The sequence below is a fragment of the Lactuca virosa genome, chromosome 5 (assembly GCF_052849685.1).
Source record: "Lactuca virosa cultivar CGN04683 chromosome 5, Lactuca_virosa_CGN04683_v6, whole genome shotgun sequence".
Classification (NCBI taxonomy): Eukaryota; Viridiplantae; Streptophyta; class Magnoliopsida; order Asterales; family Asteraceae; genus Lactuca; species Lactuca virosa.
This window is the reverse complement of record NC_136430.1, coordinates 324,697,051-324,769,139: the sequence shown is the minus strand read 5'-3', so window position 1 is coordinate 324,769,139 and position 72,089 is coordinate 324,697,051. Positions and strand designations below refer to the sequence as shown.

The 72,089-nt window shown below is 35.0% G+C and overlaps 4 protein-coding genes across 5 annotated transcripts; 3 read left to right on the top strand and 1 right to left on the bottom strand.

The window, feature by feature from the left end:
* Positions 1-35,284: 35,284 nt before the first annotated feature.
* LOC145115641 (cyclin-A3-2-like) lies at positions 35,285-37,293 on the top strand. The gene is made up of 7 exons (XM_079051983.1): positions 35,285-35,641; positions 35,750-35,982; positions 36,066-36,141; positions 36,245-36,321; positions 36,398-36,581; positions 36,725-36,859; positions 36,949-37,293. The coding sequence occupies exons 1-7, from the start codon at positions 35,333-35,335 to the stop codon at positions 37,009-37,011; spliced, it is 1,077 nt and encodes a 358-aa protein (XP_078908109.1). The 5' UTR covers positions 35,285-35,332; the 3' UTR covers positions 37,012-37,293.
* Positions 37,294-38,328: 1,035 nt separating this feature from the next.
* LOC145115409 (phosphoinositide phosphatase SAC8-like) lies at positions 38,329-52,410 on the top strand. 2 transcript variants are annotated; one of them, XM_079051703.1, is made up of 9 exons: positions 38,329-39,240; positions 40,014-40,142; positions 50,155-50,229; positions 50,429-50,556; positions 50,979-51,065; positions 51,185-51,294; positions 51,438-51,497; positions 51,591-51,930; positions 52,022-52,410. In XM_079051703.1, exons 3-6 carry the CDS (start codon positions 50,184-50,186, stop codon positions 51,227-51,229), a joined length of 306 nt encoding a protein of 101 aa, XP_078907829.1. In that variant the 5' UTR covers positions 38,329-39,240; positions 40,014-40,142; positions 50,155-50,183; the 3' UTR covers positions 51,230-51,294; positions 51,438-51,497; positions 51,591-51,930; positions 52,022-52,410. The 2 variants fall into 2 exon arrangements, with proteins under 2 accessions (XP_078907829.1, XP_078907830.1); XM_079051704.1 differs by having other exon boundaries at positions 50,429-50,762; positions 52,022-52,406.
* Positions 38,416-44,591, top strand: LOC145113175 (TIP41-like protein). Its single transcript, XM_079049296.1, has 4 exons — positions 38,416-38,553; positions 40,014-40,142; positions 40,780-40,886; positions 44,393-44,591. Exons 1-4 carry the CDS (start codon positions 38,416-38,418, stop codon positions 44,589-44,591), a joined length of 573 nt encoding a protein of 190 aa, XP_078905422.1.
* On the bottom strand, positions 46,720-47,007 carry LOC145113174 (transcriptional regulator TAC1-like). Its single transcript, XM_079049295.1, has one exon. The coding sequence runs from the start codon at positions 47,005-47,007 to the stop codon at positions 46,720-46,722; it is 288 nt and encodes a 95-aa protein (XP_078905421.1).
* Positions 52,411-72,089: the final 19,679 nt, after the last annotated feature.

Here is a 72,089-nt window from a genome sequence, read left to right as displayed (position 1 = left end):
AGGAAAATGTGAATTTGATGTTAATCCATGTAATTGCACATTGCACTTTATAAAAGTCGTTAGTGGAGTGTGTGTGGTTAACCGACACACTAACATGGACTAATAAAGGGTGGCAAAGGGTAGCTCGTAAATTATCGTTGATTAATGGAGCGTGTGTGGTTAACCGACACATTAATTAGATTATAAATGACATCGAGAGTACCAAGCTAATTTGCATGGTTATTCACACCTTGTTTGTGATCCTCGGTATCCCAGTCACAAATGGAAAGGGCATAATCGAGATTAAACATGCCATTGAATAGTTCAATGAATCTCAAAAGATCTAGTAATTTCATTTAAAACTTAATTCGCTTAAAATTTCGTTTTCGTGGTGGTGAAATTGGTAAGTCGTCATTTACCTACCTTTAAATAATTGGCAATTAGATTACGGCATGCCTCTTCTGAATTTTGAATTATTTAGTTGGATCTTAGCCTTAATATTTTATTTGTCTCTTATATTGAGGATCCTCTTATCTAATCAAATCTTATCCTTTTTCTTTTTCAGATATCAACTTCAAACAATACTTCCGGCTCCTCTAACAACAACTCCAACCACTTCTCGCTCTTGAGCATTTGCTCGAAGGTCACCTTTGATGGTCCTAACTTTAATGATTGGATCCGTAGCATCATAATAGCCTTGTGCTTCGAGGACAAGGAATACGTTCTCGAAAAGGAGCAGAACAAGATTGATGAAACTAAATCTACTCCCGAATAAATTGTTGAATATAGGAGACACTGCAATGATGCTACCAAAGTGTCATGCATCATGGTAGCTACTATGAATCCCGAATTGCAAAGGTTCTATGAGGACTATTGGCCTTATGAGATGTGCAAAGATTTGATGGAGAAGTACCATCAACGAGCCCGTCAAGAAAGGTACAAAACAGTCAAGTCACTCAAAACCAGCAAGATGAAGGATGGAGAGTCCATCACGACCCAATTGCAACACATGCAATGTTATGTGGATCGTCTGTTGAAGCTCAATGTTAACTTTGATGAGGAATTGGCTATTGACATAGTCTTGCACTCGTTGCCAAACTGTTATGATCGGTTTGTTATGACTTATCATCTGAACAAGGAGGAAACTTGTCACACCCCCAAATCGGAACGGCGGAAACGTTCGGGGGCGGAGGACGTCATGTATAGTATCACAACAATTGAATAATAGTAAGAAAATAAACAACAACCATTGTATTGATATTAAAGTGATTACATTGTATTTGAAACATAATTGATTGACTCCAAAAGTAGATAGCAAAATAAAGACTCGAAGCTATTATACTCCGTCTTCTAGAATCCTGTGCGAGTACCTGTCTACTAGTGTCTTGAGAATACAAGTGGTTTTGAAAGTCTAAACATTAAAGTTGGTGAGTTCAAAAGCGTTTTGTTTTAGAAAACAGGTTCTTTGTTCTTTGTAAAACATGATGTGTTTCTCCTGAATATCCTATATTTCCTGATGTAATAATTGATAAATAAAATGACTCGTAATAGTTCCTTCTATGAGTACTTAGTGTATACAAGTCACATACAATCCAGATCGAACAGATAGTCGATTGTGTGGTTCTGCCCCGAGCCCGAAACCAAACAAGGAACAGGAAACGAGGCGGAAGCCACACATCCCACTGTCTGTCGGATCCTCATGTATGTAACCCTAACGTATTCTCTAAGTACTTATGGAGTTAACTGTAATAGTCCTTTAGAATGTAATGAATGTGTTCTTTAAGAAAATCCTATATTTTCTTTGTAAGAATGTGATAATACCATTTCCTTCTATGACCACTTAGTTTATACTAGCTATATATGAACCAAGATCGAACGGACAGTTGATTGTGTGAATCTGCCCTAAGCCCACAACCAAATAAGGAACAAGAAATGAGGCGGAAACCACACATTCCATTGCCTATTAGATATTCTTCATACATAACTTTGATGTATAAACTAATGAATTATAGAATTAACAATGATTATTTGTTAGTTGAATGGTAAACTGTTTGCTTGTAAAATATTGATGTCTGTCCTGGAAAATCCTATATTTTCCATAAAAGTGAGTTGTTGTCCCTAGTATTCCGAAACTAAAAAGTACAAGTATTTTCCCATACTTAAGTTGTTAAAGTGTAGCTTTATTAGTAAACTAGCCGAAAACATGTTTGTTCTGTAAACTGAGAGTGATGTTAATACCCTCCTATGATCGCTTAGTACATACGAGTTATAGAAGCATAGATCGAACAAATAGTCGATTGGGTGACTCCGCCCTAAGCCCACAACCAAACAAGGAACAAGAAATGAGGCGGAAGTCACACATCCCACTGCACGTCGGATATTAATTTCATATTACCCTTGTGTATATATTATGCAATCACATAGTCATTAAACCTGAAGTCTGTTTGTTAAATATATTATTACGTGAACGAGTCGTTGTTTTATCCTTGTGAGTTCTTATAACCGTACTGATGGACGTTAAACCCTACGATGTACTTCGGACGTCGTAAACGTTAATGACGTTTGTCACCCAGAACGACTGTAGCTAATAGTCAGGGCGCGGGACTGTCAGTCCCGTATAGATCTATACACAAACTCACGCTCTCCCTCCAGGAGACTCTGGTTCCTAAGGATAGACTTCCTTGGTACTTAGATAAGTACTCGAAGACGTGTATCACAAATTGGTTCCCTCAACGAATTCACGAATAATACAATGAAAATCCCTTTTTGTTAATGACATGTACTTTGTAAAAATAGTTCGTTCGTTCCATAAACTATACTTAAATTAGTTTATGAGTTTGTTTCCATGTTAAAATCTATGTTTGTAAATAGTTGAGTCTTTACGTGTTTTGTAATTTGTTCGTAAGTCTAGTAGTCACAATGTTTACCGTGTTTAGTAAGTTTCATGTTCAAATGCATGCGAACGGTAAGAAAATATAATAAACAAAATTGTATTTTTAAAACACAAGATTACTTGTGTTTTACTTGTATTCTCCCCCTTGAAAACATTGAAAAAGCTTGGAAAAATATGGGGGTATGAACTCACCTTGAATGTGCGTTGGCGTCGAAATTTAACGTGTTGTAGAAATGGTCCCCCCGGGTAAGCGTACGCGCAAATAACGTTACCCTAAAAATAATTGTATTCATCGTCGTATTTAAATTAATAATAAATTAATTTAAATAGTGAATTGAATAATTAATTAAGTAAATAATACTTACAAATAATTTGGGAAATTTTGAAATAAAGGGGAAGGGTGTTTTCAGTGGAGTTGGAGTTTTCGGTGGGCAAATTGGATGAACTCGGTGTGAGTGTGTTCTTGGTGAGACTTTGAATATTTGAAGATTTGAATGTGGTTTGATGAACTCGGTTGATGAACTCGGTGGAATGTTTGAAGATGATATGAAGATCTGGGTAAAGTTTCTTATGACTTTTGAGAGAAAATTTTGCAAGAGTTCGATGGCAAAAGAGGGAAATGAATTGGGAAATCGGCCTAACACACATATTTATAGGAGGAGTGTTCGGCCTTATTGGGCCTAAAATGGTGAGTATTCGGTCCTATATGACCGAATTTAAGCTTGAATTCGGTCCTAAGTGGGACACACTTGAGGTGTGTTCGGTTTCAAGAAAATGGCAAATAGGGAATTCGGTTTAGGCATGCATCACTTGGGAATTCGGTCATACACCTCTTCTTTTGGGGGAAATCGGTTTGGCTTTCATTCCTAAAAAGGGAATTCGGTTTTGGCTTGCATTTTGATTCCAAAAACCGAATTCTAAATATATATATATATATTAATATATTTTATAATTTCCTTTTAAATGTTAATTTTATATATGTTTTTCAAAGGCTTATATATATACTAATATATTGTTATCTCTTTTAAGTGCTAGGCACATATATACTTCCAATGACATGGTTTCCCATAATTTATACTAAGATATAATATGATTTAGACTAAGTATTAGGCCTAGATATGAAATAATGCAACCCTTTGTTCGTCTAGTGTAAACTTTGATTTGAACTAGTGCGAATTTCATTGACTTTTATTGACTCGAAAGAACAGGTTGTCACAAAACTACATTGAGTCAACTCCAAAGCTTGCTGAGAACCACTGAAAGTGGGATGAAGGGAAAGAGTATTGCCTCCACTGCTGCTGCTGCTGCTGCTTCTGTCTTGGCCATAGGGCAAGGGAAAGGGAAGAAGAGGAAAGCTCCCTCGAAACAGAACTGGAAGGGAAAGTCTCAAGACGGGTCATCAAGTAATGGCCCTAAAGGAAAATCTAGTTCTGAAGCTCCCATGCCTCTGATCCGAAGGAGGCTACTTGCTTTTACTGCCATGACAAGGGGCATTGGAAGAGAAGTTTCCCCAAGTACTTGCAAGACATAAAGGATGGCAAGATTAAGCCAACCTCGGCAGGTATTTACACTATTCTATCTAAAAACTCATCACATTCGAAATCTTGGGTTCTTGATACAAGGTGTGGTTTTCACATTTGCTCTGACTTGCAGGGACTAAGAAGAAGTGAAGATGTGGAGCATGGGAAGATGAACCTAATTATGGGCAATAGAATATCATCGCTTGTTACCAAGATTGGTGTTTATTCTTTAGTGCTTAGTAGTGGGTTATGTTTAGATTTAAATAGTTGTTGCTACTCGTCAGAAATGACAAGAAATATTATTTCATTTCATGGTTTATATAGACAAGGTTTTAGATATTCTTTTGATAATGATAATGGTTCTATTCATGCTTATTATAATGGTGTATTTTATTTTGAAGCATTACCTTGTGATGACGTGTATGAAACTGTGATAGTTGTAGACAATTTAGGAAATAGTGTGTTGTAAATTGATTTGTCTAATGCTTTAAACAAGGCATGCTTGTGGCATTGTCGTCTTGGACATGTCAACAAGAAACGCATTGCCCAACTCCAAAAGGATGGAGTGTTGGAATCATTCGACTTAAGGTCGGATGATACATGCGAGTCTTGTTTACTTGGAAAGATGACTAAATCACCTTTCACGGGTACGTGTGAGAGAGGTGAGGGATTGTTGGATATCATACACACGGATGTGTGTGGGCCCTTCAGATCCACCACAAGGGATGCAAATCAATTTTATGTGACTTTTACCGATGATTATAGCAGATATGGATATATCTACTTAATCAAACATAAGTCAGAAACCTTTGAAAAGTTCAAAGAATTCAAACATGAAGTCGAAAATCAATTGGGCAGGAAGATCAAGATGCTCAAATATGATAGAGGTGGTGAGTAACTTAGTATCGAGTTCCACGACTACCTCAAGGAATGTGGAATTGTTTCACAAATGACACCTTCTAGGACAACACAACTTAATGGTGTGGCTAAGAGACGTAATCGAACCTTGTTGGACATGGTTCGTTCCATGATGATTCGAGCTTCACTACCAATCTCATTCTGGGGGTATGCCTTAGAGACTTCCGCCAACATTCTTAATCTTGTTCCAAAAAAGAAGGTTGCCAAAACACCTCACGAGATGTGGACAGGGAAGGTTCCCTTGTTAGCACATATCAATGTTTCGGGTTGTGAAGCTTTCGTTATACGAAAGACTCACGACAAGCTTGAACCTCGAAGTGAGCGATGTATTTTCATCGGCTATCCACAGAAGTCCTTTGGATACTTGTTCTACAGACCTAGTAAGAACGTGGTCTTTGTAGCAAGAAGGGTAGTCTTTCGAGAGAAAGAGCTCATATGCAAAGAGGACAGTGGGAATGCAGTTGATCTTGAAGAAATTCAAGATCCAAGCGATGAAGGAACCTCTAACACTAGCACTCAACCCGATGAAGAAATTCATGTTGAACCTATTGACGATTCGTTACCTCTTAGACGTTCCACTCGAGTTAGAATGACACTAGAGTTTTATGGTTTCCATATAACTACGGATGGTGATACGTTTATCAGTGATAGTACACTGGTAAATTTGGACGATTCTTCTAACTACAAGGAAGCCATGACTGGCTCTGAGTCTGCAAAATGGAAAGAGGCAATGGACAACGATATCCAGTCCATGTATGACAATCAAGTTTGGAACTTGGTTGACAATGTACCAGGTCGTAAGATATTTGGGTGTAAATGGATCTTCAAGAAGAAGACTGACATGGATGGAAAGGTGCACACCTTCAAGGCTCGACCGGTGGCCAAGATTAAATCTATTAGGGTTATGTTAGTCATAGCTGCGTTTCATGACTATGAAATTTGGCATATGGATGTCAAAACCGCTTTCCTTAATGGAAAGTTGGTTGAGGATGTTTACATGAATCAGCCAGAGGGTTTTGTAGATGCTAAATACCCTAATAGAGTGTGTAAGCTTGATAAATCAATCTATGGATTGAAACAAGCTTCTCGCAGATGGAATCTTTGTTTTGATGAGAAGGTCAATGAGTTTGGTTTCTCTAGAAGTGAGGATAAGTCTTGTGTATATGTAAAAGCTAGTAGGAGTATAGTCACCTTCCTGGTATTGTATGTTGATGACATACTACTTATAGGAAACGACATTCCAACCTTGCAGGAAGTTAAGTCATGGCTTGGAAAGTGTTTCGCTATGAAGGATCTGAGAGAGGCTACTTATATTCTAGGAATACGGATTTTGAGAAATAGGAGTAGAAGACTAATTGCACTTAGTCAAAGTATGTATTTGGATAAGGTGCTAAAGCGTTTTAGCATGGAGAATTCAAAGAAAGGGGAGTTACCTATCCAAAGTAATACCAAGCTGAGTAAGACTCAGAGTCCGAGTACCGATGCTGAGATAGCAGAAATGAGTCGAGTCTCATATGCTTCCGTTGTTGGATCGATCATGTATGCTATGACATGTACTCTCCCTGACGTGGCTTTTTCTTTGAGCATGGTTAGTCGATATCAGGGTAATCCGGGTAAAGCTCATTTGATAGTGGTTAAGAACATACTTAAGTATCTGCGAAGAACAAAGGACTGGGTATAGTGACGCCAACTTTCCGACAGACAGAGACAACTTTCGTTCTCAGTCAGGCTGGGTGTTTACCCTTAATGGAGGAGCAGTGACTTGGAAAAGTTCCAAGCAGGAGACCATGGTTGATTCTACTTGTAAATCAGAGTATATTGCCGCGAGCGAAGCATCGAAGGAAGCTATATGGTTGAAGAACTTCATTGGAGATCTTGGAGTAGTGCCAGCCATTAAAAAGCCAATGGAAATTTTCTGCGATAATGAAGGAGCGGTTGCCTTGACCAAGGAACTGAGGGATCATGGTAGATTGAGACATATCGACATAAAATATCACTTTATTAGACATCGTGTAGAAGAAGGAAGTATCGTTGTTAAGAGGGTATCATCAGAAGAGAATTATGTAGATCCCCTCACAAAGGGTCTGTGTAGGATTAAGCATATTCAGCAGGCAAGGAGCATTGGTCCGAAGGATGATATTAGTTTTAGTGATTAGATAGTTATTTAGAAATTTGTAACAAATAAATGTAATTGACATTTGATGATTAAATAATAGAGATTTATTTATGAATACTGTTTACTATCTTTTGTCAATTGTTTATCTTTGTGTTTCTTTCGCATGATTTACTTCCCGAATAATTGGATTATTCAAATATCCACAGTCGATCATACTTTGGAAGTAAGTAGTGAATTAAGGCTGTTATGAATTTGATTGTAGATTGTCTAAGTGTTTGGACATAGCAATGGTTTGCTGCAACATTCATGAGTACTTTTGATATGGAGATTTAAGTATTGGATTAAACCCACGCTCAGTGGATTACTTCATGGAATTTTATCACGAGTAATTATGAGACGATAATATTGTATAATCTTTAAACCGAGATATATGAGTTGTTGTTTACGAGTTGGTTGTGCATTGATAATGAGTAAATGCATCAGTAACTTGATGTTATAAACGTATTGTTGTGCATGATTTATTGAGTAAATAGTACAAGCATATGAGTCAAAGTTTATATGTTACTTTTGCCCTAGGAGGGGCGGGGGGGAAAGCGATATCTTGGGCCCCTCAATGATTTGGTGTTGACTTATGTGTCAGGCCCGGTCAGGACTGAATTGATGTGTTCGATTAAGTTATTTGTCATTACAAATCAGAAATCGGGAAATTAACTGTTGGACAATGAGAATGATTTTGTTCCATGTCATTTGTTCACATGATATCTTGTAGAACAGAGGATTATATGATCCTATATCTTAGGACACACAACTGACTAGGTGAGAGTTTGATAAAAGCTATGAGAGCTACGATTGCATATCAGTTTTTGAAGTCATACTTGCAACTATAGTTATTAGACTTATCCACGTGGGAGACTGTTGGATTAGGTGTCTAAGCCCATAACTATAATTGGTATGTACTTGAATTGATAGTGGCATGGTCCTTTTGGGTTGCCTTCACACGTGCAACTAGACAGGATGATTAATTGAGGAAGAGGAAGAATTTATTAATTGATTAATAATGTGGAATAAATGATCTATTAATATGTTATGGAAATAATATATTAATTAGTAATCATATTGTTAATTAATATTTAATTAGAAATTATTTTGGAATTAATTTTGGGATTAAAGGAATTAATTAAAAGTGCAGGGACTAAAAATGCAATTATTCAATAGTTGAGCAATAGGGTCCAAAACCTTCCTAGGGGAAGGGTGGACGAAATTGTTGGTGTATGTAATATTATTCTAGAGTTTCTAAAATATCTTATCATATATGGATAATCAAAGGAGATAGATAATTATCATATTTGAGATTAGGGTTATACATAGCATCCTTGGTGCACTATAAATAGAACCCTTAAGGCTATGATTTTCGGCCACTCTATGATAGAAGCAAAAACCAAAAATTTGATCTCCTCCTCTCTCATATCATTCTCTTGCATTGTGTGTTTGTGCGCCATTAGAGGTGTTACACTTGTGACACTAAGTTCTCAAGCTTAAAGATCTACAAGGGAATCATTGTTATTACAATATAACAATCAAGGTATGTAACCTAACCCTTGTTTTATATGAATTTCAAAAATTGTAGACACTTCCTAGGGCTTCTCCTTTGGTGTTCAAGTTTTAATGTTCGATTAGAGAAAATCTAGATCCAAAGCATTAGAGTTGCATGTACACATAGGAATTGTTGTTATGCTCAAAACCCATCAATAGCTTGGGGACAAAAGTTCATAAAATCATCATATAACCAAGATCTAACAAGTTAATCATCAATGTATGAACTTTATACCTTCTGAAGATGGAGAATAATGCAAGTCTTCCAGATCTAAGCTTGCTTCTAGCTTCCAAGCTTCACCATCACCTTCTTCCTCCTTTGGAACACACAAAATACACACTCAAGCTTCAAAATGCAACAATGGGGCTAGGGTTTGCAATAGAAGACGTTTCTAATGATGGAGGTTTGAAGTGGGGTGGGGAAATGGGACTTAAGGTTCAATATATATGGTCCAAAACCTCATGATTAGGGTTTTCGCCTAGACAGAGTACGCCCAACGTACTCCCAAAACGGCGTCGTTCCCTTAAATGTTCCTTATGCCCAGTGTACCATGTTGTACACCCAGCGTTCGTGTATTCCGCCCAAATTTACAACAATGCCACTATTGGCCATTTTGCAACACTTTCCATGTACAAGGATAAAATACAAATAATCTTCATACTTAAGGTCAAAATTAGAAATACATCATCATTGGGATGTTACATTAGGTCTAAAATAGGACCAAAACACTACAATCTTCATGCATGGGTCAAATGGGAATTTAAACACACACACACACACAAACACACACAAAACACCCTTAGGGGTCTAGAATAACATCCAAACTCACATTTATATCCTGGAGTTATCCTAACTCCAAGAAATCAAGAAAAAAAGGACTAACTAAACTCTAAATCCTAGATCTAACATGTGAAGGAAAGAAGGCTACAAGAAGGTATAAAATCTCTAGAGCTGCTTATCTTGACACAAAAATAGCAACCAACTCTCTCTATAAACCACTAAACACAAGGATGTTAGGGTTTTGGAGGTAAAGGGTCTCTGGGTTGGAGGTTGAGCAATAAGGGAAATCTTAGGAATTGGTGACATTATATAGGGCTCAAAGACCAAGATTAAGGTTTGGGTTTTTGTGGATTCGCGTCTAGACTCCTATATATTTGCGTCGCTACTTGCGACATGGCTCGCGACATTACATATCAATACTCACGTCATGACTACGAGCTTTTCCCCAAAACCCTATAACTTGAAATCATCAAACTGACAATTTGACAACCTTGGAAACGGGTGTTACGAAATCCAAATAAAATGATTTTTTTTAACTTAAACAAGTTTTTCAATACTTTTATGAATTTATTACAAATAGTCAAATCTAGATTAGATTTAATGTATTATTGTATAAAAAATGAAAATAATACTAATTACTGAATATATTTGATAAAAATGAACAAGATATGAGCGCAAAGTTATACATAAAGATTGTAATTAGGTATTAAAGAATTTTACACATAAAATTGATGAAAATAAACTTCGAGTTTCAATGAAAATTTTCAAAAAGAATTATTTTACTTTTGTTCGATTAAATCAATTAAAAACTGACAATAAATGTTTTTTTCAAAAAAAATGGATGGTGTTGTATTAAATATTTTTTTATAAAATTTGACACGAAAAATTTAAGACAATATACAAATTATTTTCATACATATATAAACAGCTTCAACGACCAATATCATAATTAAATATTTATTTATAAATTTGTCACAAATGTTAATGTTGTCGAAACTTTTTTTCTTGAAGTGTTGTAATTTTTTTCCAAATTGTTTATCATAGATAAAGTTTGAATAAATATAAGTTTTATCTTTTTTTTAAACACCCACCCACACACACAAACACACACACACACACACACATATATATATATATATATATATATATATATATATATATATGTGTGTGTGTGTGTGTGTGTGTGTGTGCGCGTGCGCGCACTTAGGCTAGAAAATATTTCTGGAGGTTATAAGACTCTACTCCATATATGCGTGAAGAAGAGAACGTACAAATATTTTTAGGTCTACGGTCTTCAAAAAAACATACAATATTCAAAGGTTAATATATGTGTGTGGTCTGCGTGGTGTAAAAAAAAGAGCCAAAAAGATTTACAAACAAAAAACAAACACCAACATTCCCTATAAAGAAATATTCTAAGTATCTTTATAGGCTTTGCATTTTGATTGATATAAAATTGTGTTAAATTTATAATTAGTAAATACTTAGTGTTATCGTCATAGAGATATTTTGGAAAATTAAAAGTGTTTTTCAAAAAGTATTTAGACAAAACTATATGATTAGTATGTGTGGGTTTGCCGAAACATGTTGATTCCATATAACTATCGAAGTCACTACTCGTTAGTTCATGTGGTTTCATTTTAGGCATGGTTAGTCCTCATGTTTTCTAAAATTTCCTACTTATCCCCTTTGCCATAGAAAAAGACGTTTTACCATTTTTAGCCATTATATATATATATATATATATATATATATATATATATATATATATATATATATATATATATATATGATTGAAAAAATTATAATATGGGTTGAAATAGATTTCAAAATCCAAGTGTGAAAAGAAATTGATTATGAAATTTAGGTTAGAAAGAAATTGATTCTGAAACATAATTTTGTAACCTCACTATCTTCATCGCTCCCCCCGCTGCAATCAAACCCAATCCTTTGTCGTATACCTCCCACCTTTGCCATTGCTAACTCTATTTCCAATGTTCGAGATATGGTTTTCGTCGGAACCTACAATAAAAAATGACCTTATTGTCATTAAACAATACCGAAGGAAAATATAAATTTTGTTGGAACCTCAAATCTTACAATCAATGATGATGAAATCTGTGGTGACTGACGGATAAGAAAAAAACAGGAAGAGTGAGGTAATTGTTTTCTTTTCAAACAACTATACATAATCATACACTTTAAGCTCACATGTGATGGCTAAGGTTAAGGTTTAGAAGATTAAGTGGTGATTTTGGGAGGTGGTATGTATATTGTTATAAAACTACAATGGGGAAACCCTAACAAAGGCTTCAAAACCGTCCATGCCATGGACTATGCAAGAATTGCATCTTTTGTTCAACTATTAAACAATTACAATTCACCTCTTACACCTTTAATTAATTCTAATTAATCCTGAATTAATTCCAGATTAATTCTGATTAATAATTAATCAACCTTGACTATTTCTAATTAGTTTATTATTCATATAATAAATTAACAAATCATTAATTAACAATTTCTAATTAATATATTAATCACGTAATATATTAACTTAACATTTTATCTCTCTCCTTTGATCAATCCAAGTCATTTCCTGGTTATGAGGAAAACCCAAAAAGGACTTTTACTTTTATTCATCAACATTATACCAATTTTCTTAGGACCTTAGATACTTAATCCAACACTCTCCCACTTAGATAAGTCGCTAACTACAATTGCAACTACAACTCGTAATAACCAGTAAAGAGTATTTTCTAAAGACACTGTCAAACTCTGATTAGACCTTGGTCCTAAGATAAGTGATCAACTATCCATTCGTTCTTCAAGATATCATATGGACATGAAACGTTGATTAGAATCAATCTCGTTGTCTGAGATTCTGTTTCTCGATTTCCCGGTTTATGACGATTGAATTCAGACTACTAATTGAGCAAATCAATTTAATATGGGCTCGACCAAGCACTTCATATGTCAACAACAAATCATCGAGGGGTCCAAAGATATCACTTTTCCTGCTATGTCAAAAGGAACGAATATACTTCGACTATATAATCATCAATTTCACTCACCAAATCATGCATGCAATTACACTTTATAACACCCACTTACGAGATGCGTTGGTGTAAACCAATGCACAACATATTTGCAAAACATGATCTATAGTCTCCATTTGAAGAATAGATGATATTATCGTTTTAGAATTACTCATGATTGAATCCATGAAGTAATCTCTAAGCGTGGATTTAACCAATACTTAAAATCCCTATTTTCGAAGTACTCATGAATATTGCAGCATCCCTATGCAATGTCCAATCCATATGGACAATCTATAATCAATTCATGGCAGTCTAATCAATACTTACTCCCAGAAGTATGACTGGCTATGGCATTTCGAATAAATTAATATTCAAGAAGTAACATGCAAAGTGAAACACAATAATAAACTAATTATTCTATGGCTTCACATTCTTTGAATATAAATAATTCCCTATTAATTAATCATCGTGACAATTACAATTTTATTTATTATATAAATATTTCGGGCAATCGACTTAACAACTAAACTTGTCAACAATGCTTATGTCAATGATCTTAGCATGCATATCATGTTTTCCTTTGATCATCACTATTGTGAACGAATTATCGAAAAAGATATTCACTTCACAACTAGATCTACATTCTCAACATTTTCTTGAATGTAGTGGAATTTCCTCCTTATATACATTGACCCTCTATGATCTGAAGAATCCATGTCAATATAACTACACTTTCACGGCATGTTTCTAATGGAAATTTATTTCTCAAAGCAAATTCATGGTCAACTATGAAGTTTTCTAGTCCAGGTACACTCTTTAGATACTTCACTTGCACTACTATGGTCTTACCCATATTGTCGAATCTACCACCATCTCCTACATGAAACCTTTCATGCTACAAATTAACATGAATCTTTATTTAGACCATGACTCAAAGTCATTTCTAAAATTTATTTCACTATAACTCTTCTCAATCATGTTCTCTATTGTTTACAAGCAACCATTCCTTGGTATCTTTCAACACCTCAAAATGTTCTTGACAATCGTCCAACGATTCGGACAAACACAATTGATGATACAATCTCACGATGCTCAAAACATTTGAGACATCAAAATAAGCACAAGTTATATCATTCATGATCGATCCTATATCTATAGCATATGAGACTCGACTCATCTTGTCATTTTCATGGCTAGAACAAAACTTTAAGATTCACTCAAGTTCTTTCTATCATGCATATGAACAATCACTTTCTTGGAATTTTCATTGTTGAAACCTTTCAAAACATTGTGCTTTGACTGAATCCTATTAACCATTTCGATCTATACTTTTAGATCCAAATACCAAGCATCAGTGTCATTTCTCCTTGTCCATCATAGCGAAACAATTCACGAGCTTTTGCACCTTGCAACTTAGGACCATGTTTCCTATAAGGGGTATTGTCATCTACATGCAATACCATGAAAACAAAAAACACTCCCACTTGCTTTGACATGTACTCAAGACTCATATGGACTTCTAGAAAGACAACACTCTTTGACTTTCTCATGGAAGAACATATTCCTGTTATGCGATGCTTTTCTAAATCTATGAATAGATTTCTCAAGCATACACACCTTATTTTGATACTTTATATGTTTAAATCCTATAAAAATATGTTATATATTCTTTGAAGGTTTCCTTTTGAGGAAAGTCTTTTCAACATCCACTTTACCGTATCTTTAATAAAAAAAGGCAATAATTGTAACAAATAACCAAATAGACCTTTCTCAGCTACTGGTAATAAAGTTTCCTTATGATCAATTTATTGAGTTCTGAATGAAAACCATTTCTACCATACTAGCTTTGAATGTGTGTACATGACAAAATTACATAAATGGTGCTCGTGGTTAACAAAATCGACCAATTATGGTCCTTATGACGAATTCTTTACATAGATGGTCCCTCTGGTTTCAAAATCTTGTAGAGACGGTCCTTTGGCCTAACGGTGTTAACTTTTTCAATTACGTTCTATGTGAAATGACATATTTGTCCTTCCAGCACAGGGACCATTTATGTTTCAACCCATAGGGACCATTTATGTAATTTTCTCTATTATTTATTTTTATTTTTACTTAATTTATTTATATATTTTAGGATTTAGATTTAGATGTTTATAATGTTGTTTAATGTTTTTCTTTTATATTTTTTCGCAAATATTTTTTAACGTTTTGTTCAAATATTTTTTTTCTTATTTTTTTGATGTTTTTTCGAATACATTTATTGATGTTCTATTGGAATAATTTTTTCTAATTCCTTTACGTTTTTTTCTAATACATTTTTAATGTTTTTATTAGGTTTTGTTTTTTAATTATTTTTGAAGAACTTATAGTCACCGTAATCATAATTCGTAACTTAATTAACTTACAATCATGTTTTCCTTTCTTTCTTTCTATTTTAATATAGACAATGTTATATAATTATTATTTTTTTAATTCATATATTTAACTATATAAAGCATATAATGTTGCATGAGTATTATTTTTGTAAAGTTTTTTTATAAAAAAAAGTGTAAAAAGGTTTGTTAAACTTGAATATGATTAATATAGATAGGCTAATTGGAATACATATGATAATCGGAATTCGAAATGGGTGTCAGGTTATACATAGGCTAATCGAAATCTATATAACTTAAAAATGCACAAAATGTCTAAAAACAAAAAATAACTTTAAAATATTACATTTAAATCCAATGTGAAATGATTTGGTCGCTCTCGACAAGGCTGTAAGGCGGTCTGAGCTTAACCTATGTCTGCCTAATCTATATTAATCTACTCACGTTTAACAAACTTTTTACACTTTTTTTCTTTTTATAAAAAAAAGTTTACAAAAATAATAATTATACATCCTTATATATGTTATATAGTTAAATATTTGAATTAAAAAATAATAATTATATAACCTGATAAAAGAAAAATAAAAACATAATTGAAAGTGAATTAAGTTACGAATTATAATTACAGTAGCCATAAAATCATTTAACAAATATAAACATACTAAATATTAAAAAATGTATCCGAGCATGAAGTCAATATATATATATATATATATATATATATATATATATATATATATATATATATATATATATATATATATATATAACGAAACGTCAAAAAAAACATTAATAAATGTACTTAAAGAAAACTTCAAAAAGATTAGAAAAAATAATTTGAGCAAAACGTCAAAAAATGTTAGTGGATATATATATATATATATATATATATATATATATATATATATATATATATATATATATATATAACATTGAACAATATATTGAAACAAATCTTAAAAAAAATCTAAATATTTAAATAGATAGTTAAATTAAATAAAAATAATAATAAATAATAGATAAAATTACATAAATGATCCCTATGGTAGGAACAAATTATATAAATGGTCCCTAAGTAGGAAGGGAAAATATGTCATTTCATATAGGACTTAACTGAAAAAGTTAACACCGTTAGTTAAAATAATCGTCTTTGCAAGATTTTGAAACCACATTGACCATCTATGTAAGGAATTCATCATAAGGACCATAATTGGTCGATTTTGTCAAACACGAGGACCGTTTATGTAATTTTGTCTTTATCATATATTTGATGCTTTCTCAATAAGTTAAAAAACTTTTATTAGATATAAACTGATTATTTGTCATATTTTTTGTGCTTTTTCAATAAGTTAATCCATGGCCAATAACTCCACATACATTTTTCATACATGAAATTTCGAACTGAATCTTATTTTTTTTAGAAAAAAGGTTTATATTGGTATGTTTTTGTATATACTTTTAATACCGTTGATTTAGCTGCATTAAGTTTATACCAAATTATTAATTTGCTTTTATTTTAGTTTATCACCCCATCCATAGCTCTCAAAACAACATGTTTTTATTTTTAACCTAAAAGAATGACTTACTTATATTTTTAACCCAAAAAAACAAATTATTCGAAATATTTATAGCAAAAACAGTAACATGTTATATTTAACAAAAAAAAAACAATATAGTTATATTTTAAATCCAAACATAAAACTATTGTTACTTTTCAAGAAAAACTTGCACACGCATTCACTACCTTACTCCTAAATCGACATATTTCGTCACAGTAGGACTAGATTCATCATCATTTGGCTAATACACATCTATTTGTCAACTCCTTATACCGTAAAACTAAAGGCATGAAAGAAAAAATAATTTATATTTTTAAATCGAAATGAACTATCCGACACAAAACAATCGACCAAAAGGTTGAAACAAACTATCTAGCATGAAATTGAAATTAATCGCCGTATGGAAACTATTTGACGGCGCGTCGGCGCCGCATCGCGCTGGTGTCCTACTAGTATGTATATATGTATATATATATATATATATATATATATATATATATATATATATATATATATATATATAGGCGTAGTTTATTCTATTCTAACTAATTATTATGTTATTGTATGAATGATTGTGGGCCAATCATTTTACTTATTTTAAGAAATTGATTATTACATATTATTGAATTAAATATAATTGAAAAATACCATCTAATTTAACTATAAGGGTATTTTAGTCAGTTAATATAGATTTAATAAAGGAAATTTGCATATTTTAAGGAAAATTGCATATTTTAAGGGAAAATAGATTCTATTAATTTTAAAAATCTGATTGTATGGATGATAATTCTCCTAATTCGGAAATTCTGACGGAATATGTTTATCAGTATATAGAAAAATAACAAAAATTATTGAACCATACAAGAATACACATTCTGACATAATATATATTTTGATTTAATGAACTTCTTGAAGAATAACAAAATTTTGGATACAAGTTAAAAAAAAAAATTCATTACATTCTTAGAAAAGAAAAAAAATTATATACTATTCTATGAGAATGTTACACTTATTAATAACAAAGAAATACAAATATATAAATCATTCTACGAGAATATACTATTACATGTATTTCTTTTTATTATATTGTATATTATTCTGCTAGAATAATCCATTCTTTTTGGAAGATTGGTGGTCATTGTTCATCTTCATCCCGTAGAATGTTCATCTTCAAGATTCCATTCTGACATAATCGGAATTCAAGATTCCATTCCAGTAGAATGTTGTAAGTCTCATATGTACCCTTCCCAGCCAAGAAAACAAGAACATTCTTGTTCTTGATTTCATGTATACCTGCAAATGAGAAATACAACCACTCACTGTTATTGCTTAATTTTCTTTCCATGGCAATTTCAAGCAATAAACACCACATCGAAATCTGTCAAGCAAAACAAACAATTTCCTGTAAAACATTAACCCCAAAAATCCATTCCATTTATCCATTTCTATCAAGAACAATCAAACCCAAAACAAAGGAAATTAATACGACTTATAATCAGCAATTCAGAAAATAATTTGTAGAAATCATCGCTCATTAAAAAACAGAAAAAAAAATCAACTCAGTTAGAAACAACCTCAATACTATGCTGAGAAATCTTTGCCTCTGGATAATCAAAAATTAAGAAAACAATAGAAGTTGTAATCAGAAAACGCATACATCAGATAATCAAAAAAAGTTATATAAGCCCCAAAACCAATGAATTGATAATGATTGAAGCTCGAGAATCACATCAAAACCAATGAATTGATAATGATTGAAGCTCGAGAATCAAATCAAAATCGGTGAGAGAGAGCGACAGTCGATAGAAGCGGAGATTTCAGAAGGAGAATAGAGAAATTAGGAAAATCATTGAATCGATAATCAAGACTAATTAATCGTTTCAGAATGAAAAGAAGAAAGAAAAAAAGAATCGAGAAGTTTTACCTGCTGTAGCCGATCCCACAACCAAATCCTTTTTCTTGCTTGACCTTTCCTGCCTCGTCTTCCTCCTTGGATCGACATCACAACTTCTGCTCTTTTCTCCATATCACAATCTCCTATTTCTTTCTCCGCTTAAGCAAATACACGCCACAAAAGGATTTAGGGCTAGGTTGGTCTGTTAAGGCCGACATTGCTGAATTGATTGGATTTTTTAGGGAGGATTGAGTTGAAAAGTACAGAGTAACCACGATGGTCCTAGGTCAGAGAAACAAAATCGAGAAGAAGGAAGATAGAAGGAAGGTGTTTGGGGCGGACGATGGTGGCGACGACTTTGTACCACCGGCTAGGGCTTGTAATCGGTGGAGATTGAGCGACTCTAGATATAAACCTGGAGAAATTAGGTTAAAAGTCAATACCATGATTATAGGGATTATTATTGGAAGTTACTAATCAAATTACTAAATTACCCTTATTTATTTATTTAATTATTTAATTTTTTATTTAATTTTGATTAGCCCACATTTATGCATACAATAACACAATAATTAGTTACCTAGCTCTCTCTCTCTCTCTCTCTCTCTCTCTCTCTCTCTATATATATATATATATATATATATATATATATATATATATATATATATATGGTAAGAAATTTTTTTTTGTAGGAAGGTAAGAAGTTTTTTCTATATTTTTTTTCGCGAACAAAACAAATGAATCACTGGATGAATAAAAAATAACATGATTCACAAAAAAAAATCCGAAAAAATATCCCGATGATTCATTTTTATAATGATTTTGTTGATATTCACTACAATTATCATAAAAGCAAATTTGTCCTTGATATACTTAAAAAGAATCATGTGTTTTTTTGAGAATTTTTTCTTGTGAGTCATATTACTTTTTAATAATTTAATGATTCATTTTGTTTGTTTGCTAAAAAATATGTATATAAAAAGTTTCTTATCTTCCTACCAAAATTTTCCTTCTTATTTGATCTTGATTATATATATATATATATATATATATATATATATATATATATATATATATATATATATATATATATATATATATAACATTGTGGGATTAAATTTCTATGTACTCATCAGGTTCACCAACCATACCTACTCAGCGTCTTTGTATCACAGGTAGCGACACAAAAGTAAATACACAATGAGCGATTCAATGAGATATAGACCGTTAGTATATTGAGACATTGTAAGTCTCTGTTTATGCTTATGTTTTGTATCAGTTATGACATCTCGAGTTTTAAAAATATAAACAAAACACATTTCTTCGAAAATGCTTTGATAATATCATTATCATGTTTTTGGGACAAATTCCGCATATTTAATCTTTTTAAAATAATACTATAATTTAATAAGCATAAACAAATCGGTTTTTTCTGGCCGTAAAAATTGGGGATGTCACAGCGTCCGATGAAGCGTCGTCTCGGGGAGTTTCAACGCCACGAGCTCGATTATTGGAACTCACTGTAACATTGTTTAATTAAAACTACTAATGGGGATAAACCTAAGAAGTAGTAACGTTATAACAAGCTCATGGATGTGAGCCCAAAATAATAATATTACCTATAACTATTATAAAGTAAAAACTACACAAAACATTTTAAAGTATAAAAACATGTGAACTCACCAACATTATGTCGACTTTTCACATTTCCCAATTGAGGAAATGTGTGACTGAAGAGTTTGTTGCTGTTCTATTGGATGATATTTAGGTTGATGATTGCATGAATTATATTGAGAGGTAGGTGAAGATTCTTGATAGGAAGAGAAAGGCGTTGTGCAACTAGGTGGTACCCTTGGTCAAGTTGCAGTGGTAACACCGAAACGGCTCTGAGTGGACGTGGGAGCCCGAGGTGGAGATGTGTGAGCACTTTCCAGATATATTTCCAGTTAAAGATTTTGAGGGTGAAATCTAGTTCTAATGGGGGAGAACTGTAACACCTATTCCAGGTAAATGTTTCATTTATGTATTTGGTCAAATTAAAGATGCAAAATTATGAATTTTAAGATGATCACGACGTGAGGAAGGATACATCACGACGTGGCCATCATTGCAGAATGGCGTATCCATTTTCATGGTCACGATGTGGAGGCCACCTGAGGATTAAACCTAATGTATGGTTGTGCGCCCTATTTAAGGGAAAGTGAGACATTTCCAAAAGGCTTTCTCCATCACCTCCCTTCACCCTCTAGAGAGCCTTAATCATCCATTGTTGATTGTGAGCTCCTTTTAGTGATTTATAGCCTAGAAGAACAAGAGAATGAGTTTTGATTCATCATCTCAGCTAGCAAGCCTCTTCCTTATCATCTTAAGCTGCCTTAGGACTCTTATAAATCCTCAAGTTCCTGCCTTTTTAGCTCAAGCATGTTAGATATAGAGTTTTGTCTACTTTTCTCAATGTTTGAGGAAATTTGAGTGATGTGGTCTCCTAAAGTTGGCAACTTTATGAGTCATTGAGACTCCTTTGTGACCCCTTGCTCCAGATTTGGAAGATTAGCGAGTTATGGATTCCATGCATGATATTTGGTCTCATTTTCCCTTCATTTTGACCTAGTTTGTGTTCAAGATATGCATTGGACATGTATGTCTAAAAAGAAATGTTTTTATGGTCCTTTTGGTTTGGAGAAAGCCTTATCGAAAGTTTGAATGCTTGGCTTGAAGGATTATGAGCTTAATGCTTTAAGTTGTCCAAAAATGTTTTCGCAACTATTTTGTGCTAACTCTATCACGACGTGACTGATGGGTGGCCACAACGAGAAGATCATCTGGGGCTGACTTTGACCGTTGAATTTTGACCATGGTTGACTTTTGGTCTAATTAGGGTTTTAGGGTGTAGACTGAGAGAGTGCTTATTTATTGTTGTTCGGTGTCTCGTTGTACCTATCTAGCGTGTGTGTGACCTGTTGTGTTTAGTTGCTATCAGTGAGGTGAGTCTTCTCACTATATTTACATGTGTGGTAGTTATGTGTGCTGACAAACTAGGTCCTAATTGTTGATTACTGTTATATGTGAAACTAATTAGCTATTAACTCCTTGATTGTTATGAATCCGTGGGATTGCTGATAGTCCCTAGGTCGCTGATAACACATGAAATGTGTTGTTAATCCACGAGGCGTGCTGTTAGCCCATTGGGATTGCTGATAATCCCCAAGTTTGTTGATAACCCATAATTGTATATTACATTGTTTTGTATGTGATATTTTGGGAAACTCACTAAGCTTCGTGCTCACAGTTGTGGATTAAATGTGTTTCAGGTACTTCTGATGATCGCGGGAAAGCGAATGCTTGACTGTACACTCCGACTTGCAGATTTTTATAGTTTCTGCATTTTGATACTCTGATTTGGGTTGATTATATTTGATACACCTGAGTTTTGTTGACTTGGTTTTTATAATACTTGATGTTTTATCTATATTAAAAATGAAAAATTTTATGGTAAAAAATGGGATGTTACAATGTACACTTAGGTAAATTTTGATTGTTTCCACTACCTTTAGAAAGTGTATTGATGCTAAGAAAACCCAACCTATATCATTTCTCTCATGCTTTATGGGGTTTTTGATTTTTCTCGCTCTTAAAAATAACATTAGGGACCTTACCTTATTATTCGTCTTTACCAAAACATGGCCATCACCAAGGAGAAATGGAATTTGTCCAGATAAGGGAGTCAAAGGCGGTTATGAGAACACTCCATAGACGAAGGCCAATGTTGAGGTCTGGCAATGGAGGTCGTTTTATGGTCAAGTGGTAGTGTTGCGTCGTGTCCTGGCCAACAAGGAATAAGAAGGACAACACTTTTTTAGGTCGAGTAGCATGTTTTTTACAAGAAGATCAAATAAAATATTAAAAGAGGTAGTCCAATGTATTATCAAAGAAGAGGACATGCAGACGTTTTGACGTATTCAGTCTTCGAAAAAACAAACGGTGTGCAAAGTAAATGTATGCCCGCCCACAAACAAAGTGGCCAAAAAACTATTTTTGTAAAAAATAAACAACACCTAAAAGTTCATAGCTTTCAAATTGCTATGTTCAACACATATGATTTTTTTATGGTGTTCTCAAAAGTACAATGTTGTTATGATAATTCAATCAAAGTACATTTCTATTTGGTGCGTAGCAGTCCAAGGCATGTGGCAATTTTTATGATGGGATCCATTGGTTCCATTACTTGTTTGGTTTTATTGGTTGTTTCCACTTTGTTGAGCTCTTGGTGTCAACAAGAATCTACCATTTTAGTGGCTACACACTTATGTTGTCAACTTTGGTGTTCCTCACAAAGCGAAACATTATAATGGTATGTAAAATTCTAAACAAGTAGTTGAAATTAATAACTGTATAAAGTTATATCTAGATTGTTGCATATTTGTTGTGGTTCGGTTCCATATAAATTTTGTTGTTTCTTCAAGATTATTTACAAGATGGCCTCCCAAGTACGTTGCCTTGATATGCCTGATGAAGCTTTAGAATCTTTTTTTCCTTTTGTTCTTTTAGTAATATGATCTCTCGTGTTGTAGCTAGCTCCACGTCATCGGGGGAGAATTTAAGCAACAAAGGTGGGTCCTTTGAACCACCTAAATTTATAAACTCCATTACACAAAATATAAGACAATATTTTGTGGACTACCTTAACTTTTTTAAAGAACCTAACAGTGTTTGACAACAAATATATATCTCAATCCTAAATATCAATAACCCACGATTTATATCTTAATAGGAAATAACCTACTCCCACTTAAAATAAAGTAAAGAAAAAAGGAAAAAAAACTCGTTGTTCGAGTCCAGTTAATCAGAATCGAAACTTCAAATTGAAACCACACTTCTTTCTTTGTGACTACCGACCAATCGACCTCCACGCACACCAAATTAAATACATGCATGCCAGTTGCCTGACAGTCGTGTATCGCTGTAACATCCCAAAATTTCATTTTTAATTAACTGATTATAAAAGCATTCATAAGAGAACCACATAAAAGATATCATTCCGTAAATCAATATATCATGTCTGAAAACCCAAGTCATAAAATAGCATCATGTCAGAGTACAATCCCAGAATATCTCAAGTGCGGAAAATCAATGCGAGTGTGTATGATGTGCTGCTACCGCGCCAGCTCCTTCCCCTTCACTGAAGAGGTACCTGAAACTAGGGGTGCAAACGAGCCGAGCCGAGCCCGAGCCTGGCCAGGCTCGGCTCGGGCTTGTTTAAGTTATATGAGGCTCGAGCTCGAGCTCGGCTCGATTCGAGCTTTCTTTTACTGAGCTCGGCTCGAGCTCGTAAAGAGTTATACAAGCTCGGCTCGGGCTCGGGCTCGACTCATTTTTATCTGACGTGCCTAAATAAGCTTAAGCTCGGCTCGAGCTCGTTATAAAGCTCGTTTACTAATACCCTAAATTCATAATTCCCTTAATATGTTTTTATTTTAATATATATAAATAATAATAAATTATATTATATAAAGGCTCGTTTAGGCTCGCGAGCCTAATCGAGCTTAGTGACATAGGCTTGAGCTCGAGCTCGTTTAATAAACAAGCTTAATATTAAGCTCGAGCTCGGCTCGTGCTCGTTTAAAATCGGTTTCGAGTCGAGCTTTTAACGATCCGATCTCGAGTAGCTCGTGAGTAGCTTGGCTCGTTTGCACCCCTACCTGAAACCAAAACTATAAACTGTAAGCACGAAGCTTAGTGAGTTCCCCCATCGTACCGCATACCATACAATCACATAACATACATATATTGTCAGGCATATCTGGGTGCCCGACCTACCCCTTCGGTCCTCTCGACCAGATACTGCCTAACATATCTGGATGCTGGCCTCCCCTTCGGTCCTCTCGACCGAATACTGCCTAGCATACCTGGGTGCTGGCCTCCCCTTCGGTCCTCTCGACCGGATACTGCCTAACATACCTGGGTGCTGGCCTCCCCTTTGGTCCTCTCAACCAGATATGGGGGACTATTTCACCCCACTACTACTACCACATAACATGTAACACATAATCATATTCTATCTAGCATGACTGGGTATGACTACCCCCTTCGGCCCTATCGACCGGAAATCTTGGGGACTATCTCCCCTACTGCTAACATCATATCATACTAGCACATAACATAACAGGTAGTAGCAAACCTAGATGAATATCACAAAGACGATCATCTATCATACAACTCCTACTGGTGGGTCAACATTGTGGCCGTAGACCCACCGCTACTGGAAGTTAACTCACCTTGTACGAGTAGCTGCTGATAACCTGCGCGGGAAATCTTTGTCTGCGGCTGCTCCGGAAATCCTCCGACTATAATCCCCACAAAACACTCAGTCAGAATCTGATATCTACTTTTAGGGTAACTCACCTTCTGTGAACTGCAAATGGTGCACAAACTTGAACTCCCTTGGTCTCCTCTTGATTCCTCTAGGCTTTTCCTTCTCCTTTGAATTCAAAATCACCAAAAAGCACCACAAAAGCCTTATCTCTTATACAAACGGCTAGGGTTTGCTATGGGGGTTTTCTGGAAGCAATAGGGACGAAGGGTGGCTGAATGAGATGTTTAAATAGGGTGCAAACCCTTAGATTAGGGTTTTGTCCAGTCAGAGCCTACTCGTCGAGTCTGCAGCCGACTCGACGAGTCCGTCATTTAAATCTCGAATCAAACCCGTTTCTACTCGACGAGTTGGTCCTTCAATTCGCTGAGTCCCAGGCCAAAAATGCAAATTACTTAAATAAAATACGTACCAGGAACCAGGTGCTACAAATCTCCCCTACTTATTTTAGACTTCGTCCTCGAAGTCTGTTACTCGCTCCTGGAAAAGCTCTGGGTAATGCTCCATCATCTCATCCACCGGCTCCCAAGTCCATTCCGAGCCCTTCCGGTGCTGCCATTGCACCTTTACCAGCTGGACCCTCTTGTTCCTCAGATCCTTCAACTTCCGGTCGAGGATTGCTACAGGTCGCTCAATGTAATTCAGGCTGTCATCGACCTGAATATCCTCTAAGGGTACCACTGCTGAGTCGTCCACCAGGCCCTTCCGCAGCTGGGAGACGTGGAATGTGTTGTGGATCTGACTGAGCTCGGCTGGCAGGTCCAGCCTATACGCCACTTTGCCCACCCGGGCTATAACCCTGAAGGGTCCAATATACCTGGGGCCCAACTTGCCCCGCTTCCTGAATCGGATGACGCCCTTCCATGGCAACACCTTCAGGAGAACCATATCCCCGACCTGAAACTCCAGGTCTGATCGGCGCTTGTTGGCATAACTTTTCTGCCGACTCTGAGCAGTCTGAAGCCTGCTCCGAACCTGTTGAATCCTCTTTGTCGTCTTGAGCACCACTTCGGTGCTCCCCATGACTCTCTGGCCAACCTCACCCCAACATATCGGGGTCCTACACTTCCTCCCGTATAACATCTCGAAGGGAGGACGGTCGATACTCGCGTGGTAGCTGTTGTTGTACGAGAACTCAGCCGATGGGAGGTAAGTATCCCAACTACCACCGAAATCTAACACACACGCCCGCAACATATCCTCCAGAGTCTGGATGGTTCGCTCACTCTGACCATCTGTCTGCGGATGAAATGCAGTGCTAAAGTGCAGACGAGTACCCAGCTCGTCGTGGAATTTCTTCCAAAATCTGGAAGTAAACCGCACATCCCTGTCAGAAATCACAGAGACTGGCACTCCATACCGAGCCACCACTTCCCGAATGTAGATGTCGGCCAGCTTCTCGGCCGATATACTCTCCTGGATCGGTATGAAATGAGCACTCTTGGTCAATCGATCCACGATGACCCATATAGAATCTACTCCCCGCGCGGTCCTGGGCAGTTTGGTGATGAAATCCATGGTAATATCTTCCCACTTCCACATGGGAATATTCAACGGCTACATCTTGTCGTGTGGTCTCTGATGCTCGGCCTTGACCTTCCTGCAGGTCAAGCACCGCTCCACGTACCATGCCACATCCCGCTTCATGCAGGGCCACCAATAGTCGAGACGAAGATCCATATACATCTTCGTCGCCCCGGGATGGATAGAAAACCTGGACTTGTGCGCCTCCTGTTGGATTAGTGTCTAAGTCCATAACTATATTTGGTATGTACTTGACCCGACCAGGCATGGTCCATTTGGGTTGCATGGCATCATGCACTTGGATAGACTAAATGAGAGAAATAAGACACTTATGGTTATTAATATATTATAGGTTCTAATATATTAATAATAAGAATAATAATATTTAATTAGTATTGATCAAGAATTAATTTAGAATTAATTATGTGATCAAAAGAAGACTAATTAAATATATGGGTTGATTGTGTAAATCATCCATAACTTATATAGTGGGCCAAAGCTCCATGGATAATCAAGTTGGGTTAAACCCATAGGATACTCCATGGATGCTCCATGGAGGTTACTTAACCCATGGGTCATGGAAATGAAAGGTCATGACAATTAGGGTTTACATGGTGTAACCCTAATTGTAACATACTATATAAGCATCATATTATTCACCAAAATCGGCCACTATGTGTGAAAAAGAAGGGCTAGCCGATTTCTTGAAGTGTGGATTTCTCTCTAAGTTATTCCAAGAGCATTTGATGTTGTGTGAGCCATATGAGGTGTCACATTTGAGGCACTAGGCACTCAAGCCCCATGGAGTCAAGCTACACTACAAAAGGTATGTATTCTATCTATATTATTACCCAAGTATCTATGATTGTATGCTAGATAGGGTAATACCTTGGAATATTAGCATTTGCATGTATATTAGAGAAAACATAGATCCACGGTATTTAGGGTTGCATGTACACCATATGAGTGTTAGAATGCTCAAAACCCAACACCTCCTCCATCAACGTCTGACGCACGCCTCCATGATAGGGGACCCACACCCTATGGTGAAGGGTCAACAATCCTCGGCTATCATAGTCGAAGGAGGAAACCTGACCCACAATACGCTCACTCTTATGATGTTCCTCCTTCATAGCCTCCTTTTGGGACTCTCGGATCTGCTCCAGCAGCGGAGTCACCATGGTCATCCACATGCAAATATCCCTGATCGGCGCTGCCTTGCGGCTAAGCGCGTCTGCCACCACATTGGCCTTCCCTGGGTGGTAAAGGATCTCGCAATCATAATCCTTCACCACGTCCAACCACCGTCGCTGCCTCATGTTCAGATTCGGCTGATCCATGAGGTACCTCAAACTCTTGTGGTCCGTGTAAATGGTACAACGGACCCCATATAGGTAATGACGCCAAATCTTGAGGGCGAACACAACAGCCCCCAACTCCAAATCATGCGTCGGATAGTTCGCCTCATGAGGCTTCAGCTGCCTCGAAGCGTAGGCGATCACATGCCCCCTCTGCATCAACACCGCGCCCAAACCCGAAATAGACGCGTCGTAGTACACAACAAAATCCTCTACGCCCTCTGGCAGGGCTAAGATCGGCGCCTCGCACAATCTCTGTCTCAGTGTCTCAAACGATGCCTGCTGCTCAGGCCCCCAACGAAAGACTACGGCCTTCTTCGTCATCCGCGTCAAGGGTACGGCTATCTTGGAGAAATCCTGGATGAATCTTTGATAGTAGCCGGCTAATCCCAGGAAACTCCGAATCTCAGATGGAGACTTCGGAACCTCCCATCTCATCACGGCCTCCACCTTGGCCGGGTCGACTAGAATATCGTTCTGGTTGACAAGGTGCCCAAGAAACTGCTGTTGGATTAATGTCTAAGTCCATAACTATAATTGGTAAGACTTGACCCGACCCGGCATGGTCCATTTGGGTTGCATGGCATCATGCATTTGGATAGACTATAATGAGAGAAATAACACTTAAGGTTGGTTAATATATTATAAGTTCTAATATATTAATAAGGTTATTTAATTAGTATTGATCAAGAATTAATTTGGAATTAATTAAGTGATCAAAAGGAGACTAATTAAATATATGAGTTGATTGTGTAAATCATTCATTCTTATATATGTGGGCTTGTGATCCAAGATTCCTTATGTTGGACTAAGTCCATGGGGTGACCCATGGATACTCCATGGAGGTTAAAATCCATGGAGCATAAGGAATGGGTAAAGTTATGAGTTACATGGTGTAACCCTAATAGCCACCATATAAAAGAATCCCATGGCTCAAGAAATCGTGGACTAATGTGTGAGTGTGAGGGCTAGACGATTTCAAGGAGTGTTCAAGTTTCTCTCAAGTTATTCCAAGTGTATTTGGTGTTGTGTGAACCATTTGAGGTGTCACACTTGGGGCACTAGGCACTCAAGCTTCATGAAGACATTCTACATCAAAGAGGTATGTATTCTATCTTGTTATATTTATTATTTTGTATGCTAGATTAGGATAATACCTTGGATGTTCATAATTGTATGTATAATAGAGAAAACATAGATTCAAGGTATTTAGGGTTGCATGTACACTTAGGAGTGTTAGAATGCTCATAACCCAACAACTGCACCTCGCGCAACCAGAACTCACACTTGGAGAACTTGGCGTACAAGCTCTCACTCCTCAGAGTATCCAAAACCTCTCGCAAATGCTCCTCATGCTGCTCCTGTGTCTTGGAATAGACCAAGATGTCGTCAATGAAAACTATCACGGACCGATCCAACATCGGTCTACACACGCGGTTCATGAGGTCCATGAACGCGGCAGGAGCATTGGTGAGCCCGAAAGGCATCACCACGAACTCGTAGTGGCCATAACGCGTCCGAAACGCAGTCTTCTGCACATCCTCCTCTCTGACCCTCATCTGATGATACCCCAAACGCAAATCAATCTTGGAGAACCAAGATGCTCCCTGAAGCTGGTCAAAGAGGTCATCAATCCTCAGGAGTGGGTAACGGTTCTTCATCGTTACCTTATTCAGCTCCCTATAATCTATACACATCCGATGCGACCCGTCTTTCTTTTTCACGAACAGAATCGGGGCTCCCCAGGGTGAACTGCTCGGCCTGATGAACCCCTTGTCTAGCAGCTCCTGCAGCTGCGTAGACAACTCCTGCATCTCGGGAGGAGCCAACCGATATGGTGTCTTGGCTATCGGAGCCGCACCAGGGACTAGGTCGATCCTGAACTCCACCTGCCGCTCCGGGGGTATCCCAGGAAGCTCCTCTGGGAACAGATATGCGTAGTCTCGCACCACTGGAACATCGCTCACCGTCTCCTTACCCGCCTCCCGGGTATCCATAACATAGGTGACATACCCAGCACGACCCTGCTGAAGGTAGCGCCTAGCCCTTGCTGCTGAGCACACGGTGGGTCCACGCTGTGGTCTCTCGCCGTGGATCACCAACTCTCCCCCACCTGGGGTCCTGACTCGCACTAACTGCTGTGCACAATCTATCACCGCCCCATTAGGCTCAACCAGTCCATGCCTATAATCACCTTGTTCCCACGCAACGGAATGGGAACCAAGTCTACCAGGTAACACTCCTCGAATAACCTCAGCACACAATCTCGAAAAACTGTTGATGCTCGTACCGATCGATCATCGGTAATCTCGACCTCTAAAGGGCAATCCAACACGCCCGAAGACTCAGAAAACCTCTTGCTGAGCGCAAGAGAAACAAATGATCGAGTGGCACCTGAATCAAACAACACCTGTACCGGAATACCATTCACTTGGGTATGACTACCCCCTTCGACCCTATCGTCCGGAAATCTTGGGGACTATCTCCCCTACTGCTAACATCATATCATACTAGCACATAACATAACAGGTAGTAGCAAACCTAGATGAATATCACAAAGACGATCATCTATCATACAACTCCTACTGGTGGGCCGACATTGTGGTCGTAGACCCACTGCTACTGGAAGGTAACTCACCTTGTACGAGTAGCTGCTGATAACCTGCGTGGGAAATCTTTGTCTGCGGCTGCTCCAGAAATCCTCCGACTATAATCCCCACAAAACACTTAGTCAGAATCTGATATCTACTTTTAGGGTAAAATGACTGTTTTACCCCTGACCAAGTCCAAGTCAAGGCCAAAGTCAACTTCCAGTTGACCTGACTCACCGAGTTGGGCCGCTAACTCGTCGAGTCCTTATCCTTTTAACTGACCTCATCTACGACTCTACTCGTCGAGTTTAGGAATGACTCGACGAGTTCTCCTTCCATACGAACCTCGAATGAACCTTCATCCGACTCGCCGAGTTGTATGAACAACTCGTCGAGTCCATCTCCATCCTATGAACAAGTCCTGTCCTCGACTCGCCGAGTTGTATGAACAACTCGTCGAGTTCATCCTCAAGAGTTGGGAGATTGCCTTGGACTCGCCGAGTCTGTTCATGCACTCGCCGAGTCCTATGTACTCCAGGACTATGGCTTATCCCAAAACGTTAGGTTACTCCTCCGGACCCTCTAACACCTTTCCAGCACTCCACTGGGTCTCCTTGACCCATAACAGGAAAGGGGAGTCTACCCTCGGACTCGCCGAGTCGATACAGTCCAAGTCTTATTTCTTCGATTTCTGGCGTACAACTCTTGTCCAAATGGTAGATCTGGGTCCCTAAACTCGATCTAGCACGTAAAGTTACGAACTTTACGTGCATGCATGGGACTTTGAGCCTAAAAGGCTTAAAAAGGGATTATTGAGTTGCATGGGGGCTTCCATGGGTGCAAAAGCAGCCCCTTTCTGCCTTGTAATTCCTCCATGGACCTAGATCTGAAGCCTCTACCCCCAACCATGCTTGCAATCATGGTTGGTTACCAAGAATGGCTTATAAAAGCCCTAAATTTTCCCAAAAAGGGATCTAGCAAAAGAACAAGCAAGGTATCGACTTTATACCTTCTGTGAACTGCAAATGGTGCACAAGCTTGAACTCCCTTGGTCTCCTCTTGATTCCTCTAGGCTTTTCCTTCTCCTTTGAATTCAAAATCACCAAAAAGCACCACAAAAGCCTTAGCTCTTATACAAACGGCTAGGGTTTGCTATGGGGGTTTTCTGGAAGCAATAGGGACGAAGGGTGGCTGAATGAGATGTTTAAATAGGGTGCAAACCCTTAGATTAGGGTTTTGTCCAGTCAGAGCCTACTCGTCGAGTCTACAGCCGACTCGACGAGTCCGTCATTTAAATCCCGAATCAAATCCGTTTCTACTCGATGAGTTGGTCCTTCAACTCGCCGAGTCCCAGGCCAAAAATGCAAATTACTTAAATAAAATACGTACTAGGAACCAGGTGCTACAATCGCTAACATCGATTGATTGACCTCCGGCCTGGTGGTCCTCCACTCCACAGCTCCAAAGGCAAAATCCAGACATCCAGGATTGTGTAATTGTGTTGATTCTTAACTTTAAAATCAAAATTTAAGAATTAATGTTGTGATTGTTATGATTCTTTAATTCATTGATACGATGATTGTGTTTGATATATTAAAACTAATTGTGTCAATTGTGATTCTTTAGTTCACTGATAGAATGATAGTTGTGATTGTGATTTTTAGTTCATTAATCAGTCAATTGTTAATTGTGAAGTAGGTAACTGATATACATAACAAAATGATTGACCAGTTTTTGAGTGATAGTTTATTATCATATATTAAAAAATTATTTTAGAATGTATTATTAATGAAACCATTATACAAATATTTGATGGTATAGGAATTTGTTGGGTGAAATCGTAAGATATTTTTTTCTCTTGTTTGTTATTATTTCTCATTAAATTTAAGGGAAAATAACACAAAAGACACTAAGTTTATACACAAATTCTAAATTGACATTTTTTTTGTCTCAAGTTTGACATTGTGTTTTTCAATTTGTTACAATTAGGGATGTGCGGGAACCGTGCCGAACCAGACCAGAATAACCCGAAACCCGAATTTGATGAAAAGTTGGAACCGAAACCCTGACTGATTATACGAATACGAGACCGGTTCAGTTTAGGTAAGGACCGAAATAACATGTACACTATGCTTTTGAACCGAAATGATCCGAATAACCTAAATAAAACGAAATGGCCTGATTTTCTCGAGGAATCAAACCATAACTCTACAAATTTTGAAATCTTCTTCTACAGGGGACACATCATCTCGAACATATATACGATATATTACAGTAAAGCAAGTGTTAGTTAAAAAAAAACACAACTTTAATACCCCTGTTTAGGGGACTGTATCTCATTTGATATATAACCAAAAATAACATAAAAATAGTGTAAATAGTATGTTAAATTGTGAACTACATGCTAAAAAAATATTAGGCAAATCAGACGAATAATGAAGAAGTTATGACAGTTCAAAGTTTGCATAAAAATCTACAAACATGTTGAGAAAAAAAAAATATTTGAACAGAATATGGAATCTGGGTCGGTCCTTTTGGACCGATTAAACCTTTATTTGGGTAATTCGGACCGAATAACCCAAAAACCAAACTAGGCTAAAATAGATACCTGAGAATCGACCCAAATAACTTATTCAGTCCTACTTTGGGTCGGTCCGGTTCAGGTACTCGGTCCAAATGCACATCCCTAGTTACAATTCTGACAACTTAACCATTCAACCCGGTTACTTGCCGACATGACATGCAACGTGTCAAAATTGATTTTTTTTTCCCACAAAAGACACTAAGTTTTCGATCTTTTCAATTTTGACATTAAGGCTTTTTTTTTTATAGCACTATTTTTTTGTTACAAATTGACCATCATTTTTTCCAATTTTGTTCAGTGTTGATCATTTTCCATTTGAAACCATATAAATATTTTTAATACATTTTAAATCATATAAATACATTTTTTTCATTTAAAAACCATGTTTTTTAACAACTACAATTTTTTTTTTTCATTCAAACCATATTGTTATGTATAAAACCTGTATTTTATATTAAATACATAAGTTTACAGTGAGTTTGGAGGTTTAGAAACGTGTAGTCAATCAAGGCCTAGAGGCAGGTTTGCAACTCGTGGAAATTTTACTTATCGTATCATATTCATAATATTATTAGGATAATATCAACATTATTACATCTATTTTAGTATTCCATAAAATTTTGGTATTTTGTTCTATATTTCCTACCTCTTCTTCAATACTTCAAACGGACGTTAAATGCGACATCAATATATACATAATAGAATTATTTAATTGTAAATAAAATATGTGTAAAGTCTATAACAAAAAATAAAATAAATAATATTTTATAAGCGATAATTGATAAAACTTTGTTATTCTTATTTGAGGCTTATGGTTAGTTTGGTTCTCATGATACAACTAATACATATTTTTACATAACATTATGCTTTGAATGGAAACACAAAACCTTGTATTTATATAAAATGTGGTTTTGTAAATGTAAAAAATGTATTCATACGGTTTAAAATGTAATAATTTTTTTTACGGTTTCAAATGAAAAATGGTCAACATTGAACAAAATTGAAAAAATGATTTTCGATTTGGAACAAAAAAATAGTGTCAAAATTGAAAAAAAAATTAAATTTAGTGTTAAAGTCGAAAAAAGGAAAAGCTTAGTGTTTTTTGTGGGAAAAAATTCAATTTTGAAACGTCACCATATCATATTAGCATGTCACGTCATTAAAGTTGACACGTCATCATGTCACGTTAGTATGAAACTGAGTTGACCAATCAAGTGGTCAGAATTATAACAAATTAAAAAAACAAAGTCAAATTTGAGATAAAAAAACATAAATGTCAAATTAGAATTCTAATTATAAACTTAATGTCTTTTATGTTATTTACTAGGGGTGAGCGCGATGCGGTTCGGTGCGGTTATTGGTCAAAACCTCACCACTAACTGCAAATGTGGTTAATCTATTTTCAAAACCGCTTGATGCAGTTATTTTTGTGGTGCGTTTTTTTTATCGGTTATTAACCGCATGAATTTGGTGTGGTTATTTTGTGTGATTTTTAACCGCAGTTTAGAATTCAAACTGTTTTAAGAGTTTAAATATATTACTTGTAATAATAAAAAACCATATGGTATAAGACAATTAACTTAAATTACAAACAACTAATATGTTAAAAACGTTAAATCACTAGTAATTAACAATAAATATCTTTAAATTGTCAAATTTCTCCATTTTCCAAAGTTAAACATAAGAAAAACCACCACTTTTGTCTTTTAGAAATTTATTATTTTTTCATTCATAAAACTTGTCTTATTTTTAATATTTAATATATTAATAATTAATAAAAAATTGTATATAATATATGCGGTGCAATGTGGTTTTTTTACGGTTTTTGAAAACTAATAACCGCACCGCACCGCTAATTTGTGGTTTTTGAAAAACAGAAAACCTTACCATCGGTTTTTATTGTGGTTGCAGTTTATACGGTTAATTTTTGTTGCGGTGCGTTTTTTTGCTCACCCCAATATTATGATTATTATCCTAAATTTAATATACCATCCTTTGTGGTTTAAGAAATAGAAAAAAACTAAAAACGCAATACACATATATATGAAATCAAAATTTTAAAATTTAAAGAACAAACGAATATTTATAGCAAGTCAAAAAGAAAACTGTCAAACCGGGTAAACCAAATATTAAAAGTTCACACACCGCGCGGCAATCCACCATTTTTGAACTCTATACATATGGCGGGCGGCAGCGGCATCCAGCCTCCCCTTCCCAGTTCCCCAAACCCTACAATACAATGGACGACACCAAACAAAACTCCATTAACGTCATCCACCATGATTCCCGGAAGCGACCCTTCCCCATCGTCACCGGTGCCAATCACCACCCTGTCAAACCACTTCCATCTACAAAGAGACGAGTGGTTTTGGGTGACCTAACCAATTCAGAAAACCTAACTTCCATTTCCATCCATAGCTCGGATAACAAACACAACCCGAGATCAGTTCAGTGCTTGAATACTGAGGTTTCTGTCTCTTCCGGATCGGTTAACACCAAGAAGTTTTCGTTAGCATCTCTTATATATCAGCATCTTCACTCATTAGAGGTACTTTCCCCAAATTTTCGTTTGTTAATTTTGGGGTTTTTATTATGGATTCAAATTTATGCAATATATACGACTCTTTATCTACATGTTCTTAATTTCGTGGTTTAGGTCGAGGAAAAGAGAAGGCCATTGGTTGATTATATGGAAAAAGTTCAATCGGATATCACAATAGGAATGCGAGAGGTGTTAGTGGATTGGTTGGTTGAGGTAACAGAGGAGTATAAACTTGCATCCGATACCTTGTTCCTAACAGTCTCCTACATCGACAGATTCCTATCTTCACATTCTTTAAGCAGAAACAAACTCCAGCTTCTTGGTGTATCTTGCATGCTTGTAACCTCGTATGCTCACGAACCCCTTTTAAATTCCCTATTTAATCATCACTTTCCCCATAATTGATTTTGTTTATTTTCTCTCTTATTAGAAAGTTTGAAGAGATTAGTCCTCCACAAGCTGAAGATTATTGTTATATAACCGACAATACTTATACTAAAGAAGAGGTTACTTCTTTTAGCTATTTGGTCTCATTTTCTTCCCTTTCTTCATATTATCTAGTATCTACAACAACAAAGGCTGTAAGTATTTTCTTTTTGAAACTTGTAGGTCTTTCAAATGGAAGAAACCTTGCTCCAGTTTTTGAATTCGGATCTTAGCAATCCAATACCAAAAACTTTTCTTAGGTATGTATCTGTAATCAGTAATGCTTCTATGATTATAACTGTTTTTATATTAACTTTCACATATTTGGGTTGGCAGAATTCTCATTAGAGCTGCCCAAGGAGAAATGCAGCCATCATCTTCTTCATTTGAGTTTTTGAGTTGGTTTCTTGTGGAGCTAAGCTTGTTAGATTACAGTTGTTTAAGATTCTTGCCATCAATGGTGGCAGCTTCAGCCATTTTTGTTGCAAGATTTACACTTGAACCAGAAAAGCATCCATGGGTGAGAAAGATCTTCATTTACAACAATTCGTTGTAGACTATGAAATTATGAATTATTGGGATAGTTAATCTGTTTTTGTTTTTGAAAAGTTTAAGATTTTATTTTTTTTTATTTTTTATTTTTTATTTTTTTTTTTGTTTCAGGGATTGAAAATGCAATGTTATTCTGGATATAAACCATCTGAATTAAAGGATTCTGTGCTTGCAATTCATGACTTACAGTTGGGTAGAAGAGCATCATCTTCTCGAGCAATAAGAGAAAAATATACACAACATAAGGTAATTAAATCTTTATATATTGTATAATATTTGATGTATTGCATAAGATATTTGATATGATGTATTATTTTTTGTTTTTGTGGAAACAGTTCAAGTGTGTTGCAGCATTGGCATGCCCTTTAGAAATTCCAGATTCTTACTTGGAAGAATAAAACAATAAATGGAATTAGAATCACAAGTGTTTGGGAGGCTTAATTTCTTGATGGATACAAAATTCATCTTTAGTTTGCAGCCTAAATGGTTTGAAGCTGAAATTATCTGTTAAATATCGGGGAGAATTTGCTTATAAGAAGAGTTTTGGTTTTAATTCTTGGTACATATGTCAAGATCCAAGATAAAATTTTGTTGATTTAATGGATACTTTTGAGTTTTTTTTTATTTTTATTTTTATTTTATTTTATTATGTTAGCTTCTTTTTGCTTTGATCAAGCAAATGTTGTATCAAATCAGAGAGTTTTTATTCGTTGATTTGTCTCATCTTCCTTTTTTTTTCTTATTAAAATGAATTCATATTGAATATAAGGTTGTAGCTTTCATTCTAACTTTAATATTTTTTCAATAAAAATGAATATGAAAATCTATAAACCTTTATTTTTATATTGTGTAATTGTTATTGTATTGCCTTATATGTTTACTTTCATTTATATTCAAAATATGATTGTTTTAACTTTTACGCATTCAATTCAAACTCAAACACCTTGTATACGCATGGTTAAGGATTTGGTGATTGGGCCTAAGACATGATTATTACCGGTTAAAGGCCCAATTGAGCTTATTTTTTATGCTGATAAGAATGAATGATTTAACTTTAATTTGTCAATTAAATTGTAGTTTATTTTCCAAAAACACTAGATTATACTTTCTATATAAATTTCTTGAAGTTTTAGAATAGTTTCATTATGTTAGATCCCTTGGTAATTAAAGTGACCTCCTTCGGACTTCCGTGTTCCTGAGATCAAATTAGCATATCTGACTGTGCACTCCACACCTTTAAACTCATTTTAAAGTTGTGTATTTAATGTAAAATAAGGTTATATAATATAACTAATATATATTTATACATAACATTATGGTTTGAATGTAAAAAAAATCTTGTATTTATATAAAAATATGGTTTTTAAATAAAGAAAATGTGTTTATATGGTTTCATATAAGAAAAATTATTGATACGGTTTTAAATGAAAAATAGTCAATATTAAACAAAATTGAAATAAATGATGTTTGATTTAGAATAAAAAAATAAAGTGTCAAAACTTAAAAAGAATTATTAAAACTTAGTGTCAAAAGTTAAATTTAATTTTGACACGTAAACATGTCAAATCATGACAATTCATAATTGTAACAAATTGAAAAAACAAAATTAAGAAAAAAAAATACAATGTAATATTAAAATTTTGATATCAATTTAATGACTTTTATCCTATTTACCCTTACATTAACTAAAATAGCAAAATCTGAATTCAAACCTAGCTGCTATAGTTGGCGTGGGACGTGGGTTGAGTGCAAATCTCAATTTTTCAGCAAACACCACCTACGACTCCGACTCACATACAAAGATGGAGTGGGAAGCAGACGAGAAAGAGGTAAAAGCCGCCGGAGCTGAGCTTCTACCAGACGGACGTAGAGGACTCCGCATTCATGGCTGGGAGATCGAGTCTAGCAACCGTTCAATCCTCACCTCTACTTCAATTATTGTCCAATAAGCCAATTGACTTAGGTATTTACATCGGATTGGTGTTAAAGTTGTTAAACAATCGATTTTTTGTTTAAAGCACATTGGATAAGAGTTGAATTCTGCGTATTAAGTTGTCGTTATAATATGTAATTTCTTCGGCGATGTTCCAGAGGCTCTTGGTATAATCTGTTTAGTAAAGCTTGGAATTCTTAGGAATTGGGAGAGTGATCGAGTACTGCTGTTGTTTTGATATTACATGAGGTCGCAAGGAGCTGTTTTCTGAATTATGATTGAGTTTGGACAAATCGAAATGTTATGAACCTTGATTGACTAGCTATTTTCCGGAGATTTGGACAAATGGAAATATAAACCTAGTTTGGTATACAAAACTAGGGTACTTATCCAATAATTTGGATTCATGGGTCATCTGGCTGTCATGTTTAACAGAAGAGATTCTTGATAATTAGCATGCTATGATTTTGACTAAGAAGGAGATGTAATCCCCAATACCAGCCACCTCCCCTCTCCCTCCTTCCCCCAAAAAATGGAAAAAGGAAATAAATGAAAACCTAGATTTGCATCTACATTCTACATATCTATTTAATTTTAAACAGGGTGACACAAGTTATAGATATTAACTTGGCTGGAAGAAGGAAGCCCTACCACCAGTTGAAGTCCCTGCAGCTGCACAGTGGAAATTCAGAAGGTTATACACTCTATCTTCACTCTTCTTCTTAATTTGTAGTTATTTAGTCAGTAACATACTGGAATAATGCCATAATCACATGAAGCAATTGAAAACATTTTGTACAAGAGAAGCAGGACAATATATAAAAGTTGAGGAACAGATAAAAAAACGAGAACTCTAGTACCATGTGTGAGCATTCGGGATAAATTTACATGAAAATACATTGGAATTATAAGCTTTTTTAAAATTCTCCCAAATATACCCTTTATTAATTATGAAAATCCCATTCCCTACGTTCATTTCCCAATTCCACCGTTCTCTCCTATCAACCCTACTTTTCATATTAATTATGAAAAACAAGAGGATTAGTTTTTTAAATGTTTACTAATTTCGTTATATCACGTTATTGCTTCTGTATTATACATAAATACTTGTTTGCATATAAATTCATCGCTAGAATACCTGACTTTCTTTGTGATTTTTTGTCTAACTAGTTTGGTTTTATTAATGTGTTGGTTAATCGTCTAATACAAACAATTAAGTGAAAATAAAATATCAACAACTAGCATTTAACTATTCATCCCTGACATTTTCTGTAGTAAATTGAAGTAGGTCACTAACAATATATATATATATATATATATATATATATATATATATATTTGATTAAGCTAATGTTATTTACTGAAATAATTTAACTGAAGTATTGTATGAACTACATCTTTGGGACGTTTATCTTTTTTTTATTTTTTTATTTTGTTATATTCATGTATGTGTGTCTGTTGTTACAGCTTAGAGTTGATGGTGCCCTAATGAGATTGAGGGATACTCGTGTCTTTTGCACTTTTAATGAGAATTCAAAGCCACTCATCATTCGAGAGATTTGCTGGAGGGAAACTACATTTAAGGCCCTTGCTTCTGTAAGCCCCTTTTCACTCTCTCAAACTTGGCTTCAATGCTCAATGTTTTTTTTTTTAACAGAATCTTAATAATTTAAAATGCAAAGAAAGCATCACATATTTGCTGATTTCTAAATAAATGCAAAGTCAGCATTATAATATATCAATCACCTTGTAAATGTTTAAGTAAATTGAAAATTTTGGCCCCTGTCCTTGGATAGTCAAATTTAACAGCCTAGCTGTTAAAATTGTCAAAATGACCATTTTTCCCTTTGTCTTTTTCACCTCCCTTCCGAAGAACCCTAAATCAAACAATTTCAACCAAAATCCCAAAAATCAAATCTAAACTTAATACAAAATAAATTTAGATTCATAATCAAAACCCTTAGTAGATGCAATAACTCTCTTAAGCTGGAAGAAAAAAAATTCATAAAACAGAGAGTCAGAGACAAAAATGATAAAACCTCATTTACAAACTGATAGAAATAGAAGATCGGAATATACAAATTTGAGTTCAAATCAGAGGCATAAATGATAAAATCTGGTTCACTCCCACTCCACTACCTCAAATAAGATTCCATTTAGCAAAAGCGTGGCAAAGTTTAAGTTTATGATTTTTTATTGAATTTAGTTTTAAGATAATCAATAAACTGTGCAGAAAAGATATCCTTCTGATTCTTCCTCATACAACGATCCAAACATCATCAGTCAAAGGCTTCCTATTGTCTTCCACAACACCCAAAAGCTTAAAATCCCTGATACCTTGTAACTGCGAGCTTTACTTTATTTATTTTCAGTAATCTCAACTTTTTATAAAATCAATTGCTGTGTGATAATCATAATATATATATATATATATATATATATATATATATATATATATATATATATATGCTTTCTGGACAACTAAGTGATTATCATAAATCTGTGGATGTATATTATGATATATCCACTACATTTTTCATTTAAATTAATCATTACCTATATACAAACTTAAAGAACCCATACACACACTCACAACAAAATCATCACAAGAAGCACATACACAATTTAAATAAACCTAATCAACAAAGTTTATACATACATAAAGTAGATTACCAAAATCACAACTTGAGGGTTAAATCAAGTGAAAGTTGATCCGACTGTTGAGAAGCCGCCATTTGTGAATCCAAATAAAAACTTCCAGGCCACATTAAACCCACTCCCAGTTCACCATTCGCCCATGTAGCTCCATACTCACCCACTGATACCATTATTTGCCCCCCTTCATTTGTGATTGGTTTATTTGGAAGCTATGCACACCAAGTGTTCGATGAATTGGGAACTTGGTGTCAATGTTAAAGGAGTGGTATCTTCTTGCTGCATCTCTCTCCCTTCTGTGAGCATTTTGGTGACCCCCAAGTGCTTGTGGGCTGTAGAACTTCCTCTTGCAGAAATGGCATTTCTTCCCTGAAATTGGTTTTGATCTTGAACAAGAATCTTGAAGCTTTTGTCCCACGTTAAGAGTCAGCCAGTTCTTTTCTTCATCTATGGGATTCATATTCGAATCTAGGCTTCTTTTTGGGAGATAAGATTTGTGTAGAGTAGTGTAGGCCTTAGGTCATGGAGTAAATATGCATGAGAAACAAACTATTTTAATAGGGGCAACACAAACCCTCTCTCTCTCTCTCTCACACACACAAACACACACCGAGTATTATTATAACGTTGTAAGTTTAGGTTTAAGATGTGACATTTTCGTGTCATCATCCTATTAAGGTGCTTGCCACTACGAGTATAACCGTTACATGATTATTGTAATCATGTCATCTTGCCGACAGACACACACACACTAATGTATTGGTAAAGTGGCTGAACGGATAATGATGTTTGTTTATATAAAGTGGTTATTATAGAACGAAAATGAGACTTTTTACCCTGTGTCTAACATTAAGCAGTAAAATATTAAAAAAAACAACAATATATATATATATATATATATATATATATATATATATATTTGGTTTGTTGTACGAGGGTAGGAAAGATGTGACGGACAAAATTGTCCTAGTTAATAGTTTTGGACATATTGTGCAGTCTTGTCATACAATGTCCTGTCCTACTCCTACTTTACTTTATATGCTTCTCTTTTTGTGGGTTGCCAAAACTGTATATATAGTCGATATTCCAAACACAAGTGTTTCAAATTAAAGTCATGTCAAATATGATGAAAGTTATTTGGATTGTTGCCATTATTATTTTTTACTTGCACTATCCAGCTCAGTTATACCTATGGTATGGTCTTGTTAAATAATATTGATGATTATTGAAACTCTAAAAATAAACATGGAACCCACCATGTCCATGACATGGGGATCTCTAGATCTCGCGTATCATCGGATGTACCAGGGTGGGGTAATGATACTTGTTTGTTATTAATGGGCATATTATATAGTTTGTGCACTATCATGTGTTTACAATAATGGTAAATGTATGCGTCTATAAGTTGTTTTGAGATAGATATGTGGTGGGTTTTATGAAAAGATCTTTTACAGTGATATACAGAATATTTTGTTTAAAAGGTTATGACTAGATATAGTAAAATTCCATTATATATATTAGTCAACTTGGAAAAAGCATATCTCAACCCATTCGCGATGTTTCTTTTATTAGTGGTGTAGTCTTTATTAAAAAAGGGAATGATTTAACCTTTTTGTTCTCTCATAAAAGACTAATAGTACCCATATAAAAGTCTCAACTTGTGTGAGGGATTAGTTTTCTTGTTGTGAATATACCATTGTTCTTACAAAAGCGTTTCTTTCAACAACTTTTTTGTAAGGCTGACGGTGGATGTGGATCCATCCAGCACATACAAAGATAGATTTAGGTTTGTGAAAAACTGTCAATGGTTTAACTTGTTGATTAAATTATAGTTTATTTTCCAAAACCACTAAATTATATATATTTTTTTATATAAATTTCTTGAAGTTTTTAGAATAGTTTCATTATGTTAGCTATATTTTTAAATAAATTAAGGAGGTATAAGGGTCATTTTAACATAAGGACAAAATCCAAAAGGGAAAATGTCACTGTAGCACAATGAACTTATGCGTTTTGTCCGATTTGATCAATTATGTTTTTTTTGCGCAATATGTCATCTAACTTTTACTGTACATGTCAATTAAGTAATTATCGTTAGTTTTTAACCATTCCTCCGTTAACCAGTTATCTAAATTAAAGGAGAATGACCCCTATGATTTAAATTTTTTTCGTAGTTTGTCCCTTACCAACTATGTTTACATTATGCGACCAAAACCACCACATTTATGACACTTTGGGGATCGAAGTGTCTATTTCTTATCATGATCTTCCCAAACCCACTTTTCCATTCAACACCTGCATCACAAAACCAACAATTTTGCAGAACAAGGTCGTCATTTTTTTTTGTTACAATACTATCATCATATAAACCCCTTATTCTTATTCTTAAAAACAAATTAACAATGATGTATCTTAAACACTTAAAAAAAAACTTAATGATTGTAATATACAAAGAAAAAGTTTTATTTACGTTTCCGAAACAAAACTAAAATTTTCTTTCCTTTTACCGGAAACACATGGGTTGTCGTAGTACAATACCTACGCTCCAACTGTCCAATTCCGACGAACCGTAGTCTCTACTACCACTGTAGCGCCGGCGACATCGGCTGATCAGCTCCGTCTCTCCGCGTTCACAAAGCATAAATGGCTCACTGTTCTTACTTCCTTTTCCCCTCTTTGTTTGTATCGCGTGGTAAGTCTAACTTATTCTCATACGCAAAACTCTTAAGTTTGTTTATTTGAATTTAATCGGTAGATTAGCACTGAATAGTTTGATAGTTCGTCTATAAGCTGCATCTCCTTTTAGTTTGAATACTGTTACTTCAGGTTTTCATGAATGCGATTCACATTTACAACCAAACTCTCAAATAATCACCATTTTACATTTATTTCAGCAAGTTGTTTATCAGAATCATAGTCACTTCACTTCTATGCGATCAGCCATGTTGCCCGTAAAAGGAAATAAATGAAAACCTAGATTTGCATCTACATATCTTTTTAAATTTAAGTAGGGCGACTGACACAAGTTATAGATATTAAGTTGACACATGAATTGTAATTCTGAATTGGTAGATTTGCAATAAAATAATTTGTGTGTAGCCACTTGCAAGTTATGAAGAACACTCTATATTATGAAACTATATTTTCATTCCTGATAAGTTATGGATACTGTTTTCCAAAACCTTTTGCAGGTGGGAAGAAAAGCTTGAGACAACCCACTTGCCAGAGATGATGTTTGGGGACAGTTGTTTGGTTCTTAAGCACGTGAGCAGTGGCACACAAATCCACTTCAATGCTTTTGATGCTTTACTTGGCTGGAAGAAGGAAGCCCTACCCCCAGTTGAAGTACCTGCAGCTGCACACTGGAAATTCAGAAGGTTATCTTCTTAATTTTTAGTTATTTAGTCACTAACATATTGGAATATAATGCCATAATCACATGAAGCAATTAAAAACATTGTGTACAAGAGAAGCAGGACAATATATAAAAGTTGAGGACCAGATAAAAAAACTAGAACTCTAGTACCATGTGAGATAAATACACATGGAAATGCATTGGAATTATAAGTTTGTGTTCATGTATAACTTTTAACTACAATTAGTGCTTTGATTAGTTTTGTTATTGTTTTTGAAAAAAAACTAGACGTGCGAATGTACCCTATTGTCATTACTAGCCTACCTGGCAATACTAGGTTCCCCCTTTTCATTATGTCCAAAGATTTTTTATTTAACAATTGAGTATATATTCTTTTTAATGTCATGATTGATTGCATATTTTATGATCATGATTAATTGATTATTTAAGTTGCTATATACCCATCTAAGGGAGTAAAAGGAGAACTCTCTTTGATCCTTTTCTAATAGTTAGGCTGTGTTTAGCACACCACAACTAGCTTATTTAGGTTGTAATGTTTTGCAAGCTTAAAAGTAGCTTATAGGTTTTTTTTAAAAAGCTACTTAGACTAGCGTTTCAATGAGCTTATGGATTTTTTTATAAAATTCTCCCAAATATACCCTTTATTTGTTATGAAAAAGCCATTCCCTACATTCATTTCCAAATAACACCGTTCTCTCCTACCAACCCTACCTCTCATATTAATTTTGTAGAATTGTGATTTTTAATTAAATGAAATAAGTATAAAAATTAATGTTTGAATTTTGAAAACATCAGGATTAGTTTTTTTAAAGTATGCTAATTACGTTACATCATGTTATTGCTTATGTGTAACTCAGCCATCCATTTGAACAAATATAAAAATTATTATACATAAATATTTGTTTGCATATAAATTCACCGCTAGAATACCTGATTTTTCCATCTAGGTAGTTTGGTTTAATTAATGTGTCGGTTAATTATCTAATACAAATAATCAAGTAATTTTTAGAGAATCTTAATAATTTAAAATGGAAAGAAAGCAAAGCATCACACATTTGCTTATTTCTAAATAAATGCAAAGTCACCTGTTAAATGTTTAAGTAAATTGAAAATTTTGGCCCCTGTCCTTGGGTAGTCAAATTTAACAGCCTAGCTGTTAAAATTGTCAAAATGACCATTTTTCCCTTTGTCTTGTTCATCTCCCCTCTGAAGAACCCTAAATCAAACAATTTCAACCAAAATCCCAAAAATCAAATCTAAACTTAATACAAAATAAATTTAGATTCGTAATCAAAACCCAGTTTTATAATCGCTATCCTTGGAAACAAACATTATAAACCTTAGTAGATGCAATAACTCTGTTAAGCTGGAAGAAAAAAATTCATAAAACAGAGAGTCGGAGACGTAAATGATAAAACCTCATATATACAAACTGATAGAACTAGAAGATCAGAATATACAAATTTGAGTTCAAATCAGAGACATAAATGATAATATCTCGTTCACTCCCACTCCACTACCTCAAATAAGATTCCCTTTAGCAAAAGCGTGGCGATGTTTAAGCTTATGATTTTTTTATTGAATTTAGCTTTAAGATAATCAATAAAATGTGCAGAATGGATATCCTTCTGATTCTGCCTCATACAACGATCCAAACATCATCAGTCAAAGGCTTCCCATTGTCTTTCACAACACCCAAAAGCTTAAAATCCCTGATACCTTGTAACTGTGAGCTTTACTTTATTTATTTTCAGTAATCTCAACTTTTATAAAATCAATTGCTGTGTGATAATCATAAGTGATTATCATAAATCTGTGGATGTATATTATGATATATATCCACTCCCTTTTTCATTGAAATTCATCATTACCTATATACAAACTTAAAGAACCCATACACACACTCACAACAAAATCATCACAAGAGGCACATACACAATTTAAATAAACCTAATCAACAAAGTTTATACATACATAAAGTAGATTACCAAAATCACAACTTGAGGGTTAAATCAAGTGAGAGTTGATCCGAAGGCTGAGAAGCCGCCATTTGTGAATCCAAATAAAAACTTCCAGGCCACATTAAACCCACTCCCAGTTCACCATTCGCCCATGTAGCTCCATACTCACCCACTGATACCATTATTTGCCCCCCTTCATTTGTGATTGGTTTATTTGGAAGCTATGCACACCAAGTGTTCGATGAATTGGGAACTTGGTGTCAATGTTAAAGGAGTGGTATCTTCTTGCTGCATCTCTCTCCCTTCTGTGAGCATTTTGGTGACCCCCAAGTGCTTGTGGGCTGTAGAACTTCCTCTTGCAGAAATGGCATTTCTTCCCTGAAATTGGTTTTGATCTTGAACAAGAATCTTGAAGCTTTTGTCCCACGTTAAGAGTCAGCCAGTTCTTTTCTTCATCTATGGGATTCATATTCGAATCTAGGCTTCTTTTTGGGAGATAAGATTTGTGTAGAGTAGTGTAGGCCTTAGATCATATAGAGGAAATAAAATACAAGGAAAACAATCTATTTTAACAGGGGCAACACACACACACACACACACCAAGTATTATTATAACGTTGTAAGTTAGTGTTTGAGATGTTACATTTTTGTGTCGTCGTCCTATTAAATTACTTGCCACTACGAAAATAACAGTTACGCGACAATTGTAATGCTGTCATTTTGCTGACCGACAAGAGGGTAGTTATGATGTGGCGACAAAATAGTCCTAGGTAATGGTTTTGGACATATTGTGCAATCTTGTCATACAATGTCCTGTCTTACTCCTACTTTACTTTATATGCTTCTCTTTTTGTGGGTTGCCAAAACTGTATATATAGTCGATATTCCAAACACAAGTGTTTCAAATTAAAGTCATGTCAAATATGATGAAAGTTATTTGGATTGTTGCCATTATTATTTTTTACTTGCACTATCCAGCTCAGTTATACCTATGGTATGGTCTTGTTAAATAATATTGATGATTATTGAAACCCTAAAAATAAATATGGAACCCACCATGTCCATGACATGGAGATCTCTAGATCTCGAGTATCATCGGATGTACCAGGGTGGGGTAATGATACTTGTTTGTTATTAATGTGCATATTATTATAAGGCATATTATATAGTTTGTCCACTATCATGTGTTTGCAATAATGTTAAGTGTATGCGTCTGTAAATTGTTTTGAGTTAGATATGTGGTGGGGTTTATGAAAAGATTTTGTACAGTAATATACATAATATTTTGTTTAAAAGGTTATGACTAGATATAGTAAAATTCCATTATATATTAGTCAACCTGGAAAAAGCATATCTCAACTAATAAGTGATGTTTCTTTTATTAGTGGTGTAGTCTTTATTAGAAAAGGGAATGATTTAACCTTTCTGTTCTTTTCGTAAAAGACTAATAATACAATAATACCCATGTAAAAGTCTTAAACCAAAAAAACCGAAAAAACTATTTATCTAATATATATTTATATATTTTATTTCCGTTTGATTTAAATTAAACATAAGAATGATCTTTGTTGTTTAGTAGTTGGTATATATAACATAACATATAGAAATTATGAAAAGTTGAGCGTGCAATTTGTATGTTATTATATGTTATGTATTCACAATAAGTATCACAGTGTATCTTATTATATATGTAGCTTAAATTGCTAGCTTGGATAAAGGTAAATAAGTAACCTAATGAAAATCAGTTAAAATAAAGAAACAATCCATGATATAATGGAAAAGAGAAATACATATCAAAGTCCCATAATAAGTTATAGAAAAGAGAAATAATAAATTTCATGACGAAGGTTCATAATTACTTTAATTTAATAAGAGATTTCACTTTTGAAGATTGAACTCCACTTTCATATCACGCTTGCACTGGAATTCACTTTTACACAGGTCAATATTATTTATGTCGAGTTTAAAAAATTTAGTTTAATATTTAATTTTTCATGTGGATTTTTATTTGGTTTAACCGGTAAACCGAACCGTATAAACCGTAACTGAATAAATCAAAACCGATGAACTTGAACATTATTTGGTTTGGTTATGGTTAGTCTAAAGATATTAAAAAACCGATTTAATCGAAAACCGATAAAACTGGGTGATTTACACTCCTAACTACACGTCCATGGCTGCCATTGTTGCTTCCCGACTTAAACTCCACCGGAAAGTTGAATGAGCCCTGTGAGTCGTACGGAAGCGGAACAAAGAATAACAACGGGGTGCGACATATAACCGATTTCAAAGTTGAGTTGATTTTGAAAAAATAAACATTTAGGTCTAAACCGGAAAAAGACAAAATGTATGGTATTTTGTGAAACAAAAATACTCAATTTACCTGTTGGTGACATGTTAGGGTCTGAATTACAAGTAACAAGTAAAACTTAAGCTTTTTTCCGAAAAGAAAAAAGTTTTAGGTTTAAAAAGAAAAAAAAAATTCAAAATATAGATTTTTTTTTAATGAAACCAATGAGACAAATATCTAACTTATGAGACGAATATCTAACTTTTAAATAGATAAGGGTATAATATGGGATTCCAAAAATATCAAATACATACCGTAAATTAGCTGCCGTAATATGTAATCTTTCTCTAGGAAACATACACCCTAAATTAAATTCTTCATCCCTACACAACCAGACGACCACCACCATCCCCTGTTAGGAAAAAAATCAATCAAACAAAGCGTAAAAGAGAGATTCAAACGTGGAGCAATTTTCTGTTTTATTCCGCCTAATCTCTAAATATTATTAAAAGAGAACCTTAAATTCTAATCTTAAGAAATCAGGACCATTCATTACATTCGAGTCTTTAATTTTTCACCCTTAGATTGTTTTGCTGACATCATCCCGGTTATTCAAACACCGTTATATGATTATCTCTTCTTTCCTTCTTCACCTACCCTCTCTTTCTCAATTGTAACCTAAAGAAACATAAAAATCATTCCTTTTTACTTCATCATGCCAGAAAACATATCCCTAATTCGTATCTACCTCGCCTCTTCAAACGCCTCCAAGAATACGGTTAGTTCGTCTTGATTTTACTCCCAAATTCAAAATTATCTTCCAATGGTGCATTTGTGTAATAGATTTCTGTTCTTCATCGTTTTGTTTTTCCTTTTTTTTTCTTTTGACAGATCCTTTTCAATATCAATTTCATTGTTAGAATTCCTCATCCGATTTGCCCCTTTTACAGATCTCTTCTTTCTTTGTTCTAGGAAATTTTGGATGATGTTGGCCATTTCGAGAGTGTTGAGTTATCAATACTTCTATGTAATGAATCTCTTATTATTCTTGTCTTTTGCATCCATCTGATAAATTTACAATTCTAAAAAATCTGGTGATTTTAGATCCTGATCCTTTCACTTCGGGCGTTGTTTCTGTAAACTAGAGTTTAAAATTAAATCAGTAATTCAATATGTTGAAGTTTCAGAAACATAAATTTGTTACTTACCTAAATAATTTGAAAAGTTTCATGGTAAATCGAAACAACAAATTCATTGAAGATGTAAATATACGCATAATCCAATTTATAAGATGTGCTAACATGGAAATTTCTTAACCTGTCACAGGTGAAGTTAATTTGGAAACTGCTTCCAGGATGTATACAATATTTGGAGTTGCTGGAACAATTAGATTGCTTGCAGGTGATAATTACTATTATATTAGGGTTTGTACATATATATTAGATACAGGTAGAGAGCCATTGAACCTTTTGGATAAAATATCATTTAGCATCCATAACAATGATACTTATAGTTGGTTTTCCATAATGGACAGTTGTTCAACTTATAGTAAGCCCAAAGATTTGATGAATGTACTGAACCTTTTGTTGTCTTTGTGTAGGGACATATGTATTGGTCATAACTTCTCGCAAGGAGGTTGGAACTTACCTTGGTTATCCTATCTTCAGAGTCATGTCTAGGAAGTTCTTATGCTGTAATGAAGGTTTAAGTAATCTTAATAATCAGCAAGTAAGTTCATTTATTCTGCAAGTTGTTCCATTAAGTCCCACACCTTAATTCTTTCATAAAACCATCATTATATAGAAAAAAGATGAGGCTTACTTCCAGTTTGGAAGCAGGTATATTCTCATATATGATCTTCTGTTTTAATTGCAAATTTTATTGAAACTGAACAATTGCTGGAGTATGATGGATTCAAGTCATCATTTTTACAGGTAATTACTACAACACAACATTTCAGTAGATAAATTTCAAATTCCCAAATAATGGTTGTTGACTTGTGTTAATCTTCTGAACACATGATCTTTCAGCAGCTTCTAAACATTCATTTTACTAGATATATTGAAATTATATTTCTTAATAGACACTGAGGATGTTATAACTTATATTATGATTATTATCCTATTAATGAAATTAATTTTTGATTTCAGGTCCGAGGTTCAATTCCTCTATTGTGGGAACAAATTATTGATTTAAGTTATAAACTGCGTCTTGCTGTTATTGAGCATCAAGATACAGTATGGATTCTATCATAATAACACCATTTACTTTACTCCTGAATTCATGATTTCTACTTTAATGAGAATATTATATTATATATTATTTCCTTAAAGTGTGTGATGTTTTATTTACATAGGTAATTTTAACCTTGTGTTTAACTGGATGCATCCCATGGTGGTGAAACGCCACTTTCATGATCTTATGCAAAGATATGGAGATATTATTGTTGTTGACTTAACTGACCAGGTAACACCTTGGCCCAAAGCACTAACTGATAAATGATGTTTATATATTTTACTATTTGACCAAACCTGTTTAAATATGTATCATATGTTGTAATATTTCTCTACAATTATAGTGATCTTTTTATGTTATTGTGTTTCATGTAGCATGGAAATGAGAGCCTTTTAAACCTGGCATTTGCCACAGAAATCGAAAAGCTTCCTGATGTTAGATGATTCTTTAATCTTTAATTATGTCTTAGGATTTAATAAGTTATATCATTTGATTGCAATTTTAATGTGAGCTTATTATTGATTCAGATATGTCTCATTGATTTCCATCAACGATGTGGCAACCGAAATTTTGAGAATTTGAAACTTGTGTATGATGAAATAGCCGATGACTTTGAAAAGCAGGGATATTAGCAAAACTTAACTACACTATTTACAATTTTGTCACCTGAAATAGTTTCCTTAAAAATGGAGCTATAATGGTTTTTTTTCTTCCATAAAACCATTTATAATATTCACTATTCCATCTCAGTAGATTCTTCCTCCAAACCACACAAGGAGAGTTGGTAGCAAAGTAGAAGGGAATCATCCGATCCAACTGCATTGATCCAACTACATTGACTGCCTTGACCACACAAACGTTACCCAGGTATTACCAAAAGACGTGAATGCCCTTGTCATTCTTCAAGCCCTAAAAGGGTAAAAATGTAAAATTAGCGTTTATTTATTTATTGTTGCAGAGTTATCTTGCAAGGATATCTTTGGATCAACAATTGCAGCGGATGTGTGCCCTAACACAATCAGAAAGCATTTGTAGTTTCACAGCTGATGAAGATCTTGAGATTTTCAGGACTTCTAAGGCCCTTTTTTTCCATTAAGTTAATGTCTGGATAAAGTGATGTATGGATAAATTATGTTCAAACTTTTGGAATAGTGTGGGTGGATCAAGGTGATGAAATCAGCCTCGAGTATTCTGGGACCAATGCTCTAAAAGGGACATTGTCATGAAATAATAATAATGATAATAATATTAAACTTTCTTATGTTTCCATTCTCATTCATGATTTTTTTTAAGATATGAGAAACAGACTTTATCCGGATTAATCAAAGATGGGATGAGTGCCCTTTCAAGATATTATTTAAATAATTTACAAGCCTGGGGATTCTAATAAATACAAAAGATTTTACAAGCCTGCGGATTCTAATAACAGGAAAAGCAAAGGAAAATTGAGGAATACTAGGTCTGTGAATAGGGGTATTTTAGTCTTTTTTATAAACGGAATTCGATGTGCTTGTCAATTTTTTATTCACAGCATCAAGTCAATTTGTAATGAATAAGGGTATTTCAGTCTCTTTTATTAACAGAATACTATGTCTGTGATTTTTATTAGACCATGTACAAAAAAATTTGGGTTTGTCGGCTTGGATTTCGTAAAGGGGAATGATATATATTTTTTTATCAGTGACAATTCTACCTCTTGGTTTAGAGGGTATTTTTGGAAGATTTTTGTGGGTTCCCTATTCCTAGGTTTTATTGGTGTTTCTAGGATTCTTTTGACAGAAACACTACTTATGCATGGAGATCAAGATTGGGTTATCTTTTTATCATTGTTATTGGCTATTGAATCAGGGGCATTTTGGTCAAAATGGGTTTGTATGTCACCATATGTTTAAACTAATGCATCATGAAATATTTAATAAATCAAACAAATATATTTAATTGATTTTGATAATAATACGTATGTGTTGTGTTATTATCATAATCGGTTAAATATTTTTGTTTGATTTATTAAGTATCAAACCATAAGCTAATAAAAAAATTAATTTTTTTATTATTGGTGTAATCTAAGCAAATATAACGGTCACAAATAACATTGCGGTCACAGATTGCGATTTGAATTAGCGGTTCTCATGATGCATTAGTTTGGACAATTGTACGATACACATTGATTTTAATATTTTTGTTGAGCAACATTTTACCTGCGTATGATGAATACTTTTTTATCGTCATTATTACATCGTTGAGAACTGTTATTTCAAATTGCGGTCCGTAACCACTATTTTGTTTGGGGACTATGATACCAACTTAGATTACACCATTAATAAAAAAAATTAATTTTTTTATTAGCGCATGTCATGAAATTTATTAAATGATGTTTAACCGATTCCAATAATACTATATCCATTCGGTCTGCGTATCATATTTGCATGATTTTTTTATTTAATTTTTTTTTCAATTTTTTTATATACTTTACTTTAATAATATATAAATAAAATAAAAAAAAGTAAAACAAAAAAAAGGTAAAACCAATAAGGGAAACCAAAATCAAGGACATGGGTTTCCAAATTAAAAAGTGTAAAAATCAAAATAAAAAACGGATAGAAAATCTAAATAACGCATAGAAATAAAGTCAAGGGATCAAAATAATTTATGAGCGTAGTTTCTAAAGGGCAAAAAAGGAAAAATACAATTTTATGAAGGGGATAGATAAAAGAACAAAGTAGAAGTATCATCCGCCCTTATGTAACAAGAATCTGTTTTTATCTCTTATATCTTAGTTAATTTAAAAGTATTTTGTTAGCATATATTTGTCAATTAAAGCAATCGAATATCATTTCACCTATTATATTCAAGGTAAGTCAACATATGAAAACAAACCGTTGGTCAACTATTAAATACCTGCAATTTAATAAAGATAGGATTAATGCATAAAAATCATCCTCCATTCTTGCATTTTATTTGTTTCCTTATTTTATGCATCTTATAAAATCACACGGTTTACCAATCTATCCTTATTAACCCTCCATAATATCACGTATCATACACAAAAAAAAAAATCTTCAACCTCTGTGTCGACGTCCTGCTGTTGCTACATCATCCATCATCCATAACATGTTTCATTATCTTCTCCACCGTATTATTTTTGTTTTTATGGTATGAATCAACTATATGGAATCGTGTTTCAATATGTTTTTTGAACTTCTTTTTCTTTTTGCTTTGTTTTGTTTTGTCTTTTTCTTCATTATTGTTATCACAGTTGAATTGATTCATTAGGTTAAATTGTGATTTTATTTTCAGAAAATCATATTATGAACGTAAATCTAAATGTTAACTATTAACATTATAAAAGAAGTGATTCTTTGTAGAAACCAAGAAAACTTGAATCAAGGAATACAAATGTCGACATGAAAATCTCTCACTGTTAACGTTATATGAACGTAAATCTCTCACTGTCATATCTCTCTCTATTAATTTACATCACTTTCATCTAATGATTTTTCAAAAACAATATTATAAGTTAAACTATTAAGAGTATCAGAGAAGCCAACAAACTCTAATAACAAATTCTAACTAGCTCATCGATATAGTTAAATTACTAAAATGCCATTCTCCTTCTCTAATACTTAGTGCATTAGTTATTTTTGTCTCGCCTAAGCAGTAACAAAAAAACTTGCTCCCTCTCAATTTTTTTTGTTTGTAAATCTTCTTATTTTTATAATCCAATCACGTCTCATGTGACAAAGGAAGCCTTAAACACTATATTTTATAGATATTAATTTTAAAACAAAGTTTTATATCCTTGAATTTTAGAAGATTTTTTCATTTTGTTCAAAACAAATAACATGTTTATTAGTTTAGGTTGTTCAAATAACAACTTATATGTATCAGGAGTTTGATGATCATTCAACTTTATCCATGAATTATTATGACATTTTTGGTCCCATATAGAAAAATAGGATATCCTGTAATCAGAAAAGAAAAAAAAAATACACATTGTTATTTTAATTTTTGGTCCCTCTTACGTGTTACAACCACGTAGTTACTTAAACATGGTCTACATCAATTAATTTTTTTAGATAGGGATACTAAACAATTTTTCATTGTGGTTGTTGGTTATAATTTTCAAAGTAGAATGTCATAGTAAGAAAATAAGTGAAAATAAAATGCCATGATTGGATGCATATTACACAGTATGACATCCCTCATTTTAAAAAAAAAAGATGTAGGAAAAAGGCAGTATGCACAAGGACCAAAATTTTAATTTTTTTCTTCCAATTTTGGTACCTAAAGTAGGTTTCAGTTTGCAATCTATTCCCTTATTTTGTTATTTCATAATGATTTTGGTCCATGAATGAAAATAGGATCCTGTAATCAGAAAAATATATTAAAGTACATTCTTGTCGTTATAGAAACATACTTTCATTTAGTGGTTGATTATAACATTATACTTTCATGTGTATGTGTTTTGTTGAAAAAAAGACTAAATACTTGCAAATCTATGTTGTGTTTAGCATTAAAACGGTGTTGGAACATGTAATAAGGACAAAAAATACAATTTTTTTATATACTGACAAATTTTCAGTTGCAATCCTTGGAAGATTTGTAAGTATTCTTTTTTTTAAGAGTCAATATAAACAAAAATTACAACATATTTTTTTTGCTTCAGTTTTCTAACAAAATCGACCAATTCTATGTTTTTGAGTAAAATGACCAAAACGGTTGTCAAAACCCATGGCCAGAAAAAATTCCATAAGAGATATAAAATTCCAAAAAAATGTCCTAATCGGCAATTGCTACTTTTCTGTAAAAAAAAAATACTCAAAATGACACATTTCTTTTATCTACAAAAATGACCAATTTGCAACTTTTCTATTTGTTTTTTGAAAAAAAGACCAAAAAAACACTTTATTTCAAGATTTTTCAAAGTAGGTTACTATTTTTGACAAATTTTAAAGTTGGAAAATCTGTTAAATAGCATCCTACTTTGAGATTGTGCAGTTTCACATGTATTTACCATTTTCCAGTTTTACATGTTTTTGCCATTTTCCGTTTTTACTGTTTTCCACTTCTGTTTTCATTTTCATTATGATAGGAATAAAGAAGTATTCACGTATTTTCCGCATATGAGAGATAGAGAGCAAGTTACCCCACCTTTTGAGTGAGAAATATTGTAAATCTTTTTCTCTTCACAAAAGTCCCGATCTCAATCCAATAACGATTGTACAACTATCATTGCATGATGTACACGCCACCAAAGAAATATTATTGCAAGATATGTATTTTTTTTACTTGCGTATTTTTGTTCATTTTTTTTCCAGATTTACTCATATGTGACGAGGAAGGTCGTCCAACCAATAAAACAAAAAATGTTGTCTATAAAGAGATCCTTCAATAATTATAGATAATCAGACATTTCGTTTTATTCTTTAGACATTATAATAATCAATAACACGAAGTTTCTTTATGTTACTTTATCTTTTTTATGTGTTCCCCGCGTTTAACGCGAGTCATAATCTAATAAAAAACTACAACAGAAAGGTTTAATTACTAAAAAACTCTCATAATTCTACTGACTAACGAGCTTCTTTATTTGACATGAGGACTAAATCAAAATACCAAGAGCAGTGCCGGTCTGCTGATTTTGAGTGCCCTATGCCAAAATTAAAAGATGGGTCCTAATATATATATATATATATATATATATATATATATATATATATATATATATATATATATATAATTCGTTAGTACTACTATTAATATGGTGAGGACGAAGTTGAAAAAAAAAGAAATCAAATTAATTGAAAAATTGGTCAATTAAGACGAGTGAGGGCAATTAGAAAAAAAATAAAGAAAACAATTATGTGGAATAAAAAAAAACTAACTAATAAAGAAAAAAAAACTAATTAATAAAAAGGTGGGGTAAGACAAAAAAAACTGATTAATAAAAAACAGGATTGAAGGTGGGGGTAACAAGAATTAATAAAAAACAAAAGCATGCATGGGCCAAGGATCGAACATAAGCCCAACTTAAAATGTAGGAATAAACCAAGCGCTGTTTGCAAGTTGAACGAGAACCCATTTTCACATTCTTCTTGCGTATTGCAATATATATATATATATATATATATATATATATATATATATATATATATATATATATATATATTAACATGTTATTATATAAGTTGGCTAAAACTCGGTCCCTTTTTTTTCGGAGCCCTGTGTGGGTGCACACTTTGCACACACTCAGATCCGAGCATGACCAAGAGACTAGGAAAGATAAAGACCATGTTTTTTTCTACACTTAGGCTAAGGAAAGATAAAGACCATGCTTTGGAAACCAATGTTGCATGTATAATTAGAGAAAACTTAGATCCAAAGCATTAGGGTTGTATGTGCACCATAGGAATGTTAGAGTACATAAAACCCAATAGTGGTATCAGAGTCATGACAGTTTTCTATTATATTGATGCAATTGTTTGATTTTCAAAGTTGGAAAAATGACATTTCTGGCCACTGCTTGATGGACTCGACGAGTCCTAAGAAGGACTCGACGAGTTGGATGAATTTAGCCATGAACTCAACGAGTCCATTGTCCGACTCGACGAGTTGGATCACTTGTTTGCAGTTTTTCGGGTTTTTTGGCCACAATTGGATTAGGATCATTACCACAAACAGTTTTGTATCATAAAATCTGTTTTTTTTCTGATATGGTAGTGATTATTGTAAAAACCGGTAAAATTCGGTCAGAGTTCGACGATCAAACCCCCGTGAGCCGTTATGCAATAAAGACCAATGGCACATAAATTGGGGTCTACTAAAGTATATGTGTCTGTATTTCTAATTTAACCAACCGAAATTTAACGAATTAATAAATGTTACGTCCTCATTATATATATATATATATATATATATATATATATATATATATATATATATATATATATGTGTGTGTGTTAATTACTTTTGCAAAATATCTAAATACAAGTATGACATATAATGTATATATATTCGAAATAAATTATACACTTAAGATTATGTATTGTGTATGTTTCCAAAGGACCAAATTCATGTTATAAATACATACACCAATACATCGATTTAATCAACCAAATTCAAATAAATAAATTATAAGTTAAAGTTAAATACAAAGTTATAACAAATTATCATTATACACTAACAAATATATAACAAGTTACAATTATTCAAATATATAACCAATTACAATTATTCAAATATATAACCATTATCACTATACACTAACAAATATTTAACAAATTTACACGTATTCAAATATATAGCAATTATGTGAGCTGTCAAATTGAGGCAATTGTAAATCTTCTTCCGTGATTCCTGCTTACTCAATTCCTTTCTCCTGGTTTCCTGCAAACCATCAAACAAAACCCACTCATTTCAATCTATCTGTCCCCATTCATCAATCTATCAAAGAAACCCAAACAATTTTCCCTACATCGATTCCTATCAAAACAATCATCCCATTCATCAATTTTCAATACAAATAACCAAGAACAAACATCTCAAATACCCCTTCCCATCGGTTTCTATCAAGAACAACCAAAAGAAAAAAAGAAAAAAGAAAACCTGTATCAAAGCAAGAACACTCCTGTTCTTGATTCTCGAGTACACCTGCAAACAAGAAGAACAATAACCCGTTTGTATTTCCTTTCCTTTTCCTGTCATATAGCACCACCCAAACACCCTTATGCTTCAGAACATCGTGATCAGTGACCTTTCCGTCACCACCTATTGCAACAAAATCAAAGCTTCGGCGGACCTTCTTACTAACCTCGATTCAGATTATGCCATCCCCTGAAAGCATCTCGTCATTTACACGATCAACAAATTATCATCCAAATTTGAATCGGTTGCAAATATCCTTCGATGCCGCTCTCTGCTTCCGACATTCAGTGAAGCCTGATTAAATATTGGATAGAAGAACAATCCTTATCTTCTCCTCTTCTGGTTCACACCGGAATGGCGACCAACACCTCATCGTCGCCAACAATTTTGCATACCGGGAATAATTCCTCCAACCGACAGAGCATTAGTCGTCCCAATCGCCAGCAATAGCAACAACGTCGTCGCCAACAGCAACCACTTGCGCTACCAAACAAGTCGTACAGTTGGATTCTATTCCTCCGTTCCAACCACACGCACAAAAGAAAGAAGACGTCGACGATCGTCATCGGTCAGCGCCCCTACACGAGATTTGCTCGATCTTTCCCCATCAGCACCGACGATTTGTTCGTCCTTCCCTTATCCCCTTCACGACCCCACCTGTTTCCCCGATCGGAACCACCCCACACACCCTAAACATCGGCTGATATTGTTATTGCTCTCCAATCGGATTGATCCCGGCGAAGAAAAAAAAAAAAGGGATCAAGAAGAACTCACCTGAGAAGTCGTCTCCCCCTCTCATGATTACCATCGGCCATGTCTGCCTTCGTCTTCAAGCTCCAATCGATCTTTCCCCGTCTCCTTGAACCTCGTCTGCGGCTGCTGCCTCGTTTCCTCGGGCCGAGATTTCCGACGATGGAGGTAGATCCTTCGCTGGGACGTCGGAGCCGGGCGGCGATGGTGGTGATACCGACGTTTTCGGTTTCGGTGTTCGATCGCCTTCGTCTTCCTCACGTTCATCTGTGTTCCTCGAGATTTTTTTTTGAAGTGAACGATGGTATCCCCTTCATCTTCTTACCCGATCAAATAAATGGAACGGGTTTAAAGACCCTAATATACTTTAGATGGATCCAGTAGTCGGGTATGGAGCTTCAACCAGAAAAGAAAACGGGTTCCGGGTTTGACCCAGTCAAAGGTCAAACATAAATCAAACCTCCTTTTAAATTATCAAAACTTAACCTCCTTTGACAAATACTTTGCAATTTCAGTCCAAACCCCAATCTTTGATTCCAATTGTTGATAATAACCCCTCCTTTGAAATTATTTTTACCCAATCAGTCCCACTTTGGTTAAAATAATTTACAAACAATCCATATACTGTAAACCTGTTACAAAACGGTCCCGGTAATACTTCAAGGTTCAAGGATTATGAATTTGCAGTTCACTCGGCATGTTTATCGTTTCTCAAAGGAATGCAAATGCCGTACCAATCGAACTCACGCTTCAAGGGTGAGTTCATACCCCTACATTTTATATTTTTATTAAGTTTTAAGGGGGGGAATACAAGTTAAATCATCAATATCATAATTAAACGTTTTCAATAGATTACATCCGAAAAGTTGAACTTCAATCACGACCGGTTTTGGTAAGCTTAAACATTTTAGTTTTCAAAACAACACAAGGTGCAAGTAGTTCAAGTTCTTGATTTTCAAATGGCTACTTGCACATCACCATACGAGTTTTCTATAAATTATACATAACTCAGTATTTGTATAAATATTGTTTTGTTTGCGCTACTTGTATTTGTAGTGCACTATTATTATTGTTTTGTTTACGCTACATGTATTTGTAGTGCATTGTCATTTTGTTTTGTTTACGCTACATATATTTGTAGTGCATTATCATTTTTAGTCTAATCTCCATAACTATGCCTGTATTCTTGAGGTACGTTATGGACAATAATAGCGCTATTGGGTTTACCACCCCACCTTGGGACGCTAAGGTGATTGATCGCACGTGGTTGAGTGTGTATGATGATTAGATGCTCCACCCTATATATATACATATGTATATGTATAGGGTGAGGACTATTTGTTGTTGTTATCCTTTGTTAATCAACTTTCAATTCTATAAACCATTATCTCAAATACAATTGTTTGCCAATTTCAAAAGAAAACAAATACTATGTTTGTAAGGGAAAAGCATTTAATAATACAAAACAAAAACTTATGAACTCACCAACCCTTGTGTTGACACTTTTTCAAACCACTTGTATTCTCAGGAAATCATTAAACAAGTAACCAAGTGTTGTTGAGAATGGGATGCTAAGACGTCAAACATTTCCTATTTTGTCCATGTATGGTAATTGATTTATAAACATGTAAATCATAATGATGTAACTTTTCAATTATATATATATGTTGGTTGTGTTTACTTGAATTACTATTGCAATTGTTGTTATGATATTATACAAGAAGTCCTCCACCCCCGGACGTTTCCGCCATCCTCGGTTTGGGGGTGTGATAGATTGGTATCAGAGCACAGTTTATAGTGAATTAAGTGTATCAAACCACATAAGATATACAAACTATAAACACAATTGGGACTAATAGTCTCTGATTTGTGCATTTTCCAAAATAAATATACCTTTAGAAAATAAATGTTTTTCTTAATTAAAGTATACCTACCAACATTCATACAAAGAACAGGGTCACAAGTACAGAACAAAAATATTACGATTGTTGGACAACACAGGTGGGCTTAGAGACATATAGTCAAGTCGGGGAAGATGTAGCCTGATCAACTACATTATCTGGGGTTTGACTAGCGTGTGCCTAAGTACATTTGTGAAGTTTCAACAAAAAAAAAAAAAAAAAAAAAAAAAAAAAAAAAAAAAAAAATCAATAGACAAACACAATGAAACTAAAAAGGGTATCAATCTATCAAGAGAAAAACACATACAATGTAGATTTAAAATCCACTAATTATAACAAAATGGCTAAAAGAAAAGGTAAGGACTAAGGATTTTTAAGTCCTCTCTTCTTATAAATAGCTTTGAAGCAAGCTTGCCTAAGCCTCTTTGTTCTTTCTGTCAATTCCATACCGGGCAATTTCTCCATCATCTTCTTGTGCCCTGCTAACGTCTCTACCTCCTCCTTTAATCCCAACTCCTAGTTTATTTTAGGTAGATGCAATACAATTTTCGTGTGAGTTCATGAAATTTACAATGAGTTAAGTTTATGTAAATATAAATCAAAAATCGTAGTAAAACAATTGATTCGATGTGGCATATGCCTAAGGCCTATGTTTATGTTATAAAGAAACTAATAATTAAAATTTTAGAAAATACCAAAACTACTTTGGTTACCAAGTGCATGCATACATGCATGAGTAATGAATAGAAGGTTATTAGAGTAGTTTACCTTGGCATTTTGAATGAGGGATTCAAGGCTCTTAAGTTTCCTATGAGGCCATTTGTTTATGTTTAGCTCCCTGTATCTTTTCTTCAATAATGTTGCCCCTATCCCTAGTTCCTTTGCTGCCATGATTATCGGCATCTCAAAGTACTTCGCTATCTCTTCAAACTCCAATGGTCTCAACCTATTTGCCACCTTACGGCCACCGTGAGCAGTGGTGGCAGCACTAGAACTACCAGTAGCATCACCACCGGGTTTGCAGTCTTCCCTGAAACTAACCGATGGTAAATTACCATCCTCCCAACAATCCCATAAGCTTATGTCTTCAAGGGGATCCAAATCGTGAAACTCATTTCTAGAAATGATGTTTTGATCTTGGTTAAGTACTGTGGAAACGTGCTGATCAAGCCCTTCTGGCAATTTTTCTGACAACTCGTAATTATGATGGTCGAGCATGTCACCACTGTCAGGAAAAAAAAAAAAAAAAAAAAAAAGCAAAACTCAAGATAATCAAATCCAACCCGATGAAATACTCTTTTGATCACTACAAATCCAAATCATGTTTTGATCAATATAGACAAAATCACTTTTCTGTGCGAAAGATAGGGTAATGAGTGACGTTTATATATACCTGAAAAGATCTTGATGATCAAAGTACGGAAACCAATCGAGGTCATATATGGGGTTTTGATGATCTGCAGGTGGATCCATTTATGAGGGAAAAGTTAAAAGTTGCGGTAAGAATGTGATGATTTATATAAGTGAAGTAGGAGAAGTAATTAATAACAAATAAAGAGGAAGTGAATATAAATACTCGTTGAGCCGTAACTTTCTTCTTCCATTCACACACGTATATGTATATACTGCTAAAATCTTGACTTGTGTGCCGCATGCATTTAATGCTTCACATGTCTACCCTGCAAATCCTTGACTTTGAAGCGACGTATCAGTTCCCATATACCTCAGATTAAATTCTTTTCACTGCATACTACCAGTCTTCAATCATGCAAAAGAAAACACGACTTGTTGTAGCTAAACTACTTACGTTCGTTATAATTATTTGACTCGTATAAACTTGGTTGCTATAAGCTGCTTTGTATGTGTATGCTAGTGTCAATTCATGAGGTCTTATCACATTTAAGTCCCTGGAATCAGTTCACACTAATCATTAACTCGTTTGAGTATATGGTCATCATGGATAACGCTAGCCCGAAGTAGACAACTCCTCACTTGCACGATTCGCTTGAGTGCATTTTACCATTTTATACACTATGTTCTTGATACACATAGTAGTCACTAGGGCACAATTCGGTCATTAGGCTGGGGTTATGAACTCATGAATGGGGACTTGGTACATCTACGAGTCTTACATCACGTTTTATCAACAAATCTTGTATACTCATTTTAGCAACAAATCTGGTATCTCATTTTAGCAACAAATCGTGTATCTCATTTTAGCAACAAATCTTGTATCACGTTTTAGCAACAAACTTTGTTTCCCCTGAGAATATGACAGTTGCATCTCATTTGGGCAACATACTTCATCTCTCATGATAACAACAAGTCATTGTAATAAAATAAACTTGACATCATTAGTAGTTACGTCTCATATAACTTCTTTGTAAACATCATACTTTGACATTACTACCAATATTTATGTAAATTTCTTTTGTGTTTCAGAATTTTAAATTTATGTTTGAGTAAGAATTAGGTTTAGTGAGTTGCAGATTCATTAAGGAAGACAATCTAGTTTTATCATACATATATAACATCTGGGAGAGAAACATGTTTTGTATTCAGTTCCCTTCTTTGTTATAATTCTAACATTGTCATGCTTGAGCATTTTAAATTTACGAAGAAATGATTGAACCCTTAATCCCCATATCAGCAAAGTAGAATAAATCAATCATTCTCATCGCTATCAAACAACTTCATTCCGCTAAATGTGAAAACCTAACAATATTGTAAACCATAAACAAGTCCATATATATTTTTCATCCATACAAAACTTATCTTGTAGTCGATTATCCCTAATCAAAGCATCGTATGTTCACCACGAAGGTATACATCATTAACATCCTAAGTGGTTATGACGGATGATGATCAATCAAAATCTTTCGTATAGTAAACTAAGAATTTTAATTTCACCAATAAAATTAGCAAAGCTAAGTTTAATTTACACAACTCATTTGGTTGAAATAATTCCTCAAATCTGATAAAATCCTTTTGAACCTATACATATTTGTAAATTTTATATTACTCGTCATATAGTTTGAAAATAATTAGCAAACCCAATGGGGCAAATTTTCACAAAACTAGTCCAAACATATGTATCTAATATCGTAATAAATTAAAACTGGTATCGAAAACCCACAACTTTTCTCTTAAGGTATTCCTTTCTTAAATTTCGGGACGAAATTCCCTTCAACAGGGGGATAATGTAAAAACCGGTAAAATTCGGTCAGAGTTCGACGATCAAACCCCCGTGAGCCGTTATGCAATAAAGACCAATGGCACATAAATTGGGGTCTACTAAAGTATATGTGTCTGTATTTCTAATTTAACCAACCGAAATTTAACGAATTAATAAATGTTACGTCCTCATTATATATATATATATATATATATATATATATATATATATATATATATATATATGTGTGTGTTAATTACTTTTGCAAAATATCTAAATACAAGTATGACATATAATGTATATATATTCGAAATAAATTATACACTTAAGATTATGTATTGTGTATGTTTCCAAAGGACCAAATTCATGTTATAAATACATACACCAATACATCGATTTAATCAACCAAATTCAAATAAATAAATTATAAGTTAAAGTTAAATACAAAGTTATAACAAATTATCATTATACACTAACAAATATATAACAAGTTACAATTATTCAAATATATAACCAATTACAATTATTCAAATATATAACCATTATCACTATACACTAACAAATATTTAACAAATTTACACGTATTCAAATATATAGCAATTATGTGAGCTGTCAAATTGAGGCAATTGTAAATCTTCTTCCGTGATTCCTGCTTACTCAATTCCTTTCTCCTGGTTTCCTGCAAACCATCAAACAAAACCCACTCATTTCAATCTATCTGTCCCCATTCATCAATCTATCAAAGAAACCCAAACAATTTTCCCTACATCGATTCCTATCAAAACAATCATCCCATTCATCAATTTTCAATACAAATAACCAAGAACAAACATCTCAAATACCCCTTCCCATCGGTTTCTATCAAGAACAACCAAAAGAAAAAAAAAAAAAGAAAACCTGTATCAAAGCAAGAACACTCCTATTCTTGATTCTCGAGTACACCTGCAAACAAGAAGAACAATAACCCGTTTGTATTTCCTTTCCTTTTCCTGTCATATAGCACCACCCAAACACCCTTATGCTTCAGAACATCGTGATCAGTGACCTTTCCGTCACCACCTATTGCAACAAAATCAAAGCTTCGGCGGACCTTCTTACTAACCTCGATTCAGATTATGCCATCCCCTGAAAGCATCTCGTCATTTACACGATCAACAAATTATCATCCAAATTTGAATCGGTTGCAAATATCCTTCGATGCCGCTCTCTGCTTCCGACATTCAGTGAAGCCTGATTAAATATTGGATAGAAGAACAATCCTTATCTTCTCCTCTTCTGGTTCACACCGGAATGGCGACCAACACCTCATCGTCGCCAACAATTTTGCATACCGGGAATAATTCCTCCAACCGACAGAGCATTAGTCGTCCCAATCGCCAGCAATAGCAACAACGTCGTCGCCAACAGCAACCACTTGCGCTACCAAACAAGTCGTACAGTTGGATTCTATTCCTCCGTTCCAACCACACGCACAAAAGAAAGAAGACGTCGACGATCGTCATCGGTCAGCGCCCCTACACGAGATTTGCTCGATCTTTCCCCATCAGCACCGACGATTTGTTCGTCCTTCCCTTATCCCCTTCACGACCCCACCTGTTTCCCCGATCGGAACCACCCCACACACCCTAAACATCGGCTGATATTGTTATTGCTCTCCAATCGGATTGATCCCGGCGAAGAAAAAAAAAAAAGGGATCAAGAAGAACTCACCTGAGAAGTCGTCTCCCCCTCTCATGATTACCATCGGCCATGTCTGCCTTCGTCTTCAAGCTCCAATCGATCTTTCCCCGTCTCCTTGAACCTCGTCTGCGGCTGCTGCCTCGTTTCCTCGGGCCGAGATTTCCGACGATGGAGGTAGATCCTTCGCTGGGACGTCGGAGCCGGGCGGCGATGGTGGTGATACCGACGTTTTCGGTTTCGGTGTTCGATCGCCTTCGTCTTCCTCACGTTCATCTGTGTTCCTCGAGATTTTTTTTTGAAGTGAACGATGGTATCCCCTTCATCTTCTTACCCGATCAAATAAATGGAACGGGTTTAAAGACCCTAATATACTTTAGATGGATCCAGTAGTCGGGTATGGAGCTTCAACCAGAAAAGAAAACGGGTTCCGGGTTTGACCCAGTCAAAGGTCAAACATAAATCAAACCTCCTTTTAAATTATCAAAACTTAACCTCCTTTGACAAATACTTTGCAATTTCAGTCCAAACCCCAATCTTTGATTCCAATTGTTGATAATAACCCCTCCTTTGAAATTATTTTTACCCAATCAGTCCCACTTTGGTTAAAATAATTTACAAACAATCCATATACTGTAAACCTGTTACAAAACGGTCCCGGTAATACTTCAAGGTTCAAGGATTATGAATTTGCAGTTCACTCGGCATGTTTATCGTTTCTCAAAGGAATGCAAATGCCGTACCAATCGAACTCACGCTTCAAGGGTGAGTTCATACCCCTACATTTTATATTTTTATTAAGTTTTAAGGGGGGGAATACAAGTTAAATCATCAATATCATAATTAAACGTTTTCAATAGATTACATCCGAAAAGTTGAACTTCAATCACGACCGGTTTTGGTAAGCTTAAACATTTTAGTTTTCAAAACAACACAAGGTGCAAGTAGTTCAAGTTCTTGATTTTCAAATGGCTACTTGCACATCACCATACGAGTTTTCTATAAATTATACATAACTCAGTATTTGTATAAATATTGTTTTGTTTGCGCTACTTGTATTTGTAGTGCACTATTATTATTGTTTTGTTTACGCTACATGTATTTGTAGTGCATTGTCATTTTGTTTTGTTTACGCTACATATATTTGTAGTGCATTATCATTTTTAGTCTAATCTCCATAACTATGCCCGTATTCTTGAGGTACGTTATGGACAATAATAGCGCTATTGGGTTTACCACCCCACCTTGGGACGCTAAGGTGATTGATCGCACGTGGTTGAGTGTGTATGATGATTAGATGCTCCACCCTATATATATACATATGTATATGTATAGGGTGAGGACTATTTGTTGTTGTTATCCTTTGTTAATCAACTTTCAATTCTATAAACCATTATCTCAAATACAATTGTTTGCCAATTTCAAAAGAAAACAAATACTATGTTTGTAAGGGAAAAGCATTTAATAATACAAAACAAAAACTTATGAACTCACCAACCCTTGTGTTGACACTTTTTCAAACCACTTGTATTCTCAGGAAATCATTAAACAAGTAACCAAGTGTTGTTGAGAATGGGATGCTAAGACGTCAAACATTTCCTATTTTGTCCATGTATGGTAATTGATTTATAAACATGTAAATCATAATGATGTAACTTTTCAATTATATATATATGTTGGTTGTGTTTACTTGAATTACTATTGCAATTGTTGTTATGATATTATACAAGAAGTCCTCCACCCCCGGACGTTTCCGCCATCCTCGGTTTGGGGGTGTGATAATTATCCTCATCCAATTAAAATATAAATTGTCAAATTATAAAATAATTACTAGATTATATGATAAACTAATTATTAGTGTAATTTGATTTGAAATTATCTTACTACAAGAGTTGTATTATGATCAAATTGGTAAAAGATAAAATGGTTATTTTATAAGTTTAAAATTTGATGTAAATGTTCTTTTAAGGAGTTACAAAACTTGTCATCAAGTTTTGGAACTCAAAAGTTTTTTTAAGGAGTTACAAAATTTGTCATCAAGTTTGGAACTCAAAAAGGATTTGAAGAGTTTCATAACTTGTCCTTAAGTTATGGAACATGAAAAGTCACATTCATAAAAAACATTAACTCCATAAGTTATGACATCAAAAAGTTTTCAAGAGTTACAAAACCTGCAATTTGAAAAAGTCTTTTTTATGAAACATTGAATTCTAAAACTTTTGGGTTCATAACTTAAAAAAATATAATTAAATGGTTTTAATTTTGAATTTAGTATTTAGAACCTTGTGTAACGACGTAAATTTTCAAAACAATTTTTCATTTTTAAATCATCAAAAACAATATCATAACAAACTGTATCCAATGTCATCATAACAACAATTCCCAGAATCTCAAAACATAATCTCTATGAGTGTGTACAGATCATGCCGGCGCCTTCCCGCGATCCTCGCTAGTACCTGAAACATAACACAACAACTGTAAGCATAAATGCTTAGTGAGTTCCCCAAGATACCACATACAACACATAACATAACAAATGTGGGATCTTCCGATCCAAATGTCTCAGGGGACTTCCGTCCCGAATCTCGGTAGACCTTTCGGTCCTACCCGTATCGACCTTCCGGTCCGTAACCTCCTGACCTTCCGGTCCATGTCATCTTGACCTTCCGGTCCATATCACTCTGACCTTCCGGTCCATATACTCCTGACCTTCCGGTCCACCTCATGACCTTCGGTCCATATCATCTTGACCTTCCGGTCCTTACCATACATAACATACATAGCACATACATATCACATAACCGCATATAACACATACATCTCATATCATACAAGACCTTCCGGTCAAACATAGGTACCCTTCCAGGTACAGTATAGTGAGAAGACTCACCTCAATGAAGTCGGATAAGCTCTCGTGCTCAACGTCCTGACCTAGCCTCCTCCTATCATTCAAATAACATCCTCGATCAATACTTCTCTCATAGTCTCATCTCTAAAGATTAGGTAGAAGGCCATTCTACCCCTCCCTGAACTCTCTTGAATCAGTCTTTACCAGAACCCTAAGGTCAACGAAAGTCAACGTTCAAACTTTGACCCGACTCGTCGAGTGCACATGGGCGACTCGGGGAGTCCATGCGGGTCCTCTGAATCCTTCTAGCCTCTCTTGGCTCGTCGAGTCATCCTTCCACTCGACGGGTTCCTCCTGTCACGAATCGTGGGGCAACCCCGACTCGACTCGTCGAGTCCACTTATGAACTCGGCGAGTTGCTTCCATGATCATACTCAAATGACCTTCTGAGGTCAGATCTGCTTCTCTAATCTATAGATCTGACCTTCCCAAGCATAGTAATCATGTAAAGGTCGAATCTTGGTACACATGCAACACACCCAAAGCTTCTTTTGGTGAAATAACTTCTAAAATGGCCTCCTAGGCTCATAACTCAAAAGGTATGGCATAAAGCAGAGTGGTAAGGACTCTCTGGACCTCTTAAGGTCCAGATCTATGAACCATTTCGCCTTGGGACCTCACATACTCCAGATTCAACTAAAAAAGGCATAAAGAAAACCCTAGATTCCACTAGAATCATTATAAACACGATAATGGCTCAGATTGTTACCTCCAACAGCTTCCTCTGATCAAATAGAAGTGGATCCAAGCTCCTCAACCCGCTTAGCTTGTTCTACCTCCTTCCTTCTTGCTAAAACACATAAGAAATGGTGAATTAGCCTTCCTCTTGCACCACAAACGATCTCTCTGCTCTCTAGGGTTTCTCAGGGGTGAAGTGGCCGCAAATGGAGGCCATAAAGGCCTTTAAATAGGGCACAGACCCCGAGAATTAGGGTTTCAATCCACAGCGTGGACTCGTCGAGTCCACCCTTTCCGACTCGTCGAGTCCGTTCATTAATCCAGTCAGCACACGCGATCCTACTCGACGAGTCTACGCCTCAACTCGTCGAGTCCCTCCCTTTTACTCAAAAGAATAAATGATCAAACATAATACCTGAAAATCCGGATGTTACAATTCTCCCCCACTTAAATTAGATTTCGCCCTCGAAATCGCTCCTCCACATACAGATCTAATCCCATAACCAAATGGCACCATCGATAGGATCTCATGCCACACAGCTTCCATCCTCTCTGGACACCTGGATCCCAACAGGGATTCCCAATCCCGGAGGAAAACCAACCGAACAAAGAATTATCAACTCTCTGCCCTCAAACCCAAAAGAATAATCGTGCTCGCTCTGAAGTGTCCTCAGACATCTAAAAAAATATCATAAGCCTCAGCTCCATTCCTCGTATCCCTTTTTAACACTGAGTACCAGGTCTGATCTCGACCCAATAGTTGAACCTCCAGGGTCATCCGTTGCATTATCCCAACCGTATCCATGGTTTCCTTCTTACTATAACCACATCGGTCCAATGTGACACTCGAGTAATGAAGTCCGCTTAACCCTAAGCGAATGCTACCTTCCCAACTGAAGATCGACTCAACCCCGACCTCTGTCATTTGTTACTCATAGTTCCATGCAACTTGCGGTACCTCCCATACCCGAGTACTGACCCACACAGGTCAAAGACATCAGATGACAAACAACACTCTTCAACATGGAACCCACCTCAGAATCCAGAACCTCATCTCGCCTATCCAAAGCACCACCAGAGCCAAACTCAAACTCGGGAGTTTGGTCCGACCCAGAGTTGGAACCACTCGTCCCAACGAAGCACTCAACTCAGAACTCATTTCCCGCGCCCCATACGTACCTCACTTATCCTATTCTTTCGGATTGCAATGACCACACCTTACTCAGAACATAATGATCCCCTAACATTGAGGAGACCCCGATCTCGCCCCTGTCCGACCACCAGGTTCCCAAAAACTCACCAATCAGGGCCACCCCATTCCTAGAACTCTCTGCGCCATGCTCTGATCAAAGAGTACTTTATCATAACAACTTCTCGCTAACTAGTGTGTGCTACGTCTTCCTGTAGCACCACATCAACCTCTCACTGACTGGTGAGTACTATGGCTTCCCGCAATGTCACCACAACCTCTAACTGACTGGTGAGTACTACGGCTTCCCGCAGCATCACAACAACCTCTGACTAGTGAGTACTACGACTTTCCGTAGCATCACAACAACCTCTGACTAGTGAGTACTACGGCTTCCCGTAGCATCATAACAACCTCTGACTAGTGAGTACTACGGCTTCCCGTAGCATCACAACAACCTCTGACTAGTGAGTACTACAGCTTCCCGTAGCATCACAACAACCTCTGACTAGTGAGTACTACGGCTTCCCATAGCATCACAACAACCTCTGACTAGTGAGTACTACGGCTTCCCGTAGCATCACAACAACCTCTGACTAGTGAGTACTACGGCTTCCCATAGCATCACAACAACCTCTGACTAGTGAGTACTACGGCTTCCCGTAGCATCACAACAACCTCTGACTAGTGAGTACTACGGCTTCCCGTAGCATCACAACAACCTCTGACTAGTGAGTACTACGACTTCCCGTAGCATCACAACAACCTCTGACTGACTCACACACTCCGCGGACCAATCATATATAGGTGCATGCACTTACCCAAATTATGCATCACTATATCTGGCAGTAATCGCCATAATAAAACACCCTTCTCTGCCGCAATCCATATTCTTGGACAATCTCACTTTCTGACATTAACCGAAAGGACTCCCACTGGAATCATAGATGCTTGACCTACCACCTGCCATCTCCACTCAAGACTCAAAATCATCCGAAATCCAGTGCATTAAATTCGGATACCTCGATACACCACCATAGAACTTCACGACATCTCGTCTCATCCACTGATCTTCCTGTTCCACAACCTAGAATTGGTTGTCTA

Bases quoted from the DNA above. Each gene is read 5' to 3' on its own strand.
- LOC145115641 (XM_079051983.1), top strand. From the start codon at position 35,333: ATGGACGACACCAAACAAAACTCCATTAACGTCATCCACCATGATTCC. The intron at 35,983-36,065 runs GTATGCTCACGA...CTCTCTTATTAG, and splicing joins TCTTGCATGCTTGTAACCTC to AAAGTTTGAAGAGATTAGTC. The intron at 36,322-36,397 runs GTATGTATCTGT...TTGGGTTGGCAG, and splicing joins ATACCAAAAACTTTTCTTAG to AATTCTCATTAGAGCTGCCC.
- LOC145113175 (XM_079049296.1), top strand. From the start codon at position 38,416: ATGGAGTGGGAAGCAGACGAGAAAGAGGTAAAAGCCGCCGGAGCTGAG. The intron at 38,554-40,013 runs GTCCAATAAGCC...CTGTTGTTACAG, and splicing joins TCACCTCTACTTCAATTATT to CTTAGAGTTGATGGTGCCCT. The intron at 40,143-40,779 runs GTAAGCCCCTTT...TAAACTGTGCAG, and splicing joins CATTTAAGGCCCTTGCTTCT to AAAAGATATCCTTCTGATTC.
- LOC145113174 (XM_079049295.1), bottom strand. From the start codon at position 47,007: ATGAATCCCATAGATGAAGAAAAGAACTGGCTGACTCTTAACGTGGGA.
- LOC145115409 (XM_079051703.1), top strand. From the start codon at position 50,184: ATGTATACAATATTTGGAGTTGCTGGAACAATTAGATTGCTTGCAG. The intron at 50,230-50,428 runs GTGATAATTACT...GTCTTTGTGTAG, and splicing joins AACAATTAGATTGCTTGCAG to GGACATATGTATTGGTCATA. The intron at 51,066-51,184 runs GTATGGATTCTA...TTATTTACATAG, and splicing joins TTATTGAGCATCAAGATACA to GTAATTTTAACCTTGTGTTT.